The sequence below is a fragment of the Melozone crissalis genome, unplaced genomic scaffold (assembly GCF_028551555.1).
Source record: "Melozone crissalis strain CALT ecotype California unplaced genomic scaffold, PUWL_Pcris_2 ptg000006l_1, whole genome shotgun sequence".
In the NCBI taxonomy this organism is placed as follows: domain Eukaryota; kingdom Metazoa; phylum Chordata; class Aves; order Passeriformes; family Passerellidae; genus Melozone; species Melozone crissalis.
This window is the reverse complement of record NW_026535784.1, coordinates 38,250,356-38,322,444: the sequence shown is the minus strand read 5'-3', so window position 1 is coordinate 38,322,444 and position 72,089 is coordinate 38,250,356. Positions and strand designations below refer to the sequence as shown.

General features: G+C 38.4%; 1 protein-coding gene across 1 annotated transcript; it reads left to right on the top strand.

Moving 5' to 3' along the window:
- Positions 1–36,300: 36,300 nt before the first annotated feature.
- Positions 36,301–70,550, top strand: FHIP1A (FHF complex subunit HOOK interacting protein 1A). The gene is made up of 11 exons (XM_054295597.1): positions 36,301–36,402; positions 37,776–38,402; positions 43,107–43,265; positions 45,391–45,477; positions 55,857–56,024; positions 58,186–58,265; positions 59,588–59,775; positions 60,275–61,315; positions 64,730–64,908; positions 65,197–65,335; positions 69,361–70,550. Exons 1-11 carry the CDS (start codon positions 36,301–36,303, stop codon positions 69,576–69,578), a joined length of 2,988 nt encoding a protein of 995 aa, XP_054151572.1. The 3' UTR covers positions 69,579–70,550.
- Positions 70,551–72,089: the final 1,539 nt, after the last annotated feature.

Sequence of the window (72,089 nt, the reverse complement as noted above, 5' to 3'; positions counted from 1 at the left end):
CTAGTGTGAGGAAAGAGTGAGTTTTAGAGCAGTTAGGGAAGTTTAAGTTTGAAGGTTTACAAAAACGCTGTTGAAAGAGTAAGGGCTGGCTGATGTAATCCTTGAGCTGCTGCAGTTACTTAACTCAGGGAGGGTATGTGTAATGCTGTGCCACTGAGAAGGGGGATTGTAGTGTCTGTGTGTACAGGTGTCAGGGCCAAGGGGCAAGTGTAGACGCAGTTGTTTATCTGTTCTAGTAGTTTTCTTGGGAATTAAATCCTCCCAAAGCAGTAGAAGATTACAGAGAAATAAGCAGTAGCCCATATGATTTTATTTTTAAGATTAAACCATTAGATTAATAGAATTTCCCTTTCCAAAATGCTAACAGAAGAGGAGCAGTAGGTCTCTGGTAGCTTGACTCTATTAAGAAACTGTCAAAATTTCGTTCTTATTAAAGAATTGACTGTGGGCAAGTGCTAAACTACTTGAAAAACTTTGTTTTCCCTAGAAATGGACTAATGAGATAATGTTCTTGTTTAGGGGTGAGAGATTTATTTTATATATATACAGGAAGGATTTATATATTTTAGTAGACAAGAAGAATAACAGGAGTCAACATTGCTATAGAATTGTAAAATTAAATAATATCTTCAATCAAAATGATTGAATTCTGCTCTTAGGTGGTTTTCTTAAATAAAGCTGGTTCTTAGGTTGGGACTGAAGTTTGTATTGCAAACCCCTATAACAGAGTTCCTTATTTCAAACACAGCAAGGCTTCTTTAAAGTAATTTCTGCCTCCTGTGTGATGGGAGCAGTCAGAGAAGGCCAGAAGGACCAAATGCTTCTCTCTGAGGCTTGTTTCAGTTGTCCTTAAGGACCTTTCCAGTTCTTGCTGTGGAATCCTGTGTCTGCACCACATATGTGTAAATGGAAATATGTTCTATAAGTTAAATGAACTAATCTTTCCAGCCAATATTGATGTAGTGTCATGTTTTGAAGATGGAATTAATTTAAAAATAATTTAAAAGGAAAAAAAGAAGGGAATATGAACCCATTGGAAGGAGTCTGGAGAAGAGCAGTAAGGATACCTGGATGTCTGTAGGAATGACTGAATAAATTGTTATTTTAGTTTAAAAGAAGTGAAGAAGACAGTGGAGAAATGAGAAAGGGAGGGTTTGTGTAAGTGTATGAGATAAATGTGTTTTTCACAGTGATCTGTTTTCTTTCCTTGCTTGGTAAGACGGAATTGCATTGGAATATATTATCAGAAAAAGTTGTGTATGATTTTAAGAACAGGTAATGAAAGCAGCTGTGAGTTGTGACAGAAACATGATGTGTGTTGCCATGGCACAGGGGGAAGGACAAGATGACTTTGAGGTGGTTTTTTTTATCCTTTGAGTACAAAACGGAGGTGGTTACTGTGGTGCAGCATGATGTGTAAAATCCAGGGAGAGCACAGTACTGAGAATTCACTGCAGTACCTCTACTCTTAAATTTCAACTGACAGGGAGGATCTAGAAGGTATCAAAACATTCTGCCTCTTTCTCTGTTGTTTTTTTTTCCTTTTCACCTGCATGGAGTAGATGAGGGAGGCTTTGCAGTGCTGTGGCTGTTGAAAAGTAGCTAGAACTCCCTGTTAGAGATAACATCACGAAAAAATGACTGTGGGCATGGCTGTACCCACCCTGGCTCTGCAGGAGCAAATCCTAGAACAGGGAGTGCAAGGAAATGTGGTGTGAAGATGCCTGGATTAGCTTTGAAAACAATTTTTCATATTTGTGTGGTGTTGCATCCAAGCCACTAGGGTTTTACTGCTTCCAGACCCGTGTGAGTCTGCTCTCTGCCACGCAGACTTAATCAGCTTGTGCTAGTGAAAATTTGGAAAACTCTTTCATGTAATCTGCTGTATGTTGTTGACAACCCTCTATTGTGCTGCCCTCGTAGCCTGTGTTTATTTGAATACACTAATTCTTTTTCTTTAATTGTTTGCCCAGTAACAGTCCAAAGCAGAAAGGCTTCTTCAGTGCATGATATTTCTTGTCCAAATGATAGGGATAACAAGGGTGACATTAAACAAGGGGTTTAATTTCAGCTGCATGTTATTCAGCAAAACTGTGAATAGCAGAAGGAAAACAAGGATTTGAGGAAGCCCTGCAGTGTCAACTGATCTTTAAATCAAAAGCAAATAGGCCCATTTTTATGTAAAATTAGCAGTTTAGAAGATTTCTGGTTTGTTACTCACAGAGGGAGATTTCCCAGGAGGTATCACCTCTACGATGTGTTTGTTATCTTAATTCATGCATGTATGAAACCGGAACATGCTTCCTTCTTAATATTTTAAAGTCCATCTGCTGTTCTGAATGGTATCTGTTGGTACTGGGAGTATTTGTATTGATTCATATATCTGTGGACTGTGGTTTCTAGGATTATTTTCTTGGGCTTTCACATGAAGGGGAAAGATAAGGAAAGCAATTTGAATTTCCCAAACCACAAAGCTATGCATCTTTCATAATATCCAGCTTGGGTAGTGGTGTAGGTTAAGATGCATGGGATGCAATACAGTCTCTAAGGACAACTTTCCTCTCAAATAAAATGCAGTATAACCCTGAGCTCAAAATTAATTGTGTTAAAAAAAATAACAAAACAGAGGAAGACAGAGAGAATGTGTAAATCCTTGAAAAGGGTTTTGCCATTCTGAGAGTGTCCTGGTAACCTGCCTGTTAAAAGAAAGTCTGCTCTGCTGTGGACTGAGGAAACATTGAAAACTGCTGTCTGTTATGATTTGGTGATCTCAAAATACAAAGTAGAGCATCCTAATTCATGAAGGGTACTACTAAGAATTGATTATGTTCTAAAGCTTTTTAATATGCATGCCTCAGCACTCTCATTTTAGGACAATTTCAGGCTATCGAAGCAATGTGAGCTGAGATCTATATTTTTTCTTATATTCCTATAATTATGAATCATATGGTTTGTATGAATACTGTGATCCAGAAAATATATAAAATTCATATAAATCACATGAGATAGAAAATATTAGATAAAATAAAACATTTTTGTGTCTGGTTCAAAGTTTTTGAGCAGTTCTTCTACCATTTTATGTTTTCCTCACCTGTGTCAGTTATCAGAAATGAGAAGGCAGAACCTTTTTAATCTCCTCTCGCTCCCTCTGTTCCCCCTCCTTACCATCCAGGATACAGAATGCAGATGTGTATTATTTTTTACCTGGTTGCCTGCTTTTAAAAAGCTGTGTATTTGATGCAAAAGCAAAATATTTGCTCTTCCAAGAAGGTTACATAAGGCAAGACTGTGCTTGGCAGAAGTGGTTTGTCAGTGCCTGCAAAGAGATTGCAGTGTCAGTGCTCCCTGGAGATAAGGATGTATTATTTCCTATCTGGCAATACTAAACTGGTGATACTGTGTGATTAATATGACTCTCCTGGGCCACAACTACAGGAAGCTCTCAGTTCAATTATCACCATGCTTCTTTAATTTAATTACAGCTTTTAAAAATAATATTAAAAAGGATGATTCAAAATTGGAGCTTCCTGAATTATTCACATTTTTGTTCTTTCATACACTAGACTGAGTCTTCTTTTGCACTTTAACCTAAGGGGTGTCTGTGTGGGTTTGGTTTTATGTGGGTTTTTGTTGTTTTTTTTTTCCCAAATTATTTGGGAAGCTAAAGGTACTTAGGTTCTGGACATCTTCCATAGCTTGGTGCTAAGGTTTCAGATTCAGATTTTTTTACATATGTTGGTTCAGGGAATCATTCCATGTTCTGAATGCCTTCTCTCTAAAACCTGCACATTAACTGCATATCATAGAGAAATTTTTGTAGACTACAAAAGAACTTCTGTAGCCTACAAAAGAACAGACCTTTGTGATTTTCTTTACTGCCTCGGTAGTAGTAACAAAGATTCATTGAGTCAGTCTTGCAGGACTTTGAAGCTGAAACACTGAATAAGTTTGGATAATATTGCACCACTGTGTAATTTTTTATTAAGCATATATTTGAAATCATGCACTAGCCATGTGAGAAATGTTCTTCACGTTCTTCATTGGCTTTGGTTTCAGTCTCTTGTACCAATTTTCAATTTCAGGCTTGTGGTTCTGGATAAAAGATGATGTTTAGATGGATGCATGCTGGAATCTTTTAAAACAAATCTGCTGAGAGGTTTTGCCGTCCCCCAATGTCCTCTTAATTCTGTTTACTTCAAGCCCCTCCACAGATGATTATTGCATACTCCATTCCAACATATGCTGGAAAGAGTTATTTCTGTAGAGGCTGTGGGTTACCTTTAGGGCTTCAGTTTGGACTCTGGGTAGGGGAAATTTCTCTTTTCTTTTTTTTCCCCCCGTTCTTCTTTTCTGTTCCTACTGATGGATTATTTCATGTGTAGTAAAAGGAAATAAAAATACCAGGCTGATCAACTGGAAAAGCTCAAACATGAGGATGTCATTTAGACTATACCTATTTTGTTATGTGTATGTCAATAGTTTTAACCTATGCTGCAAATTAAAGAAGATAATCCAAGGGAAAAAATAATTGTTTAATCCAAAAGACAATCTGGTCAAGAACATAATTATAGGCTCCACTTGGAAATTTACCCAGATAAATGACACAGCAAAACAAAAATAGGGAGAATGTGTTTAACAAATTTAACTTGGAACCTTGTTTTTATGGCCAGATGCAATGAATATATGAAGCAAACAGGAGAGAAGTTAGTATTAATTACAAATTCTGGAGAATTCTTCTTCCTTTAGAGCCCTCACTTGTAATGATTTTGAGTAATAAGAAAATATATTAAAAATAGCAGGGTTAGTGAGGTAGAATTTTGTGAACAGTATTTTACTACAGGAAACATTTTAGAGATGATCTAGAGGATTGAGAGATTGACCCTGTTAGGATTTCACTTGGAAACTGGCTAATTTTTAGGACTACCTCTTTGTTGTAGTTGAGGGGGGAAATGATGCTAAAAGTCTCTTCATGAAATTTCTGGTTACATCTGTGGAGGAACCTGATATAATGATCCCTGAAATTCAGGAGCATGAATTGGCAATGGGTCATGTAGTCTTGCATGTACTGAAACCATATTATATTTGCAATATAAAAACAGAGGCTTCCCATAAGGCTGTAATTTTTGGCCGTTTTGTTCATGCTCCCCTGATGGGAAAGCTGTTTAAGAACCTGTTTTAAACTATGAGTTCTTGGTTAAAAATTACGTTTATAAAAAAATATTTTTGCCTTGATGCATATACTTTGTAAATTTTTGCAAGATTCCTTTCAGCATACTGAGAACTTTCAGAGTTTTACCTCCGTGCTTAAAAGACACAGAAAAATGACAGTCTCCTTATTTTGAATTAATTTGTGTAATCTGGAGGAATTTCTGTCAGGCAGGTTAGCAGGATGTCTGTAAAATCAATTTTGAATGCTAAGCACTGTGTAAATGAATAGACACGCTTTTCATACTTGCATTTTTCTGTATGTGTGCAGCCTTGTTACATGTCAAATATAAATTTATATGAATTACTTCAGTGTTGACAGAAAGGTGTGGGTTTCTCCTTCTCCCTTGCATGTGTTTAGCTTGTTTAACAAGATGCTGTTATGATGCATTTCTTGTCTGAAAAGTGAGTTCTGTAATCAGTTTTTTGGCAGTGTAGCCAGCTTTACTATTCAGTGTAATACCACTTTTTTCTGCTTCTGTATTTTTTTTTTTTTTTCCCCAGTGGTTACTTTTTAGCCAGAACAGTTTCTTAATTGCTTCAGATTTATTCAGTGTGTTATGCATGATTGTTTTTGGGTTGCAGCATGGATGGAAATGTTTTTAAGTTGCAGCAGTGAACAGAAGGCAGCAAGGAAGGCAAATATGGATTGCTTCTGCAGTTCTGTGGACTCTTAGCTGATGATGCCCTTGGTGTTTTCAAGGGCTTCTCACTAGGTATTGGTGAAAAGCCTGGAAGCTCTGACCTTGTCTGTGTGGACTTGTCTTGTGATGTGAAACATGCTCTGTTACTACTACTCCTGTGTATTTGAGAGTTTATTATCTTGTGTTCTTTAAGATGGAGATTTTTTCCTTCTCAGTTTTTAAACTGCCAGATTTCTGTTAATGGAGAATGATAATTTTTACTTTTCTACTTTCTCTGCCTTTCCCTGTGTGTAGTGGAAAGCTGAATGCTGCTGAAATCTGAAGAAAGTTTAAGTCTAGATTCTTCACCAAATGAAAGAACTGCCAGAGCCAATTTTTCCTTGCTGACCTGTTGACATGCTTTAATTGCAGGCAAGATAAGTGTGTGTCTGTGTGTGTGATAGGTAGCTCAGAACAGAAGTCTGTTCGCTGAGCCATGAGTTTGCTGTTTGGAGTGCTGGGTGTCACAATCAGTTTTTGTGGTATGGACACCCATCCTATGAAAAATGAGCTGGAGACTTCAGTCTGATTTCAGATGCCTGGTGGAGTTCCCAGTAGCACTCAGCAGCTGCTTTTAGGCACCCTGGGCTCTGGAGCATTCTGTCAGTGTTTCACGTTCCACTTCTGTTTGTGTGTGTATATTGTGCAATATTCCTGTGGCAATCACAGTAATTGCTTACATGTGAAATGAATATACAGCAATTATCAAAGGTGCTTTAGCTGTCTTTTAGTGCCCTGTAACTTCTGGAGAACAATAAATATATTGTGGCCTACATGTCCTGTAAGTCAGAGGTAGGTTACCTTGGCACATTGATGAGAACCCAACAGCCTTTACAGCAGGATTTTCTTGAGCTGGCAAGACTCCTCTTTTTTTTTGTTTGTTTGTTTCAGAATATTGCTACATTATTCGGCTTACAGGATATGAAATAATTTAAATGCTTGTCACCTGAAGAATGTATGTTTTCTTTTTTCCTCCTGACTCCAACGCATACAATGTAGGATTCAACAAAAAGAGTTGAAGGAGGAAAGACTAGTATTCTCTACCTGAGCTTAAAAATTGAGCACAGAAACTTTAGAAAACCTTTTACAACAAAAGCTGAATAAGGGACAGAGGTCCTAGACTTTGACTTGTCGTTGGATCGTCTTTATCTTACTCTGCAGTGAAACTAGTTAGCTGACAGATGAAAATTCAGGTAAGTCTTTTCCCCAGCCTGATCTACAAGCATGAATATCGTTTGGTTCTTGATGCAACATTGTACATGTGCTGTGTTTTATTAGATAAGCTGTTTTACAATGTGAAATGGGCTGAACACTTATGAGTCACCCCCCCAAGAGATGGTTATTCCCAGTTTGCAAAAGGGCCAGATGAAAGGCCATGAAAGAGGGTGTGGGTTTCATAGACTGAATGTTTCTATGAAGAGTTGGCATCATTTAGGGAGGAGATGTGGGTGTTAATTGCTAGACTGTCATAAGGAAGCTATGTACAGAAGAGAAGCCCAAGCTAGCTAGGGAGGGAGCCTGATGTGTGGGTGTGAAATGAGACTGGGATTAGTACAGACAAGCTTGAAATCTCAGGAAACCTGACAGTGTGTTTGGTTTCCCAAGTTGTGTTTGTTGTATCAGGTGGAACATTTATACCAGTCAAACAACATTAGAAAGGGGAAGAAATATGAAATGATACTTCATAATAACCACTAGTTCCTGCTTTTTATAGACCTAGGTTTTCTTTCAAATTGATTAGAAGAAAAATACAAATAGCTGTTAGATTATAATTCAGTATTAACTTTCTGGTAAACTCTTGTGCCTTGTTTGTTATTTCTGAACCACCAAACACTTGCTTTATGAAAATGAACACCATCTCTTAGCAGCTTTTCATGTAGCATGTGTCTGGTTTTATCCTCCCTGTAGTGCTTCCACCTCTTTTTTGGTGCTGTTTGTTGCAATTCTTGGTGCTGATGAGAGACTTTTTTGTCATGGGAAACAAGGATCTTGTTCTTCTCATCCTAACCTGTGCTGCTCTGTAAGGATTAAGGAGCTGTCTGGTTTCTCTGTAATAGTTTATAAAAGCTCCCAGAGTATCATATCAAAGTATCTTTAGGAAACTGAGGGGTTGTAGATAGTCTCATGCTTGCCAGACATTCAGTTTGTTATTGTTTCCTTTCTCTGAATAAACTGGCAACTCTGACAGTGTTGCAAACCTGTTTTATTAAACCCAGATCATTAGAATGCTTTGGAATATCAAGCCTTGTCTAAAAGCTCATCTGGCAGGATGTTTGGAAGGACTACATATTCCCAGGACTAATGACACCTTATTCAAAATGTATTGAGTATAAGCTTTTACATGTACTGACCTGCAGCTAATCCAAGATTCTGTGGCTGTATGGACGCAGCTTTGGTTGCCAAAGTGACTATTTGTCAATCAGTTGCTGTAGGTAAGAGTTCTTCAGGTGGTTTGTAGCAATAGAATATAATATCTTGCTCAATAAAGACAAGTCTATTTCCTTCTCCAGAGAGAAAACTAAGTAACAGCAATTGTTAATTTAAACTAGAGTCTGGTCTTACTCTATAACTTTATTTCTAGCAGTGTAAAGCTTTGTCTGTTTCTTCTTTCCCTGACTTAAAATCTAGTTATGCTAATGGAAAGGCAGTGCCACCGATGGCAGGAAGTGACATGAACCAACACAATAATGTGGAGTCTTCCTCTCTTTTCTTCTATTCTGTGTTTGTGGAACTCCTCAATTTTACTAATATGTTTGGATTCCTAACAGCAGTAATGAAAGAAACCCCTAATTCCTTAACACAAGAGCTTTAGTATCCAGTCTAAGATTGTTAAATATCTGTGATTACCAATTCTAGTCCCAGCTGTATTAAATACTTAGTGTTTTTTATTGGAAAATATTCATGCATCTGGAACAAATATGTTCCCATATATTTTTGTTTTCAATTAAACTTTTCTAAGTAAGACTTTAATAGATTCAAATTGGAATTTCAGAATGATAAAAGACACAAAAAAATTCTATTATATGGAGTACCTTAGGATCATGCTTCCTTTGAACTGTATTCTTCCTGAGTTGAGGTGTGGGGGTTGATTGTTTGTTTGTAGTTTTTTATTGCTTTTTTTTTTGTCCTGGTGTCAGTTTGTAGAGTTTTGAGTTTTTTCTCATTACAAAAATTGTGAAGACTCAGACTTGTGGGGAGGAAAATATCTTTTTCATTCAGCAGTGAGTTTCATCTTAGGAGCAAGCCAGTAAAAACTTGGTTACTGAAAGAAATTACTTATAGAGGAAGATCCTATTTTACTGACGTAGGTAATTTTTAAACTGCCTTGAATTTCACAAGATGTTAATATTAATAGAAAATAGCTGTTACATGACTTTATTCTTTCATAGGATTCCTTGGGCCAGTTGCAGGCTACTTCACATGGCCTTCTTGAGGAATCAGTGATGTTCTATAAATAATTTAAATGGTTCTGATTTCTAATCTTTCATCACTATACACTAGCATACAAATTTGCTTTCCCTGTGGTGCTCAGGGAGAGGTCTGTAAAGGACACATCCACCTGGCAACTCACAGAATATAAAGATGTACACATGGCTTTCATAATGCATGAAGTGTTTTTTTCTTTCTCAGCTCAAGATAAACAAGGAAAAAACTTGTATGTATCACACAATGTGAGTAAAGTTCCTGGGTATATCATAAAGAATGTTTTGTCCAACCATCTTGATTTACTTGTCATTGCTTGTGTCTTGAGTTTAATTAGGTGAGTGTGTATTTTGCCCTGAAGAACTAAGCACAGTGCAGGGAAGTGAGCAGTGTGTAATGGTGGATAAAGGCCACTGGCACGAGGAAATGGGAAGGTATCACTGGTTTTCTGATCATAGTCTGACAACTCTTTCTTAACTTTGGGCTCATGGAAATAAACATGGTAAGTAGGTATCGGTCCAATATTGGCTATACCTTAGTGCCAAATCAGGGTAAATTGTCCTTGGTAGTGTCCCTGTAAAATCTAAGGGAATATGTAACCATTCTGAATAAAGGAGATTTGGTTAATGTGAGGTTTGAATTTCAGAGATTTTATGATAGGCATAAAGAAACCACAAAAAGCAAAGCAGGAAAAAAGTGATCATGTTTTTCATAATAATTTTGATTATTATCAAAATAGTGGTTTTACATTTAATTTGGAGGACAAACCCACCATTGTGGTGACAGCTATCTTAGAAGGAAAAAGATTGATACAAAATAAGATTGTAGAACAAAATCTTGAAGGATCAAATTCTCAGTTGACACGTGTTTTCCTGTGCATCATTGTTCTTTTATAGGACAAAGAGGATTTTCAGGTAAAGGTAGTGTGGATTAGTTAAATTGTTCTAAAGTATGCATTATTATTTCAAAATATAAACTTTGATTAAATGAAAGAGGAGTAAGATATACTGTTAATATATGGGCCTGCAAGAATGGATTGAATTGAAAGGCTGAATGTTGATTAGATTCTGATTTGGCTTTGCAGTGCTAGAATCTGTTGGGGTGAACAGAAACATATCTTAGAAACCTTTCTGTAGCTGTTGTCAGACAAGCTGCTTGCTCATGAGCCAGCAATGGAAGTATTTGATATATTTGTTGTATATGGAGCAGTGGGGATTCACTGAGGGTTTTGAAGTTAGGCTGTCCTCAGAGTAGGAATTGGTGGGACAGAAGGGGGCAGGAGAACACGTGCATAGTCCAAGCATATGGCAGTGTACCTGGCCCATGGTCTTATTTAGTAAGATGAGTATAAGTATTATAATATAATCAGACCAATCCATGGTCTTATTTAGTAGTCTTTCCCTTTTAAAAATTCAGTAGGTTTTGTCTTTTTCTTTCAAGATTGTTTTAAAAATCGCAGGTGCTTTTGCTAACTCTTCTGGCCTGTAACAATGAGTTCCATAATTTGTCACAAATTATTGCTTGTGCAGGAACAGAGATGGCAAGAGCTATCCAATGGGAGGAGAATGCAAGGTCCAAGTTCTGGGTGTCTAAATTGTGTGTCACATAGTAATTTTAATTTTTTAAGGACTCTGAATTTTGTGTATTTCAGAGCTACAGAAGTATATTGTCATTCAACTTTCTGGATTCACAGGAATTTTTTAAAACTCTGTTTTGCTTCAAATAGAATTGGATTAATGAAAAACTAGTCTGTCAGCTATTGCAAGTGTACTGTTGGGCTTTTTAAAGCAGTGTTTGTGGCCTTTGTTTCATATTAAGTTCAATGTTGTGAAGTGCGCATTGAGTATTTCTGTTGTATTTTAAAACAATGATTTGTACACTGTAAGTATAACATTATTGAAAAGGAAATCTGAATAAACCTTTTTGCTATCCAGATTATATTAATGAGATTTTCTGGCAGTGCTTGAGATTTAAAATGAAGGAATTGGGTGGGAGTAAAGTAATTGAATCCATTGCCATATGCATGCTCCAGTTTGCAAAATGCAAGCTAAGCAGAATACTTGTTTCATCCTACTTTGTGGCTCTACTAACTAAAATAAACTGTAGCTTATCTTAACCAACAAAAGGTGGAAGTGAATTTTAAAATATAATGCATTCCTGAAGGACGTTGCTTATTGACACTAGCATGTAGTTTGCAATATGATTTATTGTAGTATTCTTTTTATGTCCATTCCGTTTGAGAGCTTCCCCGTTTTTCCAGTGAAGTGCTACAGTGCATTTTATACACAGACTGTTGTGTTGAAGGCTGTTTCATGTATTGCAAAGGTGTGCAGCTGACCACTAGTCTCATTTGAAGATTTTCTTTTTGCAGCTTGCACAGAAACTGCTTTAGGAAACACATGGGTTTTTTGCCTCTCTCCTGATAGAAGCGTAATATTCAAGGGGAAGGGAAAGTCACTGTATTGTACGTGTGGCACAGAGTCAGTGTGTGGCAATATGTGAATGCCTTTGCTTGAATCTTTTGCTAAGGGGAAATTTTGGTGAGTACTCTACCACAGAAGGAGGCTAATCTGAAAGGATGCTGAAACTTTGACCAAAGATGTTCTTCTAGATAAAATGCCTCTTACTTTTTACTTGATTGACACTACTCTGTGACTTAATTTACCAACATCAGTAATTTGTTTCACTGAAGAGCTGTTGGTGTTAGTTAATCACTATATCAGTTCGTATCTGAGTGCTATATCTGAAGGATCACAAACTGAAGCAGTTTGTGATCCTTCAGATATAAAAAGGGATACTACAAACTAACTTGGTCTAAGCACCACTTAATATTGATTTTGTTCAATGGCACTTTTTTCACTTTGTAACTGTTGTTCACACTTAATGGCTACCCACTTATACTGAAAAGACATGTAACAACATAATTTAAAAAGTCCCTACCCCTCAACCTAATCTCAAGATGTTGATATTTAATCAGTTTTGCTGATTTTACATTCTAATGAGCTTTGCTTGAGTTGAGAGTTTGTTCTTTCTGTTTGTTGAAATTACATTGCCAATCTGTAAAATGTTGTGGATTGTCAAGTGACTTATGCAAAATATGCTTTCTACAGACTAGCAGCTGAGTATTACAGTTGTAGGAGGTGCTGGAAAGAGGAACGTTCATTTCAGCCTCATGATATAATTGTTCAGGTACACCTTTGAGCAACCAGTTGGAACTGAAATGGTGAATCTTTTGAAGAGGCTTTGGAAGTGAAGTTTTTACATGTGACTTCAGTAACTTTAACATTTAAGTTGCAGTCCAGTCATTAAAGATCTAATTCCTTACCTTCGAATTTAAAAATGTTCCCAAACCACTGGCTATAATCTCATCCTGTGGGTGATTCTAGTGAGTAAGTAGGCTACAATGTGATACTGGGCAAAAAGTGTGTGGACTAATAGGTCCTGCTTTGGAAATGTTGTAGTGTCTTTAATGAATGAAAGAGAGTATTAAAAACCTGGAGCCTCATCAATTTATGAAGGATTATAAATTATGGGAACAAATGAGGGGGTTTGATAACCAAGGAAATCTTTCAGTTCCAAGTCCTAAGGAAGGTCATGATGCCGGGAAAATCTTTCAAAAGCCAAAGCAGTTGAAGTATTTCTCTTCTGAAGGCACCTCAGAAACTTCAGCATAAATTTTTGCTATTTATGAATGGCAAGACTGAAACTTCATTTTACTGGGATTAAGGAAGTAATGCTAGGCATCATTCCAGGAGCAAGTCAGAAAAGTATTATGCCTTAGAGGAACAGCTTACTTTCCTGCTCCTTCTCTTACTTTAGGGCTGCAACATAATCAGTCTGTTTTCCTTTTCAAAACTGTGTCAGCTGTACACCAAAGAGCATTTTAAGGTGGGAGCTACTCTATTTACTGGTGCCATAGTAGATGCATTTTGGAATTGGTTCCCTCTGTGCCAAGGACCTTTGAGGGTGGGGTAGAATAGATGGGGAGTTGCTTTCTCCATGATTATTTTTCTTTTTGGCCAGGTAGGGAGAGGCACAGTCCTACTCTTAGCTGCTGGGGGGGATGAGATGAAAGAAGATTTGCTGGCCTCCAAGGGTCATGTTTAGCTTGGAACTGGCTCAATGCAGAGTTGAAGGTTTCATTTTGGAGAAATAAAACAGGAAAGCAATCTTTGAGAAACCAGAACACTTTCAATTCCAGAGGAAAGGATGTGAAAAGTTTACTCTAGAAAAATCAGGAAGTTTTATTGATTTATTTACAAAAAGAGATTAATCTAGGAATGTTTTCCTTAGTAGTCATATTCAGTATATCTAATTAATTTTTGTCCAGTTCATACAATGTTTCCTTATATCTCCTTCATTAATTTGTGTCCCTTAGCAGGAGTACATTGGCTACTAGGGCAGAGGATATTGCTCTTGCTTTAGTCAGTTCAGAATTAGATGAGGCCTGGAGTCTGGTGGTTCTGGTGACATGTTGAACATGTTTGCTGCTAGTAAGTTTGAATTATTCTAGCATTATTACAGAAGAACTAGCACAGCATTAGTTACTGTCTCTAAGTCTTCAGAATCTGACTTGCTGACTCTAAATATGCAGTTATGGTAATAAAAACCATGGAATTATTCTAGAAGCAGAAGAACTGATGGAGTCTTGGTCCAGGGTGGCAGCTGCACAGCCTCCCCAGCCTCTGTTCCCAGTTTGCAGTGATGTGGCCTTACTCCTTTCTGTTTTACTCTTCCTGAAGCTGTTGCTGAGCTGACTGGTTTGTGAACTGAGCAGGAACTGCAGTGTGAGTGTGCCAGGGACATGGGACATGGGGTAGGACATCTTTGTTGTGTGAGCCATGAACTGCTCTGCTGCTTCCCCACAGCTTTTGGAGCAATGCTTTTAGGAAGAAACCTATCAGGGATTCTCTAGATAACTGTGCTGTCCTAGGATACAGCTGAAATGATGATGAATTGCTAATCTCTGAGTATCAAAAGTCATAGCCTAGAAGGCTTTGTTGCCTCTTAAAGTTTAAGACCATGCAACTACATTCTGTTTTCCTCTCATTGGGGTAAATACACCTTCATTTCACTGAAGGTCAGCCTAGCATGCAACTGGAAGAAAAAATTCAGGCTGTTTAATGAGATGCAGTTGAAGAAATCCAGTGAGACAAACTAAGATGAATGAATATGTGGGAAGCAACTACAGTCAAAGTGAGTAATATGCTGCATTTTGAGAAATACAAGTAGGAGGGTAGGAATAAAGTGCTTGCACAGAGTAAGCCAATTGCCTAGAGCTGGGTATCCAACAATAGTTAATTTGGGAGATGAAGTTACTGTCCCATTGCATTGCTTTCCTGAAAGAAATGAGGTAAAACTGGTCCGGCACTTTTGAAAGGTAAGTCAGCAGCTGAATCATTATCATGAATGACCCTGTTCAGAACTTGTGGCTTTTCCTGAAACACTTCCTGAGTGTGGAGGGGAGAACAAAACAAAAAAAAGCTCAACCAAACAGTAAAAACTACCTCAAACAAACAGAAAGCAAAACCAAAACCAACAAATCTGGAGCAGAATTACTTATTCTCTTTTATGAATGCTTTGATTTTTTTCTCTTATTATGGAAAATTTTTTAGTGTTTACATGATTATCTTACAAATATATACTCCAGAAAAACAACTGAACTGGTATAGGGCAGTGTATCTTACATCTGTGTCTTCTAAAATGCAAAGTGGGGAGGTTGTGTAGGTGCGGTTTTTAAAGTATGTGTTGTTCTTTTTGTATTGTCTGACATGTCACTAATAATAGGACAATGTACTCTGTCAGCATGATTTACCATGTCACTATTAGCTTCCACAGAAGTCCTTAAGTGTTCTGAAACAATATGGGTTTGAATTTAATTGAGCCTAGTACTGGATACTTCTGGAGGACATAGATCCCATTCCCCTTCTCTTGACAAGTTAGAGAATTTGTGTTGGGTGATATTTTTTTACATCTTACTTTTTAAACCTCTATGGTGTATCACCTTCGTTGATTCTCTTAATAAAAATTGCTGTAGTAGCATACAAAAGCAGTAAGCATCTGATTGATGTAGAATAATTGTTTTTAAATTGTCTGTAGGGGAGTGGTTGGATCCCTGGAAATGGGATCCCTGAAGTGGATCCCTGCAAGTGGGATTCCCACTTACGTTTGTCAGGTAAAAGCATGTCTGTTGTGGTTAAATATTTTTGTTGCCAGAAGTTGACTCTGCATCCTTTCCAGACCCTGACTCCTGCACAGTTATTAGCATGAGGGTGTACACAGAAAAGGAATCTGTCCCTGGGGCTGTGCTGTGTTTGTCTGTAGAATATAGGTAATTATTTTCTTGCTCATACACTTATGTTTATACTCAAAGTACTCTTTAAGCTGCTTGTACTCCTAAGTGTCACTGTTTTTCATCTATCACCATTCTGTTTCCATTCATCTATCACCATCCTGTTTCCATTCACTAATCACCATTTATCTTCATGATGCATAGCATGGATAGATGACAAAAAGATGGAAAGTGTATCTTGGGTTTACAGAAAGAAGAAAAATATTTTTTCATTTTGATAAAAATACCTCTGGCTTACTATGCTTATACTAGTGTCTTTATATTTCAATTTTTATTTTGGTTTCTTGCTTATTAGGTTTTGAGAGAATCACTCACAGCTCATCCTATCTGTATGTGGTATTCAAGGATTTATGCACTTTTCATTAAACTGCATACATGATTTTGACTTGTGGATGATAGAGAATGAAAGGTGAAATGAAATGGCTACAGAGTTTTTAGAACTGAATAATTCCCCAACCAAGTTATGCAGTTACTTCAAGTGAAAAATTAACAACCTACTGTGCTTGGCATTTTAATAATGTGTAGTAAGCTGGTCCCATGTCTGGGGTTTTGTTTGTTTATTTGCTTTTTATTCTGTGGGGGATTTGTTGGATTTATTTTTTCATGTTTTGGCACATAAAGAATCAAGGACATTTATGGTGTAAGGTTTATTTAATGCATATGTAATTGTTCAATTTTTTTTTAATAGAAAGATGTCTGCATATCAAACTGCTGTTTTTATGTTCAAGTTGTAGATACGGAGGACTTGATATGCTTTTTAGGTATGGCATTTGTGGGGTTTGAACATGAATTTAGAAATACCTGTTCAGTAAATCTGCCTCCATATCAAGTGTGCAGCAGCTCAACTCCTGACAGCAGTGTGCATTGCTTTGGGTGTGTGTTGTTCTGGGTGTGCAGGGTGGTGGTGGGGGTTTTAACCCTGATGTACAGTACAGAAGAGGCTGATTAGTGTTCTAATCACTGTAAGTCATAAATCTATCTTTTAGTTTCCATTTTTGTCTTTCTTTACTTCTTCCCATCGCCTTTTTCCTGGGGAAAAAAAAACAAAGAAAGGTTGGTTTTGTTTTCTACATTAGTCCTGTTTGCCGAGTCTGGGTGGGAGGTTCCTGTCAGAGAGCACAGCAATGATAGTTCTTCATCGTGGAGGCTGGAGGGAAGGGGAAAAGGACACAGTTCATTGTACTAGGGAGTTGTTTGAGTTGTTTTGGTATGCAAAGTGGGAAAAGACTCTATGCCTTGTAAAGTCCTGAGCTTGAGGGAGTAATACTAAGCTTTGCTCTACCTCTTCAGTCTCCCTGCTGTGTATAAAAGCAGTTGCCAGGGTGAGAGAGGCCACTGGCTGAGCTAACCCTGACAAAGGCTTCCATTCCCATCCTGGCCGACAAGGAGAGAAGAATGTGGAAGTAGGTTTTTTGGGTTTCTAGTAAAAATAAAAAAGGATCTCAGTCCCTAGCTATAGTTTGAGTCTTCACTGTGGTTGTTTCCTGTGGATTTTGAGGAATCATTTGAACACGTGGGATATTCTTGCAAATTGTATTTACCCAGATACTGCAACACCTCAAAACCAAACAAAACCTCGGTATCAGCTCTTAACTGATTTGTGTGAAGCTACTTGGTTCTTTGACAAAGTGCCCTGCAGATCTGGGATTTTTGTAGTGTGCTGGTTTGAGCACAGGTAGGGTTAGTTTTCTTCTCAATGTCAAGTATGAGGCTGTGTTTTGGATTTGTGCTGGACACAGTAATGATAATAGAGATGTTTCTGTTATTGCTGAGCAGGATTTAGAGCCAAGGCCTTCTCTGCTTTTTGTACTGCCCTACTGGTGAGGGGACATAATCTAGCCACATGCAGAAGTGCAGACATTAGTTTGTGAATGGTACCACATCTGATACATGAAGGATTCCTGTAGAACTGAGTGCTTTGTGTTGCTGCTACTTGAATTGCTCTGTAGAAAACAATTTGGATTCTGTTGTAGTGATGCTGAGCCAAACCTAATGAAATTCAGCCACAGTTTTTGAGTTCTGTTGCTTTTTGGGGTCATCTACTCACTGTTGGCTTGAAAACAAAACACAGGGTTTGTGTTCAGAATTAGTTGTGGTTTGTGTAGCAGGACTGACTTTCCTAGTGTTCTCAGTTAAAAGCTTGAAAGATACAAGTTCGGAGAGAAAATTCAGCCTAAGTGGATTTAAAGGTTAGTGTTTGGATACCTCTGTTAATTGCTTAGCGTTTCTTATCTGGAATTGTCAAGGCTTATCTCAGCCACTTTAGCTGAATGCTCAATTGTCATGGAATCATTTCAAGTATTAGTGCACATTTTAAATTATTCCAACAACTAAGCAGATATCCCCTCAGGCGCCATTACAAATATACTTTAAGGTGCTGAATACTTGAAGGTGACTTCCTATTTCCAGCTTGCACTTCATCAGCAGGGTGATTTGTAACATGTAAATGTAATTGATAGCTCTGCCTGGAATCTGGAGGCTTTGCATAATTCTATTCCTTACTGCTAATTAGTCCACTAGTCAGTTGCTTCTCATATGATCCTTTATATTTTGACAGTCCTAAGAGCGGTATTCATCCTTCACTGACATTTCTCTAAAACCAGCAGACATTCTGTTAAATTCACCATCTCAAATGGGATGCTGAGTGAAGACTCCAAACAGAGGTTCACCATCTAGATACTTCTGGCAGATGACCTGACCTCAGTGAGCAGTAAACCTTTAGATGTTCTTAATCACACCTGTGCTCTCCAGCCCCAATATTTGAGGCTCCCTCACTGCTCTGGCTCTTGGGTTCCAGAGGCTGCTTTCTAAAACTCCTTTTAGAACAGGAGTTCTTTCTGTACTTTCCGGACATTCTGTGGAAGATCAAGTCAGTTCTTGAACAATTCTTAATTAAAGTAACTTGTTTAAGAAAAGCAGACTCTCGTTATGTAAGTGGTGTTCTCTCTGGAAAAGAGCATGTTCCAAACACTTCACTGTTTTGAAAATTCTGTCTCTGAAGATCAATTTTGACATGAGTGTCTGTTACAGTAATCTGTTGGCTTGAGATTTGATTTGATTATTGCTAGTGCCGTGAAAATTAGTTGGACTTTGTGGCATTTTAGTGCAAAGGAATAATAAGAGATGGGTGTATGCCAGACTTCCATAAAAATGTAGTAGAAGAAATTATTTAAAGCTTTCTCTTGTGTTGACATACTGCAAATTGAGCTTATGAAGAACTGAAATAATCAGAGAGAATAGGAATTGGTTGGAGCTGGACTGGGTTAATTTTATGCCTGGATCTTCATACTGTGCTTCTTAGGGGATTTCTTTGTTATTTTGAATTCAAAGAGAAATGTGAAAAAACATTATTGTGTCCAACAAATGAAGGGGCTATAGCTGATAAAAATTAGGAAGAAATCCATCTGGTTGCAAGAGTTGACCTGAGCTGTCCTTTGTTTTCTCCACCTGTCATCGATTCTCCATTGGATGTGATGAGGAGAAAATATCCATAGTGCAGGAAGTGCTTGAGGTTTCCAAAAGCTTTAACTCAGGATGAAAACAGTGGCTTACACAAACCACTCAGACCCCTGCCATCATCTACTGCTTGAGGGAGTGGCAGACCATCATCCAAAGTATTGCACTTCTCTCCTCACCATAAATCTGTTGAAGAATAGCCATGTTCTGAGGGTATGTCATAGTTATTTCTATTTTCTGTGCACTGGCTCTTGCAACTCCACAACATAGAATAATATTTTGACAATAAAAAATGCAAATTAAGCAACTTTAATGACTATCCCAAAAATGTGATTTGGGATATAACTCAAATCTCAATTTGTTCTGGTCACAGTGGGTCAACCTTATGTCCCATAAGTGAGATTGTTGTTTGTGCTGCTTTGCACAGGGATGCAGATGCAGGGATGCACATTTTAGATGAAGAATTTGAAGGTGTGTTGTTCTGTTTCAGGCTGGAGCCTTTCTCTATACCTCTCTGCTTTTCCTTTCTGAATACTGGTGCTGTTGTTTTTTTCCTAGCAATAAATATGGCTGTCTAACATTCGGTTTTTCAGCACATACTCTGCTCTTAATGAATGTGATCATTTACACAGTGTCACTGTAGTATTGGCATGCTAAATAATTTAGAGAGCTGTGGCAGGTAGATAGCTCTGTGGTGTCTATGTTACTATGGCAATCCATTTGCTTAATGTAAATATTAGTCATTCTGACCGTATGAATCTCAGAGCTTCTGACATTATTAGCTGTGTCTGGGAGGTGGGAGTCTGCATATCTGAAAGAAAAGTTGTTCTGGCAATATTAATAGTTTAAAGATTACTTTCTTTTTCGTAATTCCTTCTGCTTTGTGACTGAGCTGCATAATCTATTGATTGTAATGAACAGAGCAGAACATTTCTCCCATTTCTTTATCATGCTTGTAATGCAGCTCTGTTATAAAGAAATATATAACTATATTCTGATCCTCTAAAAATTCAGCTGACTGAAATGATAGGAAATAAGATCTTGAGGTCTGTGAACTTTGCTCCTGATCACACAGTCAAGGCAGTTTAGGAGCACAAGAAATAAAATCAAGCTTGGAAGAAACATTTCAGGGGTATTAGACTGAGTTCCCTGACTTGAAGTTAAGTCTGAGGCTTTTTTGTTCCCTCTGTGGGTACCAGCAGGTCTGGAATTACTTAAGAAACACCCAGTTTGTTTGAAAATTATTGCAGAAATGATATGTTAATGAAGTTTGTTTCTTAAATAGTTTTTTAGTTTTTTAGTCCATTTTAATGAATCATTTATAGGGAAAATGAACTACCTTCTGCAAAATCTTCTCTTTATTGCCAACTTATTCCTGATTCTATGAACTATTCTTTGTTGTGATCTGCTAGCACCTTTGAGGCAACAAATAGAAGTGCAAAAAGAATTAGATCACAATTGATAGTCTATGTAAAAGCTCAGTCACTTCAAGCCATGAATACTGAATATAAACTGGTAGTATTTCTAACATTTTATGAACTTTTTGAAACCTTGCTGTGTTAAACTACTAAGTTTAAGGTCAGTTTTAAAAAGATTTGTCAGGAATGTTCTGCCCTTTCCCTGTGTATAGAATAGTCCCCACCCTTCCTGCCAAACATCTGTAATGCACTAAAAGAAAGCATGGTAAGCAGTGAATGATGTCTTTAATTATTTGTAGGGTGGATTATACTGGAGGTTTCTGTGTGCTGCAGTCTGACACCAGAGCTCAGCATCTATCTGTGTTTGGCCCATTATCTGTCCAAGAAGGAAATAATTAAAAAAATAATAGCAGCCAAGCAAAGTCTTCTGGTTTCTTTGAATTTTGTAGAAGAGATTTTACTGGACTTGTATAAGTGTTCTTTACTTTTTCTGTCCCTGAGATGATAAAACTTTCATTGTCAGTGCTTGCACATAAGGCTAAACTCCTTACTGGACAAGAATACAAACTAGAATTATTAGTTGCCTTTCTGTGGCACTCATGCTCACAAATACTAGTCTGGAGCTGAAGTTTACCTAGGAAAATTAATTATTTACCACATATCTTTTCCTGACAAGCCTGCCTGTGGGAATACTGTGCTGATGGCTGTCTGTTCTTTAAAAATATAGTATGCTTTAGGTGTATCTGTTGATTGCAGATGCAGAGAAGTATTGAAACATTCAGAATGCCTACCAAGTATTAGCATAGTTGCAACAGTAATTGGAGGCGCTTCTCTGATTATGCTTTTAGTAAACAAACCATACTCATAAAATGGTTTGGGAAAAGCCACAGGAAAAAAAAAAGACTATAGAAGCACTTTCTGCTCTGTGGGAAGAACCTATGTAGAGAGAGTTGCTCCTGTGCCATTAGGCTGGCAGGGTTTTCCCTTAGGGAAAGAGACTCAATGGTTCTGTGTTTTAAAAGTCACAAGTATCCATTTTCAGGACACATTTCTGTGAGGGATACTTTGAGCTCTCAATAAATAACCTTTTCTAGGTTTGGCTTCAGGGGTGTGCAGTAGGACCCACGACAAAAGCATGGCAGAGTGGGAGGAAGGGGACAGGGTGTGTGTTCCCTTGGCATAACTCATACTGAGGGGCTGTGGTGGAGGCTCAGCTGGCTTGGTGAGCTTGTGGCATCTCGAATCTACCATTAAAGTAGACTGCTCTTTTGTTTGTTTTGTTTGTTTGTTTGTTTGTTTTTTCCAGCTTGGGGTGCTGGGCAGTACTCTCTGCTTCCTGCAAGCAGTGGAATGCTCCACAGAAAGCTGTATACTAAATCTTTTCTTTCTGACCTTCATAGCATTTCTTGGCTTCTACTGCTGAAATATGGCACACCTGTATTTTAAAGCTGGGCTGAGGAAAGTGGAATGGATTGTGTTACAAGCTAAATGTTTAAATCAGGTGATAAAATGAAAGGAACAAAAGCGTGTTCAGAAAAGCAGTTGCATTTAATGTTTCACACATGATTTGCTCAGCCAGTTCCTTTTACTGTCACAGTGCAAGTGCCTTTTCACTTTTCCCCACAGAAGAGGAAAATCTAATTGTTCTGCAGTGCCATTTTTACGTGTGTAATGAATGCCTGCTTTCGAGTATTACCTTACAAATAAAAAGTGGAGATTTTATCTGTAGTGTTTTTATGCTTTTTGTTGTCATTCTTTATATTCTGCTTTGAAAAGGTAATGATGGCTGTGGTGCAGTCCTGTATATGACTCTCCTAGAGGAAGGAGAGCTGGCACTACTCTTGTGTTGGGATAGGGAGATCCCAGAGGATCTGTGTATCTCAAGCTTGTGCAGACTGTAAATTGTTATTGGATTGGCACATGTGAGTCCCCACACTGGATACTGTTGTTCTATGGATATCTGGCACTTAATTATCCCATCTCATCTTCTTTCCATTGCTGTCACAGGACAAATACATCGTGGAGATTAAAAGGAAAATAATATTGTGGTCCATGTCCTCTTATGTTATCCTTAAAAATAATTGTTGTCCATTTAAGTGCTTAAATAGATGTGACATAAAAATACATAGGCTAGTATAAGGTCTAAAGTGTATTTCCAGTGTCCTTTCCAGTAAATGGAGGTGTTTTTATAGTTATATTTGTAGTTTTAACAGAAGACAGTGGAAATGGGGGAAAAAAACCCAACAGGTATGGTTTCCAGAGTTTTGTTGTTAATTTTGTTCATATCTCAGCACTTTCTTTTTCTGTTAAGGATTAGAGAGTATATGTCCAGTGTAATTTAATATATTGCAGATACAAAAATAAAAAAAGTTGTCACTTAATCCTTGCTGTTACTACAGTAAGACAGACAGACACTGTTGAAATCATAGTAATCGGTGATGTTTATGTTGATGTTGCTTCTTCTAACATACATTGTTAGAAGAACAGGACTTTGGGTTCTCAGAAGGATCAGGAAAAAGACACGGAAGGTGTGTGGTTTCTCTCAGCATGACCTCAGCTGGTGCTTATTTCCCGGTGCAGAACACTTACTGCAGGGCTACAGTAATACTGAAGGATGTGATTCTAACATCCTGCTTGGTTATTATAGTTTAATGCCACTCAGCATTATAATTAGCTTTACTAGACATTAATAAGTGGGTTTAATATTCAAACCATGGTGTTGGAGTTAAGTGTGCCAATGAACCTTATCAGTGGAGCAAAATGTAAATTTTAACTCATTTATCTCATTAGCCTTTAATAAGGCTGTGCTTCACAAATCAGGGCTGCATCATCTGCCGATTATACCCTCTGATTTGCTAAGCAAAATAGCAATCTAATAATAGCCATACATTGCATGAAATTCTCCCACTGGTGTTCTGAAACACTTCATTTATTTATTTCTTTTCATTTAGGGGACCTTGATTGTGTCTTATCTCTTCTGCACAATGCCAAAATATAGAAATGAATGTAAGATGAGAATCCATTACTTGTAGGCTCTGGATTTAGAAGTGTTTTGCAAAATACGAATTTGTGATGGGCTCTAAGTCTAAGTGTGTAGTCTGTAACTCTAAGAGTGTGGTGCACAGGGATTCTGAGAGTTTCTGGGACAGGTAAATGGCCAGACAGTCAACTCACTAAAACTGACTTGCTTCTTTAACAATAATCAGAGCTCTCCAAAAGTCTGTGGCCCTTGTATTAAGGGAGAAACTGAGCTGAGTAATTTGCCTCAGGCCCATGTAAAAGGAAAGAGAATTGGAGGAGAAAAGTAAAGGAGTAAAGTCTCGTGGCTTGAGCACTCGTATTCAGGCAGTTACCATTGCAGCTCGTGATGATTGTTGTGTGCCCTGTGTATTGTTCAGAGCAAGTAAAAAAAACTTGAACACATTTGAAGTAATTATTCTAGCAAGTCCAGTTTTGATGCTTTTCCCCAGCAAGTTGCTCATACAGCATTGTCTAAGTCTAAAGAAACTTGTTCAATTATTCTAGAAACTTTCCAGCTTTGGAGGTTTCTCAATAAATGTTGGTAAGATTCACTGACTGGGAGTGAGCAGGGGTGATTCTGATGTCTGAGGCAACAAAACTCAGTCATTCCACATGTAAACTGATTTGGTTCAGGTTTGCTTCCATGTGGCCTTTTATTTCAAAAAATTTATACTAGCATTCTCAGGTTGAATTTTTTAATGTTTGCATCTCTTGCTAGAGCAACATTAAAACAGTATTTCAGATACATACGGTCTGTCATGACAGAATCAGTTTAAATGGTTGCTAGGGTGCAAGGGGAGTCTCTTTTCTTACCATAGTGTGTTAAACTGATATTTAAATCTCTTTGTAGTGTGCTGAGGGATGCTAGCACTGTATTTTAATAGCAACAGCTGGTGCCCTCACAGGGGCACAGAGCCTGTTGACTACTTTTGGGCAGAGATGGAGTATGCTAGCAGTCATCCTTACAGTGCTGTGTTGTAATTCTGTGTTGGTCTTAGTGATGGTCAGGTGATAGGTACATACATTGTCACAGAGAAAACTCAGCTTTCCCCCCTATTTAGAGAAAACCACGGATTTGTCTCCCATTCCTACTGAGTTAGAGAATGGAGGGGCATTGCCACAACCTCACCTGTACACATGGAATCCAGTGGTTTTAGTTTTTAGGTGTTGGCAACTTTGAGGACTGATTCTTTCCAATTAGGCTGATTGTTGTGGTATCCATAATTGCAGCTGTATGCGCCTTTGGTACTCCTGAAGAGAGGCTTTCATAGGATCATAGAATGGCTTGGGTTGGAAGGAACATGAAAGATTATCCAGTTTCAGTCCTGCCACCATGGGCAGAGACAGTTTTCACTAGACAAGGTTGCTCAGGGCCCCATCTAACTTGGCCATGAATACTTCAGGGACTGGGCATCCACAACTTCTCTGGGCAGCCTGTTCCACTGTCTCACTACCCTCTGAGTAAAGAACTTCTTCCTATCACCTGATCTAAACTCCTCCTCTTGTAGTTCAACAACATTTCCCCTTGTCCTATCACTGTCTGTCCATGTAAATAATTGCTCTCCCTCCTTTTTGCAAGGCTCCTTAAAGTACTGGAAAGCTTTAGTGAGGTCTCCCTGGAGCCTTCTCTTTGCTTAACAACCCCAGGTCTCTCAGGCTGTCTTTGTAGGAGAGGTACTCCAGCCTTTAGGTCATCTTTGTGGCCCTCCTATGGACTTGCCCTAACAGGCCCACGTCTCTCTTGTGCTGAGGTCTGCAGACCTGGGTGCAGTATTCCAGGTGTGGTCTCACAAGGGCAGGGTTTTCTTCTATCCTTCATTAATTTGTCATTAGTCATATATATTTGGTTTTGTGCTGACTTACTAGGAACACCATTTATTTTCGGTTAGTTTTCTCAGCACAGACACTTGGTTGTATGCAAATGCTTCATAAAGTGACCGGAGGGCTTCCTGGGATATTCTGTGACTCTCAGGACTGAGGGTAATGTCTTTCAGAGTGAAAGTCTGCTTGAGAGCAGCAGGGATGTCTGAACTTCCTGACAGTTCTGAAACAGCAGGGATGGGCTTTATTAATGCAGTGGTTGTGGCATGAATCACTGTGCAAGTGTAATGTTACCTGTGGGGCAAGGTGAAGATAAAGCAGAGTGGAGATGGCAGTGTGTGTGGTGACAGCAGAAGTACTGTGAGCTTTGTTTTAGCAGAGGGATAGCTGGTGAATGATGTAACAGCTTTGCATATTCTAAAGTATTTCATAACCGATGCATCAAAACAAAAATTTGGTTTGACATATGCTTTCTACAATTCAGAGGTTGCAAAAATAATCATAAATTTTTAAATTCAGTGTCAAGAACCATGTCCTGAGGAAAAAAGTCAGAGGTCTCACTTCCAAATGTGCTGTGGTTACAGCTGACAGCTGTTCAAGGTCTGTGCATACAAAGAGACTTTCTCCTGCCTCTTTGAACTGCTTCTGTCTTCAGCTTGGGAGCTCTCTGAGGACTGGTGTGTCAGATCTGACAGGATACTGCAGCTCTGACAGCCTTACTCAGAAGGACAGGAGTGCAGGTGAGAAGCTGCAGGGTTCCCCAGGACACACACAGACACTCCCCACTTTCAGAACTGTGCAGGCAGGAATGAACAGCCTGGTGATGGGTGGAACCTCTGCTTTCCCACGCCTGTGGAAGCCTCCATAGGTGTTACAGAATTAGATGGGAGAGGCCGTGGTTTGACTTTTGGTTATCTGTGCTGAGAAGCATTCCTGCTGGGGCTGACATCCAACTCTCTTATTTACTAGGCTTTCAGTATTGGCCATTCCAAGTGTTAAAAAGTTTAAATGGTAATTAGATTGTATTTTTACTTGAATCTGATACTTGCTTCACCTTTTAGTAGATACATTTGTGAGGTTCTGTGTTTTTCTGAGCACTCCTTTTATAAGATGAATAGTTTTCATTTGCAATTTGTTAGGTTATTTGCCTTCTTTTACTCTCCAGGGTGTGACAGTTGCTAGTTTATCTGCATTCCTTCCTGGACTAGAAAGACACCTGTATTTCTGTTTGTGTTTTCTCAAAGGTTCAAAGGCAAGACTGAAAAAAAAATGATACAGAATTGCTATCTAAGTGTCATATTGCCTCAACAATTTTTTTATTGTTCTCTGATTGTTTATCAGTTTCTTCTTTTTTTGCATGCTGCCAACATGTCTGAGATAGGTGTTGTATGGACTGTGTATGTTTAATTTTTGGCCAATGCATTTATATGTTTCGTTATTCAGGGAAGGGCATTCACAGGAATGGGACATGCTGTAATGATATTCAGTTTTCAGTTGCAGAAGACTAGGTGGTGTAAGAGTGTAAAATATTTTCATAGTAGAGTAGCCTTATGTGAGGAGATCAGAGATGGAGAATTAATTTGCACTCTGTGTAATGAAAAACTTAACACTGTTTACATGACACAAATAATTTTGTTCATATGAAAGCTGGAGAAGCTTCAAGGGAAAAACATCTACCACCTGTATAAAATGCAATGTAACTAAATGGAAATGAAAATATAAATAACATGTAGATTTTTCTTTGATCTAGCTTTTTATGCACTAAACATCATAAAAATGCCAACACTCAATTTTGGATTTTCTTGTTTACTACCCTATGTATTAAAAGCAAAAAATTTAACCTACATATATGAATCTATAGTCTGCCAAAGTCCACCCACCATGCAAATCTGTACTAATACTTTTAAATAAGAGTGTCACTGCAGGGAGAGAGGCTGTTTTTCCATGGAACTGTGCTCATAGATGTTTTATTTTATTGAAGTTCTTGACTTTGTTATAGGAATTAATATAACATGAATCTTCAATTTCTGCTTGTCTGCTCTGAGTTGAAATGGAAAGGAAGAGGAAGAGCAGTGTTTCTGTGCAGTTTCCTATGACATGAATACCTGGGGTTTTGTGCACTGGGAATGGGGAGCTGGAGAGGTAGGATAGGGTTTTGTAAGGAAATGTTCATTTTGCAATTTTTTACCCCCTTTTATTCTTCCACCCCTTTGTTCTTCAGTGTACAGCGAGATACAACAATTTGTGGGTTTCATCTTAAACACTAATGTTTATTCAGTGGTTTTGCCCAAGTTTGACAATTGCAAATCAAAAAGAATTTTGCAGGGGGCTTTCTCTGTGTCAGAGTTGAACATAGTGAACCTCGTTTGTCCTAAATTATCTTCTAAAGCTTTCTTCAAGCTAAATTGGAAATGTCTGATGCAAACAATACTGATTCAAGAGTTCTGTAGTTTCTATCTTTGTTCTAATTCTTTTAAAGAAGGAAAGAAAGCTGACAAAAATATATTTATGTTTAAAAGTGTCAGTCCGCTAAATGTAACATTTTGCCACAAGGCCTACCTAGAATGAGGCGATAGATGTACATAGAGTGAGATAAGAAAATAACCTTTCAGATTTTAGTAGCTCATTAAGTTGACTAAGTTTGAGGGGTAATTTGTGATGGGCTTCTGTCATCCTACAGTGCACTGAAACAGTTGTCCTGAAGCTCTGTAACAAGATGCTTTTGCCCATTCTCTTTGTTCATTAGTTCATCATGTCACTAACATACTATCATTTCAGAGTGTAGGAAATAATGTTGACTTGGTGGATAAGTAGCTTGGGGTCGTAATTATCTCAAGAATGAGTGTTTTCAGTAACTGTGTACAGAAGATAAATGACAGATTCAAGTTATCTAGTCAATTATTATAGTCCATGTACTATAATGAACATATTGAGAGGTATAGAAGGGTTTTACTGTGTTATAGCCACTTAAATTTAGATAGAGGTATAAACTGATTTTTTCCAGGAAAAAGAGAACTTTGTATTGTGAATGAAGTTTTGGGAGGAGAAATAAATATGCTTATAAATTATGTTAACAACTATGCAATAACCATTCTATACATAACAGTTTTGATTTTATGGAATATTCTGTCCTTTTCTGGTGCTTTTAGTTTGAAAGAGAAACATGAAGAGAAGTATCATGTGCATGAGAGCAAGAGAGCAATTCTGTCGGCAGAGTGGAAGTCCTTTTCTCACTGCAAACTTGGCAACAATCCTTTTGGGAAGCGTGTTGTTTGGTTCCTTTGTTTATTGGTCAAATAATCATGGTATTCTTAATGGTGTTTTACTGCTGATTCTTGTGTTATGACTATATTTAGAACTTGCAGAACCAACCCAGAGTGTGGAAATGAAAAAAATAAATTGTGGCTTCTCTATCCCAAAACACAGAATGTTTAGCATATATGTGTATTTGCATTTTATTGTGATTAATGCTGAAAGCACACACGTCTTCTTTAATGCCACTCTGTACACTTGAGAACATTATTCTTGGACTTCTTATGCTTATTATAATGAGTAATTTGACATGTTGTACAAATCACTTGAAAAATCATCTTACATATTATTGCTATAGTCGTAAAATATATAGCTTAATCTTGTTTTCTGTAATCTACATATGATAATTACAGGTATATTGATAACATTTTTCTAGACTATCTTTCTCTTGGGAAGGTAGTATTTCCTGTTCTGTATGCTAGTGTTCTGAAAATAGTTTTAAATCTTCAGAGTATAGAGTCTTCTACTGCTTTGCTGGTCTCATTCATCTTTCTGTCAGGAAGGCTTTCTAGAAAGGCAACTTAATAATTTCCTATGAATTTATTTTATACTTTTAGCTACAGAAACTGTTTTACCTTTCTCAAAAACAATCTAAACAACAAAAAATATTTCAGTACTTCAGCAAGCACGTGGTTTCTCTAAATTACGAGCATGTTGGAGCTGGGTTTGTGTGTCACACAGGTGTCAGAATTATCTTGGAAAGCAAAATTGATGTGCAGAGTGTATGGGTCACTTTGATTTCTTTCTTCCACTAGCATAATCAGAACATAAAGTAGGTTTTGTCAAATATCTGCTTTCTGATGTGTTGCTCCCTCCCATTCCTGGATAGTGATGAATTTTGAAATAAACCCTGTACAGATTCTCAGTAAAGATGAAGACTTTGGCAACAACTTTTAAGCAATAATTCATTTCAATTATAGCAAAAAATTACTAGTCTATACATAGCATGGGATATTTGTAATTCACTATATGTGAAATAATGGAAAGTAGATTCTTTCACTCAGTGACGTTGCTGTGCCCTCTGGAGTTGTGTTGTTTCTCTTCGAAACTTCGTGTGAAAATATTTGCAGTACAAAGTTTTAAACTGAGATTTGTTTTGCTTCTAGTGGCTGTCTCACACAGTACAACACCAAACGCTTTGGTCTGTGGGCCTTGGACATTTTTATGACTTGCTTTTGTGTGGAAGCAGTCTTTTCTGGGGTCATCAATTTTGTTGGTGATGTGGGAATGAACCAGCCAAGCTAAAGCCTTTGAACTGATTTCAGTTCAATGACATCTGCATTCTTTAGTGTGTAGGTAGAAAAGAGCTTTTCTGAACTGCTATTTTAAAGGCCTTTTTTTAAAGTTCAGTTTTGATATCCTTTTGTTTAGTAGCAGACTAGACCACTCAGTCATACTGTGCCACAATGCTATTGGGAATAGAGAGGTATCTATTTTGGATTTTAAGAACTCTAGCTGCTATTTTGTTATTATGTTTTTAACCAATGTAATCTGTGTTTTGAACCACTAATTGTTACTGAATTGTTGCCTTTCTGTAGTAGGCTAAATGTGAGGACATAAAATACAACAGAGAAACAGGTTTATTATATTCTTTATCTCTTATAAAAAGGATCAAGTCATACCATTAGAATAACAACCCTATTTTTTTTCTTTCTCTAGCTTCAGAATTATGACCTAGGGATATGAATATGTAGTTCATTCCTCCTGGGACTTTGCAAGCATAGCTTCAGTAATTGTGTGCTCTCAAGTTCCAGTGAAATTGCCTATGTGCAAATGAGTGTGGTAGATGAACATACCCTGTGGTGTAACAGGTAAATCAGGCCTTTCCTGAGCAGGTCAAGGTCTCTGTCAAGTATTCTATGTTGCTTCATTCCTGTTTTCCTGAGCAGTCAGTGCCATTTCTCTGCTTTGGTAACACGACCTTTGGTGAACCATCTTTGTGGGTACACTGTGTGCAATTTCAGCCTAACCCATCAATGCATTTTGGACCATACTGCCTAACTGGCATCTCTGTCCTTTCATTAAGCTGCCCCATGCAGCAGGAGTCTCTGAGGGCCTGGCATGTGGCTTAGGCTGTGTCCCAGGGCATAGGCTGCCAGCAGGAACTGATCCTGTTGCTTGCCCTTGCAGCAAGTCTGTTTATGCCACTGCTGGGCTGGGGCTGTCAGCTGGGCCTTGGGGTGTCACTGCCTTGGGGTGTCACTTGCTCACTGTGGGGGAATTGCCTCTGGAGAACCATGGAGTCATTTAATGCTGCAACCTCGCCTTCCTAATGTATAACACTGTAGGATTGTACAGATCACATGAAGAGCTTAGTGGTAGTCTGATTGAGCTAATGGGAATCTACAATAAATATGTGAGTAGTGTAGCTCCCCAGACATTTGATAAAAGATGAATTGTGGTTTGTAACTGAAGCAGGCTGACTGTAGATGGGACAGGAAGACTTTTTGTCTCATTATAAAACACACTGTGTGTAGTTTCTCTCATGAGGGAGATCGTTAGGCAGTCTCTGTGGGGACAAGGCACAAGACATTCTTACTTTCATGTTAGCAGGTTGGCTTAAATTGTGCTTGATGAGAACAGATTGATACTTTGATTAACTACATTGCTTTAAAATTTGTGGTGTCTTGTTCTCTGTTAGGCTTTTAAGCAGATAGCTTTATCAGTGTAAAACATCTTGTCCCACCTACTCATGGAAGGCTTAGCATGTTTGCAAATACTGGGTAGAAAAGCTGGAGTGAAGAAGGCTGCCTAGATGTGAAATGCTTGCTTGAGGTAGACAAAGGACAGGAGATATTGGGACTGCAGCCCTGAAATATGAAAGGACAAGGCAGATAATTGTTCACATAGTTTTAATGATTCCTCTAGTAATCTGCTTCCGCTTTCTTGCTAGTAGAGCTTCTGAAGGTGAGTAGGACTCAATAAAAATGAGGATTCCTTGATGCAGTGACTTAAAACCAGTGACAGTTTTGCAGTTGCCTATGACAGACCTACTGTTCTCCAGTGAACAACCTGTAATCCTTCTGCGCTCTTGTGGTGATTGTACAGGGTCATTAAGGGTGGAATGTGACTGTTCTTCACAGGCTTTGCTTCTGCAGCAAAACTTTTGTCATAACACTATGAATCCTTTCCTGTGAAAGTATTGATGTCTTCCGTTGTTTGTTAATAGGATTTATACTCTTTCCCTGATCACAGTTCCTAAAGAAAATCTGACTAATTTGTGCAGAAGGCTTTCTTTTCAATCAAAAGTAAACAAAACCTGAGCCAGGTCCCTTTTAAATTGAAACTAAGTTGAGGCATACTAAAATTTTTCCCCCAACCTTCCCTCATCACTTAGCAGAGACTGCAGAGGTGTGATTGCATAGCTATGAGCAAGAGCGTGCAAATTCCCTCTGCTTTTTTGAAGTGGTCTAATTTCAAGCCCCTTTATGCTATACTGATCCATGAAAAGGTTTTGATATGTGCTGTTTCTTTCACTGCCATCAAGGCTTCTCTGTTGCCTCTTATGTACCTGGACTGGCAGGGCGGAAAGCTTTGGCCTGTAGAGAGCAAAAGTGCAGTGTCTGATAACAGAGGTTTGCTTGTGTTTGTGAATTGTTGAACATGGCATCCTGATGTCTCAACAGAAGACAACCATGATAAATTGCATAGCCTTGCAGCATATTTTATACTTTCTTTACTGTGTTACTGTATTAGGCTGTGTATCTTTTTTCTTTGTTATACATTGCCTGGGAAACGCCAATCCTGCAAACTTTTGTGCTGGTTTGCTGTTTTTTGGGTTTTTTTTTTAATGCAAAAGTGAAGTTTTTGAAGAGAGACACTGCACTGTGAGAAGACTTCACAAGGGATTCTCTGCCTGGCTGCTCCTCCTAGTGTACTTTGCAGTAAAATATGTACTTGTTTTGATTTAGGTGTTGAGCCCTATAATCAGCTGTGTGAAAAGAGCTGATGGCATCCAGGCTTCTGAAGGAAACTGAACGTAGATATCCTCCCATGAGCCCAATGACTGAATCTTGTTCACTGTTGCCTTTCTTCAACTGTAAATAGGCTGAGTTGTACTAAAGCTTTTTGAAATAGCTCTAGAAGGCATATGTAAGCGTGCTTGACCTTGTGATAGGGTTAAACGACGGCTAGATAAGATATGAAAGATTTGCCTGCTAGGAAGGTTCTGTTACTGTATGGCAGAGTCCAAGTATTAAACTGAGCAGAGGCTTTTGGAAGTAGAATTTTGAATGGAGTGCATGAGACGTATATTCACACTTGTCAGGGTTATCAAATGGTGGAGTAATAACTTGATCAGGATTTAGCAGAGACAAAAAGCTAAATTATTGTAAAATTTTAATGATGAGCTGAATAAAATAAATGGTTACTTTTGTTCTTAGTGGCCCCTGAGTTCACTCCTACTTTGTCTTCCCATGAATTGGTGTTTTATAAATTAATTTCCTTCCCCACCTTTGGACTCATTCTGCTCAGGTTATTTATCTTGTTTAACTGAAGTGAGATTTAATTCACAGGGAACTATGGGATGTTACATTTAGTGTTGCACATTTGGTCTTGCAATATAATCAAGAAAACCTAATAAAGTAACAAAATCTGCTTACAATGAATGTAGTCTGTCTGCTTCTGGTATAACTACAGCATGTTGTTAGATTGAAACGTATCTTACAAGACACTCTCTCATCCAATTCAATTACCTTTTTAAAATAGGGATGCTGTTTTTAGGACCTATTCTGTGACCACTTAAGTTGTCAAAAGCTTCTTGAAACACTATTACAGAGTTTGAAGTCTTTAAAGCCTACACAATGTATTAGTATTTTGTATTGCTAAGGAAATCCCAGCATCCCAAGACACTTTTGAAACTGGAAATATTTTCTTCCTTATGGGAATTGAATTGAACATAGAAATATTATTGCACATCTCAGTCTGCAATGCTGTCTTGTTACTTTTAGATTTGTGGTTTTCTGAACCCTAACTGTAGGCGTGACCTAACCCAAACCATAGGCACAGCACTGACACCAGCCTTGGGCGGAGCTGGTGGCAAGCAGAAAGATGTGGAGGGAGCCATGTTGTGGCAGTCCTGTGTTCCCCGTGACATGCCATTTTTGTCTGCTGTGTGCTTGAACTGTCTGCATCTGGAAAGTCTTGCAGCACTGATTTTTGTCAGAATTTGTGAAGATAGCCATAATCTCCTTTGTTACTGTTTTTATCACAAATACCAAAGACTGATGTGAAGTTTCTGATCCTGTGCTGCTAATGGAATTTGTCATGTGATAGGTAGATGTGTAATACTAGTTTCAATTAAATTCTTAAACAGCATGCAGTGGCTACATTGAAGCAACTTCGAAGTTGTCAAATGAAGGAACTCATAAATTGCCTCTGCTTTTGTAATTAACTTCTCTTACTTCACCTTCTGATACCATCTTTAATTACATTGTCATATTAGTTTTTCCAAAGCTGCTTGCTTCATGCACGGTAGAGATCTGCTAAGAGGGTGAATTGGGGTTGTAAACTGAAGGACACTTTTGCCTGGAGGAGTCTGCTGGACATGGAAAGATCTCTGTTTGCAGGAGGTGCTGCAAAGAGGAGCTGACAGAAAGTGGGCAGGTGATCTAAAGTGTATGTCAGTTAAATATTCCTTGGATTATCAGCTATGGTATTAGGCAAAGTACTTAGAGCAGGTGTTTTCTAAATGGTGTGTAAGCATGCATCGTGTTTTCCCAGTGTTTCTTGTTAGAAGTGTTGAGTGCTCAGAGTTGCAAATACATTGCCAGAAGGTGTGCATTTAAGGTATAGTGGTATCATTACTTAAGGAAGTCATGATAAAAGCACCTAGATCCTGGGTCTTGTGTTCTCAAATCCACTTGCTACTTTGATCTCTGATTATTTTTGTGTGTGAGTTGTAGTTTTTTGTTTTGTCTTGCTTTGTTTTGTTTTCTCTCTGCAGCGACATCAGTAATGTAGAAATAGTACTACAATTCATTTTCACAGGACTGTTTAACAAGTAGCAGTGTACTGGCAGGTGCCTTTAAAACAGATAAGGTGTGCAGGATTTATGCTGGATGTGCTGGCTTCTCCACACATGGAATATGTTATCTGCAAAAAGGATGGCCTAGATTGTGTTACTTGTGTTGTGTGAGAGTGCTTAGCAAATGCACAGGAAATAAATACATTGTAAATGCTGAAAGAAGCAAGGTTAGGATGGAAGTTGAATCTTGAATATATGAAAATATGTGTGTATATATACACAGTGAAGTGTATAACCTCCTTGCTTGCCTCAGAAATCTTAACAGTTGTACCCTGTATATTTTTGAACTCTTTCAAAATGACAAAAGTCACTGCTACTTTTGGGACAGGCTGGATATTTTCCTGTGCTAGCAGTTTCAAGAATATAAATAAAGGGAGCAGAGATGTCCACTACAGAGAAAATATTTTCATCTTTTAAAATATGCACAGAGAAATCCCTTGTATGCTGGCAAAGAATTGCTGTGTGGGATTTGGCAGCTTGTGCTACAAAAAAATTCTGTTTGTTCTTGGGCGCTTCGGGTTGAGCTTTTTTTTTTGCTATGGCCCCAAAGTGAAATAAATTAAATGCCTAGTTGGTTTGCAAAAAAGAGAATAAAGATCTAAAGTTTATAAAAAGAAAGGTGTGTGTGTGGTGGGGGGGAGCTCTGTGGCTTAGATACTGGTGCGTAAGGGAGTAGTACCACGTTCTCTTAAGTCTCTCAAATATCTGCAAGATATCAATCTTTGTTTCATTTTAACTTTCCCCTGCAGGTGTGCAACTGCTTTGATTCTCATGTATCTAGGATATTAAATAATGAATGAATGGAATGTTTCAATGTTTTATCCTGTTCTCATAGTCCTTTAATATGACATCTCAATTTATTTGGCTTTGGATACATGAAGGTTTTATCTTTCATGTTGTTTGGTTTTGTTTACTTTGGTATTGATAGAGATACGCTCTTCTATGTGAATATGGTGCTCTACAGATGTTTTTTCAGCTGTTTATGATATGGTTTCTGGCAGAACACTTTTAAGAATTTGTAATTCTATTACTGGAAGATATTTTTAAAAATAGAGAAATAACATCTAGTTTTTTTACCTGTGCAGTTTATGCAACATTAGTTACGAAGTAACTCTGAACAGACATGGTCAGATTGCAAAAGCGTCATAATGAGAAACTAAAAATGCAGTTATCTGCATGAAATGTTTATTGCATAAACTTCTGTTGGGCTTGTTTATTTCAGTAGCACCTTATTACAGTCACTGATCTCAAAAGTTTGAGCCTTATAAGCTGTTATCATGAGAAAAAGTATGATCCCATATAACATGCTTTAAAAAATTCTATCCTCAAACCGAATTAAAAGAAGAAAAATTTGTGTTCTCATAAAGAATGTTCTTTTCTGTTGGACACTATGATTTGATGTGCACTGGTACGTGTGGTACATTTCTTTTTGGTTTTGTTTTCTTTTTAACAGATTTCTGTGGGTACTAAAGCCCAGGACACAGTATCAATCTCATCATGATGCTTGAACATCTGTAGCTCACTGGAGGATTTTAAAAAGAAATTCAGCATGACCTAGTTGGCTTGACCTTTGGAAATTTTATGATGTCCTCTGGAACAAGTATCAGCAGAAACAGGCAGGCTCCCAGCCTGCAGGGTGTTGACCCAGAAACATGCATGATTGTGTTTAGAACACATTGGGCACAGGTAATGTTAATTAGTCTAATTGATTGAAGTAAGCTGCATTAATACAAATTTGCTTCATTCTTTCTTTTGGGATAATCCTGAATTGCTCAGGAACAAATGTCTTTTCATGCAGAATGTAGTAGGTGACACTGAACTATTTTTTGAATGCAAAGAAAATTGACCTTTCAAGGTATGGTTAGCCTTTACTAATCAGACTTGGAACTCTGGATTTGCATCTAAATGGGAAGTGGTAGGACATGGTAATATCTTATTGAAGGCCTAGATCATCTTACTGACTTTCCTATTGATTCATTGTGACTTGCACCCTCTTGCAGACTTCTGTGCTTCTTTTCCTTGTACTGGGTAAGTCTTGCTTATCCTTTTAAAAGTAAATTAGATGCACAGTGCAAAGCTGTATGCAGTCTTGTTTATTATGGATAGATGTAGATTATACACTTCAGCATATTCTAAAAATTGTTTGCATGTCATCAGGATTGTAATTGCTTTTAAGCAAAGATGTTTTGCTGTGAGCGTCATAGTATAAGTTCTTGTTTGCTGCAATAATATTAATAACCTAACCATTTAGATAAAATTGATTTCTGTGCTGCTGTTCTTGTTGTTCTTGCTCTCCCAAGAAACCAGCCAGACAATTGGTGGTGTTTCTGAGGTGTTCCAGAGTCAGAGGAGTGTTGTTCAAGAATCACCTAGTGATGTGTCTTATTAGGGGAACCACTGTTCCTTTAGGGTTTTGTGGCAAAAAGGCTAAAGACAATGGGATTTTTTTGCAGACAATGAGCTTTATTGTTTGCATGCACAACAGAATGTAATTCATTGTTAGAAGTGCTGGTATGACTATTATTACTATATTGAAAGTTGCAAGAGTATGTGGGTGTCAATGGCCACTTGGCATCATATAAAAGGTGTGAAGCAAAGAACAGCACTGTGGGCTGCTGCTACTTTTATTACTGCAAATCATCCCATGATATTGATATTCCTGAGCACAGTTACTCTGGTTGGAGAACAGGCTCTTTGATTTCAGTCTTCCATGACAAACTTGTTTCAGACATCATGGAAGCTCCATTTCTGAACACTAAGGAAACCTTAGTGTTTATCCCTATTTGAGAGAACCCCTGGTTTTCAGGAGTAGGGTAAATGACAAATTTAGGTGCTTATTAAAAAAGGTGAACAACAGCAGTATATTTTTGCCTCGTACATACCAAATGTGAAACTTTTGGGTCTTGTCTGTCAAACTTCCTAAATTTGAAAACACAAAAAAACTTAATGCTTTTTGTGTTAAAGAATTTTGATTTTTTTTTCCCCTTGTAGTGATAGGTCCATGCTTTTTATGATGCATTCAAGTGCATTAAAACTGATCAGTCTTTGTTTCTCTTTAGGTTCTGAAAATCTTAGAGAAGCATGATCCTTTGAAAAATACTCAGGCAAAATATGGGGCAGTCTCTCCTGATGAGGCCAGCACTGTCCAGAATTACGTGGAGCACATGCTTTTCTTATTAATTGAGGAGCAAGCCAAGGATGCCTCAATGGGGCCTATTCTGGAGTTTGTGGTCTCTGAAAACATCATGGAGAAGCTTTTCCTTTGGAGCCTACGGCGAGAGTTCACCGATGAGACAAAAATTGAGCAACTCAAAATGTATGAAATGCTCGTAACCCAGTCTCACCAGCCTTTGCTGCATCACAAGCCCATTTTGAAGCCTTTGATGATGTTGCTGAGCTCCTGCTCAGGAACAACCACTCCAACAGTGGAAACAGAGTTGGTTGTCCTCTTGAACCAGCTCTGCTCTATAATAGCCAAAGATCCCTCCATTTTAGAACTGTTTTTCCACACTAGTGAGGACCAAGGAGCTGCCAATTTCCTCATTTTTTCCCTGCTGATTCCCTTCATCCATCGAGAAGGAACAGTAGGCCAACAGGCCCGGGATGCCCTGCTTTTTATTATGTCTCTGTCTGCAGAAAACAACCTTGTTGCAAATCACATAGCTGAAAACACCTATTTTTGCCCAGTAAGTTGGTTTTATTTTACATGGTCTTCAGCGCTAAACTAACTGTCTTTCCTGCATTCTTTCCTCCTTTTCTGTCATTTTTGGTAAAGAAGTGTTGTAACACATTTGTTTCTGCTAACACCTATTTATTTCATAAATGGTAATGCTGTTTAAACCATCCCCAATGCCAAACACAGTCTTGCTTCTTGTTTCCATACTTTTGTGCTTTTAGGCCAGCACAAATGTTTTTGCATTCACACGGTGAATTGAGTTGGAAAACTGATGAAAGTCATAGCAGAATGTAGTGGGAGGGAAATCTGTTCTGTCTTACTGTGAGGCACCTTTGAGATTCTGGGGCTGAAGGGAGTGAGGAGTGAGGTGTCCTGAAGGTGGATGTTTCAGGTGGCAGCACAAGCTTAAGCTGGCTGTGCTTCCCACACTGACATCAGTTCAACAGTTCAAAAAACAAGTGAGAATAGTGAGAGTGTTATAGAAATATTACATTTTTTTCAAGATAAAGGGGTATTTCCTCGTTGTCACAAAATTGGAGGTTTCTACAGCTGTCTCAGGCTAACCACCATCTTGCTATGTTGTTCTCTGTTTCAAAACTTGGTAGCACTGTTGCATTGTTACACCTGGCAAATTGATCTTACTACATGAATAGAAAACCTTTACTTACCTTGCTGTTAAGTAAGTAATCTGATTAACTAACAAAGCTGTGCTACTGCAGTTTTAAAGCTGAAGCAGACTGGAATAACAGCACCTGCTTCTTCATGCCTTATCACAGTCTGAGATCTGCAGTGGGTGTGTTCAAACCCAAGTATCACTGTACAGAAGTTGCTCTCGTGGGTCAGTTTTTGGATGGATTCTTTTATACTCTGCATGGCTTGCATTTTGATTTAAAATCCTGGAGAAATTAAGTGGAGGAGAGTCTTACATGGCTACTAAAGCAGAGAGCTGTAGAAGAGAGAGCACTGGAGTCCCTGCCACTGCTTGGCAGCTGCTCCAGCCTTAGGTTTTCATTTATCCTGGAATTGCTTTGAGCAGTAGGGCAGAGCCACATTTGTAGGGTAGGTGAAACCTATAAATTCCACAACAAAACTTCTAAATGGTTTCTTTTGTCAGTTGTAAATATTGCATCAAAATGAGACTCCAGTTGATCTGGTTTAATAGATACTGCCAAAGAATATGGTACTGATTCTCAAACTGTCCGTAAGACAGATACCTTTATTGGATCTATGTTATAACTTCCATAATTACATTTTCCAATTAGTTAAAAAAAAAAAAAAAGCAAAACCAACAAAAAACCAGCCTTATTACACTGAAGATAAAAGCCAGCTTTCAACAGCAGGGAGCCATGACTGACAATCATTCCAATTAGGAAGGCTTTTTGTCAAAATGTGCTAAAATCAGACTTCTCTGAACAGTAATGAGGTTGGCCTAAGTCTATAATAAGACTTTAATGTAATGCCATATATTTAGCTTACCAGCACAATATCTTTTTTGAATTTGAGTTGTGATGATCTGAAAAACAGATTTTGTTCTGATGGAGGATTTTGTAGGTGTCAGTGACATTGCTGTATATCACTGAATTCAGTGCAAATATTGCCTCAGGTACCCTGCAAAACAGTTAATGCAGTCCTGTGTTGATAGCAGAGACATTTTGGGTGGCACTGTCTTGATGTTATCTTTGTTTCTGGGGATGGGTTGGCATGTAGGGCTTTCTTTAGCATGCCATGCCTTATTGCATAATATAGGTATCGCCATGGGGTGGGATCTGGCCATAAATCTCTGCTGCCTCATGTACCCAGATCAGTGTTAGATCTGTGCCAATGGGAACCTTCCTGGCTTTTGACATAAATTTGGTTAACAGCTTTTTCAAAACAGGGAGGGAGGGAGGGAGGAAGGAAGGAAAAGAAGGAAGGAAGGAAAGAAAGGAAGGAAAGAAAGAAAGGTTGCAGTGGGTTCCATCACTAACAAATGTTTTTAACACGAAATGTCTGGGCAAACTATTTGGTAAAATTTTCTGATTTTACACCAAATAGCTTTTATCATGTTTTGATGTGAAAGTTTTCTGGAGGTGATTGATTGAAGATACTATCTGTTCAGCATTAAAATAATTAAAGAAATGTTTCTCAAGAATTTTGAGCAGGGTCACATTACAAAGTCCCTCACAAATTTTGTAAATACCTTGCAGCTTAGGAAGGCCATTGTTATAGCAGGTGGAGGGATGGCTCTGCAGCGTCCTTGAAAAGTTGTAGCTGCTAAGAGAGAGAAAGACTATGGATGTGGGAGGAGAGAGAATTATTAAAAGGAAATAATTGTCCAGATAGCAATTGTTTATGCATTAACAAGACATTATAATAGCATAATATGCCTGGGATTACAAATCATGTAGTCAGTCTTCTGTGAGTCTAGAGAAAGTAAATAAATCAAAGAAACTGGTTTGTAGAGGGACTCATGACTCAATGGTGAGAAAGAAAATGCTGAGGATGCTTGTAAAAGTAGATGAGGATGTAGTGCTGACATGACAAATGATATAAGATGATTAAAAGGACACTGCTTGCATAAAACAAAAAATAAAACCAATCTTGCTTTTTCAGAATGTGAATGCATTAATTTCCTTCCCTTTCAGATTATTTTTTTCATTAATGTTCCATTACTGATTAAAACTGTTCTCTTGGTAATTTCAAATGGTAACCCTATTTATACCATACATTTCATGAACATTTTAATATATCTTTTATGTGAAGAGATGAAATTGCTTCCTGTGGCTACTCTGTCTCAGTGCTTAAGAACCATAATTCCACAGAGCCGCTTGTGTTATACTTCATAGCAAAAATAAGAGCTTCCTAAACTTTACAGATTTTAGCAGCTGCATCTGTCACTTCTTACTTCAGTAAGTGTGACAGACTAAAGAGTGCAGGACTCTGACTGATTGTGAGCTCACTGCTCCTTTTAGTGGAGAGTAGTATGTTTTGTTCAAGGTCAGCTTCTTGTGCTTAAGGGCTAATACCTGCATGAAGGAGAAACGTGGATGGGACACAGCTCTGAGAAGCAGATTGCATACTGAGAGGGTGTGTTTGTGTTTATGAATAGCAATTGAACTTCAAGCAGACAATGGAAAATCAAGTGTGCATTAATTAAAAGTTCACAAGACAAACAAATGTCAAATTCTCTCACTCTCATTGTGAGAGTGTTTGTGTGGGTTATGTATAGGTAGTTCTGTATGAGCTTTTTTCTGAGCTCTTCGACTGTGAGAAAAAAAGAAAAAAACCCAAAGAGACTCTGGTTGTAGAAGAATGGGATTGTACAAATAAAGCTTTGCTCAATAGCTTTAGCTTCTCAATTTTTTCGCCTATGTCCAGCTTTGTCCTTTATCTAGCTGTGTATATGAGACTGTGTATATGTCATACTACAGTAGTCAATTTCCACAGTATTCTCCCCCCCCTAAATATTTGGCTTACTTACCTATGCCAGAATAAATCCATCTTCAAAATTATGTGCATTAGGAATAAAAAGTATTCAGAAAGACATTCTTTGTCTGACTGTGTGGATTAACAGTTACAGTTGCTTTTGTATGACCAAAACCTGGTCACTGTCTGTGAACCCTTGGTCTTTGATCTGGACGTTGTGAACTGTTTGCTTTCCAGTGTTTTAGTAGATAAGATCTGTGTTTCATCTGAGCTTTGACAGTCTAACCCTGTAGATGCCAAGTAGCCATTTGTAAGACGAAGTATTCTTAAAAGACTTGAATGAAAATGAAAAAGATTTCCATCGGGCTGAGTTATAATGTTCCCATTAAAGTGAAAATCATCTTAAAAAATTATCATGAAGTTCTGTGAAGTCATCTCAGAGGGATAAGAGTCCTAAGTAATATTTAGAAAGTTTCTGGCTTCAAATAACTTTTAATAATTAAAGACTACATTTGAAAATACATATACAAACATGTATTCAGCATTCAGCAAAATTTAAAAACCTTTTTTGAAATATGCTTTCTAAATTGTAACTAAAAATAATCTCTTGTTCTTTGGTGGTACATTCTACATAAATCACCTGTAAGGCTTAATATTACTGAAAACACTGTTTAAATAATAACTGATTTCAGACTCTTTTATTTTTCAGCTTCCCTCCTTCAAATAAATAAGGAAAAAGGGAATTTATGAACAGTTAAATTTACTTCTTTAAAAATAGATTCAGCTGACTCTTAAGTGCCTGGCAATCAAAGTCTCTATGTATCTGTGGTCTAAGTGGGGCTGAACTTCATTTTTGTTGATGGGGCACTTTCCCCCTCCATTTCTGATGTTTCATATTTCTGAGTGACATGACTTCATACATGTTTGAGCAGTGACATTTGAATCACAACAAAAGACAAGCTGTAGGTAATGGCACTGATGGCTGTTTCTAAAAGGGACTAAAGGAAAGCACAAAAGGAGTTTAGAAAAATTTAAAAAGAAATTATAACTTTGGATTAATAAAAAAGGACAAGATAACTTGATTTTCTCCATCACTTTCTCCTAAATGCCAGATCTTGAAAGAAGCATATTACATGGAAGGCTCTTTAAAATATTTGTGTCTTTCTGCTACAGGACTTTTCTGAAAGGAAATTAAATTAATCTTAGCACTTTCTTATGTTACTAAAACTAATAGGAGAAACCATTTGTGGTACTGCCATTGAAGCAGATGGAAAGTTAACTTATTTCCTCTCCTGTTTCTGATATACAGGTACTAGCAACAGGACTAAGTGGCCTCTATTCATCTTTGCCTACAAAGCTGGAAGAAAAAGGAGAAGAATGGCACTGTCTGATGAAAGATGACTGGCTTTTGTCACCAGCCCTTGTACAATTCATGAATTCCCTTGAATTTTGCAATGCTGTGATACAGGTAACTGAATAGAGTTAACCTATTCTTTAGAAATAGTAGTAAGATACAGCTCCTGCAGATGCTTGAAAGTCATAGAGTTTATTTATTTTTGTTAATGGCATGAACTATTAAAGTTAGACTAAAATCGGCTGTGTATATAATGAATGCCTTGTGCTGTCTGTCCTGGTTATAAGGATGAACTAATATATTTGAGGTTTTCAGGTGCCAAATGTTTCAAATGAAAGCTTGATATTGGGAGCATTTTCTGTTAAAAGAAAAAAAACATGTTTATTGCATTTTAATACCACTTTTGATCCTAGAAGTAAATGGAATGCCTTTACATGTGGGAAAAAATAGGGTTTCTATCTGTATTTGTTTAAACTCTCATAACAACGTACAGAAGAAAATAGTGAAAATAGTCTGTTTTGCCTGTTGGTGACTACAACATAAAGCAAGCCCTCCAAGCAGAATTATTTAGGTCTCCTCCTAGAAGTACAAATTCATTTTATATTGGCCTATTTTGAATCTATTCTGTTCTTCTTTCCAGTGCTTTGCTCTCTTACTATTTTTTTCTGATTTAAATGTAAAATGAAATTCTTGTCTTTATATATTGTTTATAAGGCTTGAATGCTTGATAGAACCCAAATCCAGTATTTCATTAAAACAGGATCTTAATTCTACAGAAACTGTGGATTTGTGTTATTTGAAGAAATGTGCTGGATAGGATTGAAAATTTAGTCACATTTACTGTTAAATAAAAGATATGTTTCGGTGCAATGCGTGCAAAGTACTGTAAAGGAACTGATTGACTATTAAAGCCTTGAACAAGCAAAAATAATAGTAGCTGTCATTGTTCAAATGCACTGTACAAGATTTTTAGCATGCATGTTTAAACATGAAGAGGAGACAATATTAATTTTGGTGTCTAACCAACGTAGATCTACAGATCTACGTTTGCAGGAGATCATAATTGATACCTTTGTCTAAAAAATTACATAAAGGGCTCTGCAGAAAAGTTAAAGAATGAATTATTTAAAAAAAACCACCGTTCAAATAAATTCAAAATGGTTAAGGATATCAGCTGACATGCAGAAAGAGCAGTTTCTGACTGCTGCTTGATTCTGTCTGCATAGTCTTCAGCTGACTTGAAAGCTCAATTACAGTAGGAATTTTTGCTTTGCACATGGAATGGTCTGTGTTCACCCAAAAACTTTGGCCAGAAATTAAAAAGGAATAGGGTAGCCAAAACCTCTTGCCATTTACTGCTTTTTCCCTGGACCACAGCATAGGAGGGGACACTCTTTTTCTTCCTCTTACCAAATTTAGAGTTATAAGATGAAGGAAGTCTGGTAAGAATTGCAGGTTGGAGAATCTATTGGAGGCCATGTGTAGGCTGTGACACTCCATTCTCTGTGAACTTCAAACATAAATATGTTGGTTTTGAAAGCTTTTGAATGGAAATTCATTTTGCTTTTATATACATAAATTGATGTGTTTTCACTGCAAAGACGAAAGGAATGTTTAATTATAAAAGTAAATTTTTGGCATCTAATAATACTTTGGGGGAGTTTGTTTGTTTGTTTTAAAGCTCTTAAACATCCCATTGAATGAACTACACAGGTTTTGTTGTAATTTCTGTTTGTTTTACAGTGGCTGGGAGAAGGGCATGTGAACAGTGTATTCTTACCCCATAGCTGGAGAGTGCTTTGATTTACCCACTCTTGAACTACACGAAAGCAGCTGTTCTGCTTTTCTTTGTTGTAGAAGGACAAGTTAACAATGGCAAATCCACCTTCAAGTGACCCCAGCAAGGTTGCAGGAGCTGAATTTAGAATTTCAGATCTTGCTTTGATGCATGACTGTATACACTTCTCTGTCCATCCATTCATCTTTGTCAGCATGCAGGAAGATTGAAAAGCCATGCCTCTGAGTTTGGCAGACTTACTGTAATTAAAGGTGGTGTGTGTATTTCTTTGTAGAAGGAACAGTTGTTAAGAACCAGAATCATATCAAATGCTGGTGAGAAGGACAAACGAATGTCTTATTAAATAGGAAAGGGTTTTGGTAGTGAATAATAGCATCCTGTGCCCTGTCTTTTAAGTCTCACTGGAGCTGTTCTGTGTCTTTTTCTCCCCCACCCTCTTAGGTGGCACATCCCTTGATACGCAACCAGCTTGTGAATTACATTTACAATGGATTTTTGGTGCCAGTGATGGCTCCTGCACTCCATAAGGTCAGTGATGTCTGCAAGCATGGCACAAAAGAATAATGGGAACAAGTAGTATGGAAGATCTCCATGTAAAGATACTATCAGGTGTAATAATAATAATATTAATAGTAATATTAATAATAATAATATTATTAATAATAACAACAACAATAACAGATGAAAATATCAGATAATAATAATAATAATAATAATAATAATAATATAAACTGTATTGTCACTTCCATGCAATTCATTATGTTTCTAGACTAACTTTCATCTTTTCATTCCATATACTTTCTTAAGCAACATATTAGTATTTCTGGAAATGTTTAAAATTCTTAAGTGTAATGAAGAACCAAAATGTTTGTGTTGTTCTAGACTCACATATGATCAAAAAAGCGGTGACATATTAGACATTTCATGATGGCAGACATGTTTCCATGAGCATTTTTTTTCCTAAATGAATATTTTTCTAAGGGAAGATGCTCACAAGGAAAATGTTTAGTCAAGAAATATTATGCTAGTCTTAGCAAGGTTGCTGTAGTTTTGTAGTTCCTTATCATATGGGGTAGAGTTATTTTCCCAAGTAGAGTTTGGTATCAGTTATCTAATGCATTAGAGTGCAATTTATGTTACTTGGAAGAAAAATAATTCATTTTTTCTTCGAATTTTAGGGTTTATCCTTTGCAAAATATGTCACCAGTGTTAGTGAATTATGTATTTACTTTTTTTGGTTAGGCTGTAAAAAGCTCCTATTTCCAGCTGTTGCAGACTGTGTCAGTTCCCCATCCCTGAAAATGTTCAAGGTCAGGTTGGATGGGACATTGAGTAACCTGGTGTAGTGGAAAGTGTCCGTGCTATTGGAAGGGGAGTTGGAACTCAATGATCTTTGAGGTCCCTTCCAACCCAGGTCTTCATATGGTTCTGTGATTTTATGAATTAAGTCTTCATTGCCCTGAAAAAGAACACTCCTTTTGAGGAGAAAATGTAGGAACAGCTAAGAGTAAAAATCCACAAAAAAACTTTCAGAAGCAAACAAAAAAATTAGTTTTGTAAGGTCTCCTTATTCTCACAAAGCCTACCAAGCACAAAGCATTGCAGCTGTTCCATTTTCTGGAGGACAGTGAAACACTGTACGCTGCTTCTTGGTCACAACTTGTTTCAGTAGCACACACAATTCTTCATGGTAAGTAGTCACCAAGAAAGTCATAAGCAATGCAGAGTCTTTCCCAATGATTTGGCAGACCACAAACACTTGGGAATTGGGTGAGGGTTGAAGTAAAATTTGGCTGTGAACCAGGACAAGGCTTTAGTCTGACCAGAGGTAGTTCACCTCCTTACCTGGCAGTAATTTTTTCTATTCCTGTATCTGGACTTAATCCCTTACCAAGACTGGGAATTAGAAGTGAAAAGCCTAACCAGTTTCAGGTCAAGGTTGTGGATAATGAGGGACATATCAGAATGGATTCTAGTCTTAGTGAGTACTATGTTATCTCTGAAGTATTTGAGATTAACCTTAGATTGTTTTGAATAAAACCATACCTCTGAAAGCCATTCTTATCAGTCAGTAAATCTCCTGACCTCTTATTGGGTTGATTACTTCCCTGTTGATGTTAAATAATTTAGAGATGGCTGTTGTGATTCCTTTTTTCCTTTGATGAAAAATTTGTTTATATACTCTGAAAGTGGGTGAAATTATATTTCTCTTGAAAATGGGGATGTTGGCTGCTAACATAGGTGACTTTCATAGCCTAGATCTTTCTTGGAATCCTGATATTCTGGTTGGTGCCTTGTTCTTCCAGTAATAAACGTTTCCTCGATTAGCATTAAAATTGACTTCTTCCTAGTTAAAAATTAACTTCTTCTGCATAAACTTCAAATGATTTTAATGGAGAAGATGGATTGCACCATCTAGTGGATCTGATACAAGGCTCTCACATCGGTGTGACCAAAACTCTGTAGCAAAAGGAATTAAGTAAGTTGAGGCACATTTGACCTCTTCAGTCTTTCTGTCCTGTGCTCCACATTAATAACAGGAAATAAATATTTTGCCTTCTTGCTTTTGGGGCATGTGTCTATGCACTATGATAAGTATGCTGCAACAGCTCTTTCATACATTAAAATTATTTCTATTTGCCATTGAAAACATTAATACTGAGGAGAAGAGTGGACTTAGAAAATTATATCTCCCTTTTGAGGACCTCATGTTGTAATTAACCTTGAGGTTAATAAAAAACTGGAAAGGACTAAGATGAGAGTCCAGATGTTTCATGACAGTTTTTAAAACAGAAGTTCTTTCATTTAGCACAATACTAAATGTATCTTGATTTTTTTTTCTTTTGAACCGACTGAAGTTCGTTTGGTATCATAAAGTCTACTTGTGGCTGAAGGTTTTAGTTTTAATTCAGTCATTCAGTTTGGGTTGTTCTGATTCATTCTGACTTGAGTTCAAATACGGTGTGTAATGGAGCATGGTACAAATACCTGATGAGGAAGACAGATCAATGCAAGGTTAAAGGGTGGTAGGAAGAGATGATGATAATTACTGGCACATCTTCCTAAGGTGTTTCTATAAATCTTATTTCTAGAATTTAACTGGTGTGGAACAGCTACTTCTGATAATTCTTGGTGATAGGACGGAAGGAAGTCAGTCAGGCTGTCAGTCTGTCTAGACCTCATGTAGCATACTGGTCTTAACATCTCACATCTAATCTGGCACTCATGGTCCAATCTTAATGTAAAAATTGAAGGGGATATGGCTCTGCTTTAGAATGGCTTGGGCAGGCAGGCTACTACAAACCTGGTCTTTCTGTACTATATTCTAATTTTTCTACAAGAAGTATGTTCTGAGGGAAAAAATTGCTCTGCAGGAAGACACACATTAGCATCAATGGTTTATGTAAAGACAGTTCCAGTCAAGAATGGGATTGGACTAGGTATCTCCAGAGGTTCCTTCCAACCCTAGTTATTCTGTGATTAAGTACTGTGATGTCTTTAATGTATTTTGTCATCAGATCCCCATTCAGCAGTGAGCATGCATTTTCATGATCTTTCTTTTGCTGTTGAAGCTCTTCCGCTTCAACTGGGCTTTGGCTTTCCTCATCCTTTCTCTGCATATTCAGGCACTTTTTCCATAATCCTCTTGGGTCACCTTTCCATGCTTCTCTCTCTTCATGTTTCAGACTTTTTAGGAGCTCTTGATTCATCCAGGCCTCTTACCTCCTTTCCTTGATTTCCTTCACTTCTCCCAACTTAAAACATCTGACTATCAAACAAGACTTTTGGTAAAAGTAGCATTAAAATTTCAGTAAGTAAAATTTCATTCAAAATTGTTTAAAGTTTCACTATGTGGTTCAAAACTTTAAGATATGCTTATGTGTGATCTTGAAATGTTTGTGACATTTATGGAACCATGTAGTAAGCTATGCCTTTTAAAATTTTTTGCATATTGTCTCCCTATAAATACTTACTATATACACAGTTCACTGTGTGAATGAAACAGTATGAGACTGTTGAGGATGGAGATGTTTCTATGAAAAAGTCCGGGGGTGGGAAGACCAATATATTTTTCCTGGTGTGATTTTTCTGGTTTTATCTTGGGAAGCTAGTATGGAGCTGAAAAAAAGAGTTCTCTAGTTCAGGAAGTTTCAAATTGATCAGGCAAGCTAGCTAGCTTGAAATAACCTGTTTTTCACAGTGAGCTCTGGGCAGGTTATTTTTGTAGCAGATTAACTGTGATGTGCTTAAATAACCCAAACATTCTCAAGCTTATGACTCCCTAACTTCATTTCTCAAAGATAAGTATCCTAAATATAGCATGTTCCTGTAGCCTAATTTATACCTTGTCTGTCCTAGTCTTGTCACTTTGTGTGGGTTATCCCACCTACGTGTGTAATGAGCGATTGACAAGCGTGTTCCTATCTCCAAAGCTGCACATTGCTGAATGGCTAGTCAGAGCCCAGATTTGTATTATGTAGCTGGGCATGTGCATTAGCTGTCTGTGCTGGGGAGCCCTGCCTTGTCCTTTGGTTATCTGGATGTTATTGTACTTTTTACAGAAGTGTTACCTCCCTTACTTCTGACACAGGAGTTGCTTGAGACATCAAAAAAGGGGTTCAATGAAACTGTTAGCGAAGCAGGGGCAAAGGCATGTCTTTCTGCAAGGTCAGAAATTCATTTGAAAACAGAGGAATAAATGGTTTGTCTATAAAGATACAGAGCTAAAGAAAATGTTAATTTGGTAGGTTTTTTCCCATTGCTTAATTTTTTACCCAAACTGTCTTTTATTCTTTCTGGTGTAAGTGTCTGGGATTTAGAAAAAATTAAGACCATCTTACAGAAATTGTTCTTAAATTAAGACTGGTAACTTCTGATGGCATGTCAGTTACAACTTGAAATTATACAGCTCTGTGTGTTCTTGCTTATATTTTGATACATAGGGAAAAAAATACTCGGAAGAAGGTATGGTTCTGTTCAGAGAGTGGTACAGAGCCTTACCATTGGATTCTGTGACATACTTCACTGGCTATTTCCTGCTGCACTTTCAAAACTAACATTGAGCTCTATCAATAAAATACAAGGACTTTTGGGGCCAGATTATTCCAGGGACTAAGTAATCGAAGAAGACTAATTTTCCCCACAGTTAAAACCTCATTGAAATCCCAGAGTGAATCCAGAATAACCCTGTTAAAGTCATTTTTACTGGTTCTGTTAGAGGCTGTATTGCCTTGTTTTGGTGTCTATGTAGTTGCTAGTAGATTGTGTTTATTTACCTTATTCTTTTAGGTAGTTACAGCACTTCTGTAGAAGTATAAGTGAAATCCTTTTCAGAATATCTTGAATATGTATGTATTTTGCAGTCAAAACCATGTGCTAGATAATTAGGAGCCACAGGTATTTATAAATATTTTGTTTTCTTTGGTACAATTCAGATTGGTTGTATACATCCTTTCACTGTAAACACATGTGATTTCATTTTAGTTTGGTGTTCAAAGAATTTGGTTGACACAGGCAGCTATTCAGACTATCTTGAATGTTTATGTAATTTGTGGTACTTCAGTTTATTGAAGAAAGCACTAAAATTTGACAAATTAAATGATAAAAGCAAAATTTTAATGTCAGCATTTACTCCTCTACTACATGGCATTTAATTGCTAACTATGATCTAATTATTTTTATACTTGGAAGGCTTGTTTTAATCTGAATATGCTTGGTTTAGTCTGAATAATGGAAAATTGTACCAGCTTTTTGACATAAAACGTTGCTGTTGGCCAAGTGAACAGAATTGCTCTGCAGAGGTGCTGGCACAGTCCTGTCAAATAAGCTCTGTCAAATGGACCTCAAGTCTACCGCACACTAACCCATCTAAAAAAAAGCCTCTGACATGGTGTGCTACTGTGATAATTCAATAATGCTTGATGATTACACAGCTCAGCTAGGGGGAAATGACCTGTAAATTATACTCTACAGATTAGAAGGAGCATCTTTATAAATGTCCTACAAGACTGTCAGTTCCCATTTAGGAATAACACCATCCTTCACCTTACTGAAAAGCGTTTGGACAGCTGCTGTAAAAACATGTAAACCAAGTGTCACTGGAAAACTTTGAATAGCCTTGTGCTTTGCAGAAGCCCATTAATAGCTACAAAACTTTATTTTACCAGCTATGGTGTGGATATATGTAAATATGCCTCTCACTGCCTGCTTCAGCCATGCAGTTCAATTGAATTTTAAAGTGGTATGAATTGAAGCATTTTATAAACGTAAGGTAAAAGAAGCTGAAACAGTTTGGGGGTTCAGGTTCCCCCAGAGGGCAAATACCCTCTGTCCCTGACCCTGCTTGTCCCTCTCGTTTGCCAGGACAGCTGTTCATACTTGAAACAATTGAGGTTAAAACTCACCTTTATTTCTGAATATTTTTAATCAGAATTGATTTCCTGATCCAATTCATTGTGCAGCATGAACCCTTCTGCCTGTACAAGTAGGAGGCAAGAAGTTGAAAATTAATAGAAGACACTAGAAGTGGTTGGATTTTTTTTATCAGTGAGGTGAACTTACCCAGTTTGAAGCTGCTTGTGGATTGATCTAGAGGATAAGTTCAAGTAAGAACAGTTGTGGTCTTTTCATGGGCAATATTAAGTCCTTGTAAGAAGGGATATGTGATGGAAAGGAGGAATCATGTAGGCATATTCATGTAAGTGGGCATGAAGCTGTAAATTAGAAAATATATGTGTGATTCCCAGGGGAAAATGGTCAGTAGTAAAGAATCCATGTGATTGGTCTAACACAGTGAGTGTAATATATTAAACTGAGCTTGCAGAGTAATTTCTAGCTCTTTGCTATTACTTGGCAGAGTGACTTGGAAAAGCTGGATCCTTATCAGTGTGCCTCACCATCTAATCAGTCATCAGAGGAGGCAAGGAAAGGTTTGCTGAAAATTATTACATAATTATAGAAGGGTATTACGTGGCTAAAATTGGCCTTGTCTTTTCAGTAATCTCCAGTCAAGTATCTCTCTGGCCATGAAGACTCTCAGCTAGTCCTTTTTGTTGCAGTTTACATCTCAAAAGAGATCTGTAACAGCTGATTTTGTATAGAAAAACATATGGATGAGGCTTTTTAAATTGTATTTTTAGACAGACACTTTATATTTATATTGAAAAAAAAATTCAGCAACTTTTAGTTGTTGTGTTTGTGGGTAATCAAAATAGAGTAGTGGTCTGATTAATGCAATGGAAATGAATTTCTTTTGTTGTTGTTGTTATTTTTTTTTAATCCTGTAGTTTTATTTTAAGAGGAGAGATATCCCTGGTCTCTGCCATTAGCAGAAAGGATCTAATTGCTACTGGTGGGTTTCTTTTTTTGCTGTTGAGGAGGTGGTGGATTTTATTATTGCTGAAATACCTTTATGAAAAAGGTATTATCAGAACATAGCTTGAAATTTAATAAAAATTTAATAAAAATTTGATCAAAAACAAACTTGAAATTTAATTACTTAACAAAGGGTTTTTCTAGAAACCCATGTCTTGATTTTATTAGTCTTCCTTTGTTACAGTATTTTTCTTGACATTTGAATTACCAAAGGTGAAGAATTTTCAAATTAAATATAAGATTTTTGTAAGTTTTGGCTTGCTATTTATCATCTTTTCAAAGATGTTCATTTCTGAGGGCTAGTAACTAAAAGCTTACTTGGGGGAATGATACTGTAATCAATGTTTGCAATAACAGTTTTTGTAGAACTGCCTCAGGATTTGATTGTAGTGGACATACTTGACATGGGTAGCACCTCTTTAGTTGTCTGGGAAGGTTTCTTCTTTTGTTTTTTATCTGAGCACTGATTTGAATTTATTAGAGATGATTTCCCTCTTCCCCCAAATCTGTCTCACGAGACATTTGTTTAAGAAGAGACAGCCGGCAGGTAGACTGAATGAAGCTTAATAGCATGGCTTTGGTATCGTAGAAAACAGAAATCTTCAATAATAACTGCACAAATTGAACCAGTCTCACTTTCAACACTCCATGTTTTATGTATGATGCTGTCTGTAGAGAAGGTGTACAGAGTTAAAAGGATTTTTGCCAGGGCTGGGTTTAGCCTCATCTAACTGATTTCTCCAGCGTCCTTCTCTAGTTAATTGCAAAAAGAGTCAGCTCTCCAGAGGCTCAATCAGAGTAGACTAATGTATTCCACAGAGTAAAAGGAAAATTAGCCTCGTGGAGATAAAATTGGCTCTCTTGAATACTTCTCTAGGTGCTTTGAATCTTCAGATGTTACACTCACCATCAGATATGCTAAAAGGGAGAAGCAAACACAGAGTGCGAGATGGCAAAATAAGATACGGTAATTGTAAAAGCACAGACATCTGCTTGCCAGGTTAATCGATGTTTTTCCTAAGCTGCATACCTGGCTTGCATTTAAGTGCCCAACAGCAGTATTTTTGTTTGATTTACAAGGAAGCAGAAGGTTGGTCTTCTTGCAGGTTTGTAGGGACAAGTTGCACACAAAGGCAGACTGAGAGAACACTAGAGCTTCTAGAATGCAATAGCATAAAAATTACTTGTCCAACTTTAATGTGCCTACTTTGAGTGTTGCACAGTGACCCTGCAAAATAGACCCTAGCTTCATTTTTTGAGGAAATTTGGAGGGGTGTTGTAGATAAGGCTGTGTGTTTCCACTGAAAATTGAAAAAGATTCTGACAAATCCATTTAAATCTTGACAAGACTTAGTCATCTTGTCCCTTTCTTGGAAAATGGTTTATCAGATTCACCAACGTTTTTCCCAAGAAGAAATAAAAATTAAATGTAATGTGGTACCCTTCAAAAAACCCCCTCATTAAAAAAAAAATTAGGATTTAACAAGATTACAAGTAACACCTTTATGAACTATTAGGGCTTCATTAATCATTGGTTGGTTCTTCTAGCTCCGCTTAGTGGTATCAGTAAGGTGTTGGCTATTAAACGTGATTTCCTTTTTTGTCTACTGCCCAAGATGTTAGGAGCACTGAACACACTCGCAGAATGTAACTTTTCTAAGCTCCTCTCTAGCTGGCTTTCTTCTGCTGCTGCTCTTTGTTTCATTCATGATACTCACTTTGAAAAGCATGTGGGTGTCTCTCACTGATAGAAATTGTAGGATGAGTTGTCCAAAGAGTGTGGGTTTTAGAAAAAGGTCATTGCCCTTGTGAATCTGCTGGCTTTTCTTGCTTTCATGTACAGCTGCAGTATTTGATACACATACATTCTGTCAGCAAACATTGGTGAAACTGACAGCCAAGAAAGTCCTTCCTTTTCCCCAGAAAGGATGAAGAAGTGACATGGAGATGTAAGGATGCATTACTTCTGTCTGGCCTTTCCTTGGCAGAGAGTTTAAACTTGTTCATGAACTGTATGGTGTCATAATGATGTCACTTGATGGATTTCTTTGGCTTTGCTTTTTACCACTCACTGCAATAAAAAAAAAAGCAAAAAAAAAAAAAGGCAAGAAAAGGTAGTTCTTAGGACAAAAGACACTAACTTTTGCCAGAAGGCTATTTCTTTTTACACAGCAACTCCCTAAACCTATTCCGAGAAAAATAAGTTTCTGATTGGAGCTGGGCTGCTTCTATTTCCTGATGAAAAATTTGACTGTTGCTACTTCACTAGTGCTTTGTTTCTAATGCCAGAATGAGCTAGTATCCCACTGTATTAATGATGGTGTAGCTGAGTATTAGAATGAAGCCTCAGACTGAGAGTGATTCAGTGACCTTAGCTTTAGACCTTCTCCTCCATAAGGTCTGCAGGCTGCATACTCCATTCCTATGTTCTGTGTAACCACCCAGAAGCAGCTTGTGATCTTAAATGCTTTAAAGAGAATGTTTGCATCATGACATTACTGTGTACATGGCTAACATGCAGCATAATGGAACAGGGATTTTAATATTTACAGCATGTTACGTAAACGTTGCCCTTCTGAGTATTTTCTAAATCCTCTTAGGTCTTAAGTGACAGCTTTGATTTTTTTTTAATAAAATCAGTCTTTTCATTTATCCAGCTAAATTTGGTAAACAAAGGATGTTTAATACTTCCTTTCATATAGACAGATTCTTGTATTTAAGGGTTTATCTTTGTGCACTTAAGCTTATTAGATTCCTGGGTAACTATTTAAAAAATGCTGACTTTGCAAGAGCAATACATGGTGCAGAGGTGGGCTTTGGAATTTTCTGTGCTTTGCCAGTGTGTTCTGTGAATAGATAATCTCCAAGGGATTGCAGTAAGCAGAGCAGCGTGGGTTATGGTATGCAAATGTCACATGGACCATGAATTCTATTTTGATCTACTAATAGTCAGTAGTGAAGATTTTGGGTTGGGCTTTATGTGTGAATATATTGGTATATATACTCCTTTTAAAAATTGAGTAAAATGAGAAATTGTGCTGTGGCAAAATAAAAAGAAGGAAAATCATGACAAAATTCTGGATATCTATGGGAATTTTCTCTTTAAGGCTGCACAACCATGACTGTACTGTGCTTTGATTCTGCTCTGACATTTATTTTTAATTAAGTGGTAGATGCAGGCATTCACAACATCTGAAAATTCTTCTGAGGGACAACAGATGTGTGATGTAAAGGAGATGACGTGGGCAGAAAGTTGTTGGGGATCTTCTAGCATGATTTGGTCCTTTGATTTTCACTATGTGTGAGATCTGGGGTGTCATGAGGGAGGATGTTTTTCCTGGGGTTGCCAGACAGGTAGGAAATGTGCTCAAAATGCTTGCGAGGCCAGTTTAAGCGTGAAGACTCAGTGTTTTTGTGGCAGTGTTATGGATGGAGAGCTTTGCTGGATGTGCTGTTGCAGAGGGTGGATGGGTGGATATTTTGTGTGTGCAGTGTGTTTGTGTTTGCAGTATTTGCATTGCTTTTGCTTCCAGGTGACTGTGGAGGAAGTGATGACTACGACTGCATACCTGGATCTCTTCTTGCGCAGCGTTTCGGAGCCAGCCCTCCTCAAGATTTTCCTCCGCTTTATCTTGCTGCACCGACATGAGAATGTTCATATCCTGGATACACTTACCAGCAGAATCAACACACCATTCCGGGTAAGACAAGCAGAAAGGAATTTCAGGAGCTCAGCATGGATGTAGGTTCAATGTTTAACTGGGAGATTTCATACATTACAGTTGGGTACTTGTTTAGCTAGGAATTTTCTGCCGTCCACCCAATGGTATGATTTCTGCACCCTCTCAATTTTGGGTGCGTGTTTTGACATTTAGCAACCACTATACAACGCTAATAAACCTTTGAGGTGGTTTCACATATGTAGGAAATGGGATAGAGGTAAAGAGAACTTCTGGAAGTCTGAATCCAGTTGGAAGATAAAAGGTAAATTTGGAAGCATTTTTATTCTGACCAGTGCTGGATTAGTGCTATCATAGATAACTCTCCCTGGGACTTATAAATATACTTGTGGTGAGGAGCATTTCTGATCTTTGGAATTTTGCCAAGCAACAAGCTTTTTCAAATAGTCTGTCTGGGGAAACAATGGGAGCTCTTTAAGGAAGTCTCCAAATGGATCCCAGTTGTTAACTACGATCTCACTGATGTATTTCTCAGGAATCTACAGTCTGTATTTCTGTAGCATGTTTACTCAACTATGATGTTGCCTGCTTTATTTGATTAAAAGAACAGACTTTCTTGCTCTAGTGATGAGGTTCCTGCCTCCTTCTCTTTGCCTTCATTCCCTTGTGCAGTAGGGTTTGTCTCAGGTTTGTGCTGAGCTCCTTCTCAACCTAGGCACAGTGCAGCACAGTGGCTGGAGGGCTGCCTGCCAGAGAGAGTAGTTTCCTCTGCCAGCAGTTGGATCTTCTGGAGGAGAAAATGACTACTTGTTGCAGTGGACTACTTGAGTGAGCCTGGGTTGACTGGCAACCTTGGCTGACTCTTGGGTGGTGCAGAGCTTCATGGATGAAGCTGAGAATACTGTTTTAGTGCAAGTGAATGCTTAGAATGTGCAGTAATGTTTTAGAGAAGCCAGAACACCAGCATGTGCATTAAATTTGTGTATTAGGGACAGTAGCTTCATCTGAAAATTGTTTTGAAATATAAGTGCATGCAAATATGGATCTATATGCTGCTGTTAGTGCATCTCTAAGATGGATTAACTCTGAAAACTGAAACAGTTCTGTCAACAAAAATGCAAATGCTGTTGTCTCTGCTGATCACTAATTACTATTCCATAGGCAAACAAGATGGGAATTGTAAAGAATTCTGCAGCCCTGAGCAGCTTAGGATCTCAGCCAAAGTGGCTCTGTGATGCTAAAGGAGTTTTCTTCAATATAGCTCAGCCAAGTGCAAACATAGCACAAAAGCTGTGTACATTACTATTGATGAAAATACTAATTAATAATTTACAGAGTTAAACTTACTTAGAGACAGGTGCCTGAAAGGACTTGTAGAAATACTATCCTCTTTTTTTCTTGAGTGTATTTTAAGTCTTATCTTTTTACACAGTACAAAAATAGACTTGGATTTAGTTATTCAGAAGATTCCAGATTTGCAAAGACTAATGATTACTATTTCCCTGTAAACTTAAATTTCTTAAATACAGGATAATTTGAGGCAGCAGCAGGTGTTTTTGAAGTTTCATGCCATGAAGAAAAGTTATACTGGACTCCTTGTAAATTTCATAGGAGAAAACCAGGAAATCTGCTTTCCTCTTATGTCCCTCCCCCAGTTAAAACAGACATTTATGCAAGAATCTGACTTCTTCCAAAGGCTTGTTGTGAAGCTCTTCAACCATTCAGCTTCTTAATGTGCAGAACGCTAATTCCTTATACCTAAAGCAACAGAAACCTGAAGTGATTTATAACTTTTCTTTCAGAAAAGACCTTTAATTGGTTCAAATTCTATGTCACAGGTAAAAACTAAAACTCTGTATTGGAATTTACATGGTTCAGTTCATGCTAAGTCAACTTAAATTAATAAATTTGAATAATGTTTAAGACTGATTTTTTAAATAGCTTATTTGAAGAAAAATTCTGTTTAGGATTGTATTTTGTTAAAATGTAACATATTACATGTATAGCTCTAGACAACTTGAAAAAAAAAATCTCATGGGATGCTGACTAAATGAAGTGTCATTCTAAGAGTGTCTTATAAATCATGATGTTCTGGCAGAGGCATTTTGTAATGTAGTATGCAGGGAAGATTGGAAAGATAAAATTTCCAGATCAAAAGCTGACAATGTTTATCATTTTCCAGCTCTGTGTCGTCTCCTTGGCGTTGTTCAGAACACTCATTGGCTTGCATTGTGAAGATGTGATGTTACAGCTAGTTTTAAGGTAAAGCCCAAACTCTTTTTCCCATTTTTCATGCTAACTCTGGGACACACTGTCTGTCTCTGTGGATGCAGAGCTGGGTGGGAGTTCTCCAAGAGAGCAGAAATCCAAGTAACTACAGAGATAAGAATATTTATGGTTCCGACAAAAGTCTACCAGACCTGACGAAGTTTGATTTACATCCTGAGATCTCCAGAGCAAGAGATTTTTCCTGTGATTTATTTCTATGAAAGTGAGAGAAGCTAAGAATATATTTATCACCTCCAAAGTCTTTATTCCCTGCTTTTAAATGCATAATTCTTCCCTCCTGCCTGTTTTCTCTAGTGTATTATGCACTGTGATACAGACCTGTATACTGTTTGCAGCTCCTACCCTTCTTGTTGTTTTCCATCTCTTTGATTCCTCACTCGATGAGAATTCTTCATGTTCCTGCACTGTTGTAGGTAGATTAAGTGATATACTAAATGCAGTGATAATTTTTGGTTTTAATTTGTGATTTTATACATTGCTTCAAAATACTCATAATTTGGGTATGTTTATTAGATGAGGACTGGTTATTTGTTTGGAAATATTGGTGTAACTGATTTGGGCTTTTAGCATTGCAGATCACATGAATATTCCAGGTACTGTCTGTCCCTCCACACACAGGCATAAAGGTGAAATTCCCTATAGATCTGGCAGTGGTGCCTGGAAATACTGCTAGGATCTCTGTGAGCACAAGTACATTACCACACTAGCATTAGAGTGCTGTGGTTGATCCTTTTGTTTATTTAGGGAATCCTTTAGAATTTATTGGCATTTTAAATGGCAGATCATTGGTGCAGTTAACACTGAGGCTCTTATGAAAGTAAAAAGGCCTTTAAAAAGTAAAACCAAAGTTCTCTAAAGAAGTTCAACATAAGACTGTGTTTTCTCTGTTCCTTACCTTCCTCTAGTTTCTTCCCTCTGCCTAAGAGCTCAGCCTTGATCTACTGCAGTAAAATGCTTGGATGACCCTTCCCTCCTTTTGTTTCTGGCTACTTGCCTGGCAAACTGCCTCTCTCTGGATTTCCCAGGAAAACAAATAAATTGAGAATTCTGAGACAGAATGCATTCATAGCCAGACCAAACAATTCTGCCAGCCTTTGACACCTGCCTGTTCCACACTTCCTCCATACTTTCTTACAACAGGTTTGCTCTGACCTCCAAAGGATTTCCTGTTCTGATGCAACTGTCTCCTTATTATTGCTGTTTTTTGAGAAGGCAGGAAGGTGGGAAGGGAATTCTGTGTGTTGCTGCTTTCTCTGACATGAAAGGACAAGTGATGCTGGGCACTGCTGTTTCAGGTATCTGATCCCCTGCAACCACATGATGCTGAGCCAGCGGCGGGCTGTGAAAGAGAGAGACTGTTACTCTGTGTCTGCTGCAAAGCTGCTGGCCCTGACACCTCTCTGCTGCTCCACTGGAATCACTTTGACACTTGAAAGCCAAGGAAAAGACTATATTCTCTGGACAAAACCAGCACAAACTAAAGGTAATTGGTGCTCAGGGGAAGATGAAATAATTAATTGAGTTTGATTTGGAAGCACCTTATGGGAGGAATCGTGAAGGAATAGAGGGGGAAGGAAATGTGGTGGGCAACAATAAACTGGGCAAGTCTGGAGGAGAAAGTTTGTTTAATTCCTCCCATATGTCCAGGTCTATCGAAACCTTGTTTTAACAGCTATCCAGCTTGAATATGCATTCATGACAATAGTGTACTGATGCACAGCAACAACTCTGGCCGTCTCAGTGTGGTTGCTGCATTAAGATTTGAATGCAGGCTGCTCTCATAGAAATCTTGAGTTACAGCTCTGTCTTTGTGATAGGAAGAAGTCGTGTGTTTATGAGCAAATCTCACTTGTTGTGCTTAGGTTCTCCTTCCTTATTGGATTGTTAGGGTTAAAGACTCTCCCTGCAACATCTTAGTGGATGCCTTGCTGGAGAAAATTTGATGCACTGCTCTTGATACGAGTCATCTTCTTTATTTCCAGATCCTGATAGATGCTCTTCTGAATCTGTTTGTATTGTGGAATATGGAAGAGCTGTGGACATCAGCTACTTGCAGTACCTGGGGGAAGCTCAAGAAGCCATCATCCAGTGCATGAAAGATTGTAAGGTTTGGTCTGCCTTGTATGATGGAGTAAATCCTGATCCAGACACCTTTATCCAGACGCTTGCAGAGGAGAACAGTGCGGATGTGGAGCACCCCATGTTTCGGCTCCAGCAAAGAACACCTAGCGTGTGTAGCTCTGCTCGAGCAACTCCTTTCAGTGAGAAGATGCAGCTGGAGCTAGAATGGGATGATAGCTACGACACAGGGATTTCTCCTGGTTCTAATGTGAGCTCACCACAACCGTATGATGATCTGGGAAGCACAGAAATGCAGCCACCTGCAGAGCCGCCAAAACACATCCAGGAAATGAAAAAAAACGCCATTATGCTCATCAAAGGCTCTTACATAGAGGAGTCAGACTTTCAGGATGATGTTATGGTTTACAGGTTATGTGCCCAGAAGGATACTCAAGATGATGACAGCTCCAAGGAGAAAGCTTTAAATGTAGCCAGAGAACACAAGGTACAGAGCCAGACTGTAGTCAATGGGTCTCTTGCAAAGACCCAGCTGGAAATGGACTTGGATGAGCACAGTAAGAGAAATTCAAGCTCAGCTAAAGGTGTAATGAGAGAACAAATAAAACAGAAAATGACAGAGATTGATCCACAGCCAGACTTAGAGTTAAAGATTTCTTCTCAGGAGGCAGATTGTAACTTAAGTGTAAAACTGCTGAGCACAGATGGTGAGGATTTCATTGCACAGTATGACAGAATTATTAAGGAACTGGTTCCAAACAGTGCAAGCATGGAGGAGCAGAAGTTGGATGCTCCTGATCTTGTCTCTCCAGCAGAAGAAGATGAGGACTTTGAGAATTTCTCAGCAGATACCCCTTCTGCAGAGAGCATATCATCTCCCTTTGGACCAAAGGAGGATGTCTCTCCCAAGCACTCTCCAAGGAGCCAGAGTGCTCCGTTTACAGGTGGAATGTCCTGTTAATTACATCCATAACAAATTTAAGAAGGCATCATGATTAAAGGGGGCCAAATGAGATCACACTGTGTAGCACACAATACAAGCATAGAGCAAGGAAGAGTCCTGACACTCAACAGGGTATAGCCTACATAGCTGAAACCACTCCAAGGAGAGTGAGAGATCCAATGTGAAAATACAGCAGAGTCATCAGTGTGGTGAAAGCAAATGGTAGTGTTTCAGGGTTTTTCCCTTGGTAATTGTTTAGGACATTGAGCAGGGGTTATGTTGTTTGTATGTTAGAGCTCTGTCGCACCTGAGGAAGCTTTTTCAGTTGAAAGGTGTTCAGAGTAGCTATTTTTATATATAGAGCCCAGGTAAATAATTTGTTTTCTGGCAGCTTTCACCTCTGATGTGATGGGTGCAACATCACAGAGCCATTTTTCCTCTCTCTGCTATTCCACATTGTAGCAGAAGGTGTCAGCACTGGTGCCGTGTCTGTACGTGCCTGTCTCCCTGCTCTGCCCTGACATCCTGTTCTCCAGTGTCAGGCCTGCCCTCGCTGTTGGCATTGCTCTCTGCTGACTGTCCAAGCGATTCAGGAATGGCATTACTACTGGAGGTCAGAGTGGGCTTTTGATCTGTATTTGTGCAGCTCCTTGCACTACGGGCTCCTGGTCTTTAATTAGGTCTCCTGGATACCAGAGTAATGCAAATAATAAAAAATAACATGTACTAGGTTTCCCCACCCAACAAAAAACCTCTATAAGATGGCTTCTCATTCATTTGGAGGGGGAAAATGTGTGTTCATTGAAGAGCAGCCCTTTCATGTCAGCTGTGGCCAGAATGCTTGGCACTGTTTCTCAATTGAAAAATCCAGTCTGTTTTTCAACTAATTTGCTATTTTTGCTGTGGTGGCTATTTCCTTGTACCAGAAGCTAATTGTATCCAAATCTTTGTTTCATATTATCTTCTGTCAAATGTAGCTCAAAAATGTTCTCTCTGCCTCTCATTCTTCGTCTAGTCCCTCTCCATTTGTTCATTTTCAAAAACCCACCCCTCACCCAAACCCACGAAAACCTCAGAACTGAGGAAAATGAAGATAAAAAGCTAAACACAATAAGCCTAGATGTTTGCTACCCATCTACAGTGTGTTTTAGACTCCTTACCTGGTTTTAATGGAGATCTAAGTGATTGCATGTAAGGAGGTACTTGCAACAACACCTTGGAAATGTTAAAATTGCAGGGTCTTTCAAAGATAGCAGCCTGGTCTAATGGAAGGTATTCCTGCCCAGGGCAGGGAGCTTGGAACTAGAGGGTCTTTGAGGTCCCTTCTGACCCAAATTCTATGATTCTGTGTCTAATTTGGGATGCTGTGTTATGTTTGTAGATGTTTGATAAAGTTTTTAGGTTGCTTTACTGTATTGGGATGGCATTAAGGGATGAGGCCTCTCTCAGACAGAAGCTTCCCACAGCCAGTAAGTGTCAGCAATGCAAAGATGATCCCTTCAGGCCTGTGGATCTGTGAAGAAAATGCTCTCTCAGTGTCTTATATCCATGGTAAAAGCATGTCATCTCTATTTTCACTTGTTCAGGAACAGGAATTTGTATTTTGTTTCCTCCTTCTCCATGTATCAGTGCTTGACTTCATGGCCATGAAAGAAGTAATTTTTTGACTTCTCATCTAGTTACCCTGTTTCTTACAAGGCTTCTAAACTCTGCTTACATCCTCTGAGTCTCATTTCAGTAAATTCTTGGGAGTGAAAGTCATGCTATCACTTTTTAAAAAAAATTTATGTATTTGGTAACCTCCCTTGCAGCTTCAGCTTTACCTACTCAGCTTTGGAGTGTTACCTAGAGAAGAGAAACAGTGACACATCTCAGCTCCTTCTGCCATCCCTTTTGATACAGTAGAGCTCCCTTCAGGAGCTCTGTGAAAATGTCATCATGAACAGGATAGGTTATGTTGGGACAGAAGAAACTGTATCTCAGCAAAAGTGTTTGCGGCTGTCTGCTCCACTGGATGCTCGGGCTCTGATGGCTGTGGTGGTGGTTGAAAGGCATCAGCCACATGAAGCCTTGCCAGCCCTGGCCCTCCCACCTTTCCTGTGCCAGCATTAGCCTTGAGAGATGACTCTGGAAGGAGTGCTGCATTTGTGCTCACAGTTGCTGTAAAGCATGATGGATTCCAGCCTTTAGTGGAGCTCTGTTAAGTGAAATGGCAGCAGGGGCACTCCTCATTTGATCCTTCCTGTTGCTCTGGGCCAGAGGTGCCTTAGCCTCTGCTGCAGTTTCCAGCAGGGACATTGAACTGGGCTGTGCCTGTGCCCAGCCAGCTCCAGTGGCAGCCATGTGCAAGCTGAGGGGAGCTGGAATGCTGTTGGGTTATGGCCACCTGCTTGACCCTAGAAATGCCTATGGCATGTATCTTTTGCCAGGTTGGATGGTGGGATATTCAAAGATAACAGTGCTGATCATTCTTCTGCATGGTTTTCCTAGCTCTTATGCAACTGAAACACTCTGGTGGGACTGTGGGTGTGACAAGGGACATTACTTGTGAGTAGGTCTCACAAGTAATGTCCCTTGTGCTGGCTGCCTCAAGCATCTGCCCAGCTGTGTGGTCTAACAGGATAGTATTTGAGTGAAGTCATTCTCAGCCTTGCAAAGGTTTCATAAGCTTGAGCACTAAAGGTTTATGCACTTCATGGTAAATGCTTCTGTAGTTCAGTGGCTGTCCTTCAGCATGAATGCACAAACTAAAGCTATTACTTGTTGGTGACATTTATATGATAACGCCTATGTCTACCAGCAATTATGCTTATAAATCTATTTTAATGTCTTCCCTGCTTTGTGTGAGTGTTTAGTATACTGAAGATGCCTTTTCTTGTGAGGGGAAATATCACAGCTTGATTTTTATGTTTAGAATAGCATTTTCAAATTTTCTTTAGAACACCAGTGTTTGGATAGAACAAGAAGGCTAGCAATAATTCATTTTGCCCAGTCCTTACATAGAAATAAGGCATAGGAAGAGTAAAAAGAGCAGATTCTATTTGCATTAAAACTAGTAGTACCCTTCCAATTTATTAAAGGGGAGTAGAGTGGTAGACTATAATGTCCTAGGCTAAATCCTTATTGGCACATACAAGTGGAATAGTCATGCATGTTAAATAAGCCATTAATGTAAACTGATTGGCTAGGTAGCAAATGTGCTGCTAACCACAAAAGCTTTCAACACCTCTGTAAAGTCTGCTTTCTCTGTTCAGCTACAGTTTGGGTTTTCTCCCTGCTGTCTTTAATTACTGTGTGGGAGGGCTAATTTGGTTGGTTATAATGGTCAAAATTCCCTTTAAATGCCTTTTTCCTGGATCTTAGGGTTTTTCTTCTGTGAAAACAAAAGCATTGATTCCTTCTTATTTTCTTGCAGGACCATTCATCAGCGTAGTGTTGTCGAAGCTGGAGAACATGCTGGAGAATTCCTTGCACGTAAATCTGCTGCTTATTGGGATTATTACTCAGCTGGCAAGTTATCCACAGCCGCTTCTCCGCTCCTTCCTGCTCAACACCAACATGGTGTTTCAGCCGAGCGTGCGCTCGCTCTATCAGGTATTTACGCAGGTGTTAGCCATGCCTACTGGAGCAGTGTCTTTAGTGGCTCCTTAAACCTTACATTAGCTCCTTTCACTTTCACATGTAGCTGTCCTACCTGTCTGAAAGCTTCTTATTTCATTTCCATGTTTTAATTGCATTTGTGCAAAGAACTGGAAACTCTGTATGACCATAGCTTTTGTCAGAACTCTAGTTTAATGCAGGTAGAGAAAGCCTGGAATATTCAGTCTGTGGCTGCGCTGGGAGCAAAGGAGAAAGAAGTAATTGTTACTGTTGTTTTGGCAGGTGCTGGCATCTGTGAAAAATAAGATTGAACATTTTGCTTCCATTGAAAAAGACTTCCCAGGTCTTCTCCTGGAGGCCCAACAGTACCTGCTTTTTCGTGTGGACATGTCTGATGCTGCGGAAGAATTGCTCACCAAAGGTAAATGACAAGCACGCTCAGAGGAGGGCTGGTGGAATGACTTACCAATTACCCCTGTCCTTTTCTCCAGATGATTAAAAGGTGTGGTGTGTTGTGAATGTCATTAGCCAGCTGTATTCTTCTGATTTTAAAGTGATGATGCTCAGCAGACCACAGTGTATGGGTCTATTTGGATATTCTTTGCTGTTTACAAGTTTTTACTTGAGATATAAAATGTCTGTTTAAAGAAGTAACAAAATCTGTTCTTGGCTTGCTGTCAGTAAACAAACTCACTTTCAAAGCATGAGGTGAGGTGGCATATGTGCATGATTTAATTTTATTTTTAGCCTGACCTTCAGCTAGGTCATTGGTTCTTTTTTGATAAATGTTAGTGAGGACAGAAGTCCAGGGTGAACTGGTTTCTGCAACAATTGAATAAGGCTTGGTGTCATGGTTTGGGCTACCACTGAAGGAGATAAGACACTGAAAGTTTTCTGGCTTGTATCTTTATTGTATGACAAGCAAAGCAAAACAAATAGAAAAAACCCAAAAGGTGTGTGTCTCTGAGCAGTGGGGAGTTACACAGGTATCACCCCACCAAGCCAGCTCTGCAGGGGACTCTGTAACATCTGCTGCCTCTCAGCACAGCACATACTGCACCTGTCTTTACCTGTACTTATTTTTACCACTGTGGGGCAAGCGAGTAAAAATAAACAAAATGAAGTCTTAGCTGCCAAATAAGAACCTTCCAGACACAGGCAGGCAATGGATAGAGCTGAAGCCCTGCCCTGAGGACATGCTTGTTCTCAGCTTGCTGCTGAGTGGGCAGTGTTGGATGCAGGCTTCTCTTAAAAGCCAGCTTGCCACATGATGGGAATATGTCAAATTTGGTGAGTCATGAAGAGCTGACTCTGTAAGGGTTCGAGAGAGGCTGCATTTACAGGTGTGTGCTTACTCATCTTTGGGGGTCATTAATAATCACCCACTCTGCCCACACTTATGTGAAGATGTTGATGCTTTTCTTGGATTTCCAGAGGTGTGGAAATCAGGTGTCTTTATGTGCATTTTAATTGTGTTTTCATTTTTCAAGACTCTGAAGAATAATCTACCTAGTTTGTAGTCAGCATAGTCTGTGTTTCTAAGGTTCGCAGTATATCTAGTCTGTAAAATTATGATCTTGCTAAGGCTCCATCCCAAAGAGTTGATCTGTTGGTCTGCTGTAAAAAAGCTGTGTCCTGCACATGCCAGTAGCATTTTAGGCTCTGCATTTTGGTGTCATAGAATAGAAAGCTGAACAATTAGATGGCATTGTAGCTAGCGTGTGGGAGATAAGATTAGGAGGCAATATTCAGAGTCCTTTTATTCTCAGGTGCTGGCAATAAGAACTTTCAGATAATGCATTCCCAATGACATTTATTTGTACTTCCTGTTTTACATCAGTTTTCTTCTGTGGGCTTCAGAATTTGCTAGGTTGACTCACGCTGGTCATTATTTAGGAATTTGAAACAAGGCTGCTTAGTCACTCTGTTAGTACATGTTGTTCTGTATAGTGGCAACTCCTGCAAAGAAGGCTTCTCTTGACAAATAAATGGAGAGTAAGTAAATTTCTGGATAACTGCAGATTTGGTTCCTTGCAGGACTAGTGATGCAAGTCATCAGACTGTAATCCTGGGGGAGAGTTGGCTCAGTAGCCCATCAACCAGTAGTTCATTATGTTGATTAAAAAATGCAAGGTAGGAACTGCTGCAATAATGGTAAATGAAAAAAAGAAAAAAACAAACCAAAACCAAACAACAAATTGGGAACTCCCTGTGGACTTCTTTGCATTAGCTTGAACACCATCTCTGACTGTCAGACATATTGATTGCTCTCTGAGGGATTTTTCCCCTGAAAAGAAGTGGTGAGTAAACCCCAGTGTTCTCTGCAGGTCTGAGCATAGTCAGCCTCCTGCAAAATTCACATATGAAAACCTGAAGGCAGAGTTAGTGAGGAAGACAAATGTAAAACCAAAACATTATAGAGAATTTTCTTTCACTTTACAGGGTTGGTCTCTGAAGGTTTTTGAACAGAAATGGTACAGTTTGTTCTTTTTTGCTTGCAGTAGTGTGATTTCTTCCACAGCAGCTTGGGCTCTGGTTACACATCTAGAGCTGTCACGATGTAGTTCCCTGTGCAAGCTGTCCCTTTTTCAGTATGTTGGTAACAATCTTCAGAGTACTCATTTGCTCAATTTTCAGTTGTATGACTCAGATTGCATGCTGACCCTAGAGAGAAGTGAACAATCCTGATCAAAGAAAAAAACCGAAGTCTCTAGTTCCTAGATCAGCTTTCTGTGCCTTTCTGGTTTTTTGGTTTTTTTTCCAAACAAGCAGTTTGGAAAAACAAAAAAATATTTTTAGAGATGTATCAGTTTTGATTCTTTTTAAAAGGAAGAATATGAAGAAGAGCAAAGCTTTGCTGTGTACTAGCATTCTGGTTATATTGCCTAAACTATTTAAAAAAACCTAAAATATTAATTATGAAATGTTTTGACAGTAGAAAATCTGAGAAAAAATCTTCAGGGGACGCTTAAAACTTTATCTTTTCATTGTAATCTATAATTTAAGTTGTTTTTCCTCCCACAGTCAGATTTTCCCACAGAATAGAAATTCCTGTACTCTGTCTCTAGTAGGTAGAAATTTGTAGAATAACAACATGAATGATTGATAAGTCTGGAGTTGGAAAGGTATTTTAAACTCAGGAAAAGTATGAGTCTGTTAAATGATTGAGATGAAATTTTTTTTTCAAGTGTTTGGAAGAGTAATTCCACAATGCCTTGGGTGAAGTACAGGCAAGGACCAAAAGTGCAGAGCTATTGAACAGAGGATTGCTGTGCAGCATCGAGTGAGGCCTTCCTCTACAGCTCCCCCTGTTCGCTGCTTGGAGGGGTTTCAGAGCAAGCTGGCGTCACTAGAGACTCTAACATAAACCGTGTGCAGTGTAAGGGAAACCCCTTCTGAAAGCAGCAATGCAGTTTTGGGCTTGTCTGCAGTGTGTGAATTAACATAACAGCCCTTTTATTTCTTTTAAATGATTTACTTATACATCTCGGGAGAGCATCCCACTTGTGAGTTAGGCGGGACTTCATCCATCTGTGTCCGCTGTTGGCCTCAATGACACCTTGTAGCAGTGAGTTCTATCTTGTACCAGTGAGTTCTAGAGGTTAATTTTTCTTTGTAGAGTATTTATTTCCATCAGCATTAGATTTTGTCACCTTTTTAGTTTCACTAAATTAATTATCATCTAATTAAAGAGCAGTTCTGCTTCAGGTTGAAACAAGGAGCAATTGATTGAAATTTAAGTGCTGCTGTCACTGTAATTCCATGCATTCTGATACTTGAGCTCTGATCCTCTGAACTCTGGCAGCAGAGATCATGTAGCAGAACACACAGTGGCTTTCACTTGCTCTCTTTTTAAGGGTTAGTTGCTTTACAGGGAAGTAAGGGTAGTTAGTAGGGCCTATAGCTGCAGAAAAATCCAATTTTAATTTTTTTTCCCCTTAGTTTCTAACTTGCTTCAAACTCATGTGGTGATGTGATAGCTCGGCCTCGAACCCATTGACATGGTGATTCACAGCGAGAGGATAGAGAAAGAGAAATAAAATCAGAACAACAGTTTGGTGTGGGGGAGGGATAGAGCATAGTATCGTTGAAATGGAGACAACCATGCTGGCTCTAGACGGGTAGATATTATCTGATGTTTCAGAAGGTAAATCCATATTACTCTTTCCCTTGACTCCTCTTCTGCCCACATATTTCTCTCATCAGAGCTGTAACTGAATGATATGTAACCTGGGGAAAGATAGGTAATAAAAAATGCAATAGAACCAGGCCACGTAGAACTTTAAAATGCTGCATTAGTGCAGTATCTCCCTGCACAATGTGGGTACTGCAAATTACAGTTCTGAACACAATCCTTATAAACTGGCTTTGGACACTGTACAAGTACTCTGTGTGCTTAATATACAGAGTCTTTTTTCTTTCCTCTCCCTCTCCTCCCGTCTTTAGGTGATGTCCATCACAGCAGCAACCCAGGGAAAGGAAGGAATCTTCCTGAAGCTTACCCAGCCGTACTGCAGCCTTTCCTGGGACAGAAAGGAAAGAAAGGCCTGGCTCATCCCAGCCTTCCTGCACACGTGAGGAACGCCGTACTTGCAGCTGCCCTTTTCCCAGAGTTCCTGAAGGAGCTGGCAGCTCTAGCCCAGGAACATTCCATTTTATGTTAAAAATTACTGGGGGATTTTGAAGATTATTGTTCACGGGTTTTTAAAATGTGTTTTGAAAAAGCTTTTGGAGTTTAAACAGATTTTTAATGCAAAGCTGCTTTCAGAAGAAGGTTGTACTTCAATATTTCCTGAAAATACTTGATTTGGAGGGGGAAGAAGGAGGCAAAATATTATTCCAGTTAGGCCTTATAATTTCCCTCTGTGCTACATAACTTATTTGAGATTTCTGATATTGCTCTTACTGCAGCTTCCTTCTTCATCCCTTCCTCGTTACACAGCCACCCTTCTTCAGTGTCACTAATTCCTGTTGGATTTCTGCAATAGACACTTGTTGGCTGGCTAAGAGACACAAACACGTTAGTTTTTTCTGTTCCACAAATACTCTTCTGGATAACTTGTTAGACAAGTTTCCTTGAAAAAACATTGCTCCATGGGAAAAGTTCACAGTATAAAAAAGCATGCAAAATCTGCACAAAACCTGAAAAGGGGTATGTGAAGGGCTGTGTTTCTTGATGTCATTGTTGTCTTTGCCTCTTCCCTTGCTTCACCCTGAAGCCGGGTTCTTACTGATCCCCACCCAAAACCCCCATTTTAACTACTGGCTCAGGTTTTCTGAATTCAAGTGATCTTATGTGTAGCAAACCCCTGAGTAGCTGAAAGCAGGTGCTGGGCCCTACACATACCATATTGCCTTATGTTGCAGACAGATCTGCAGCTATCAGCTGTTGGGCTTTGAAGTCCAGTGAAGTGTGTAAGTGGATGTGGATTGCAGACTGCCTGGAATTTTCCTTGCGGTTCCTCAGCATTCCTTGATAACTCTTGCATTGCTACCTAAGCCTGCCAGCATGCCTTATTTAGTAAGATTTGCACAAAGTACAAAACAAAATGTTTCTATGCAAGCTGTTATTAGTGTCTAGTTTGTTTGTATGCTTGTTTTAATAAGCTAAAGAAAGATACTCTGTATTTTTCTGTAGTGTTAAATGGACAGCAGGCTGTTTTTTGTCTTTGTCTTTTTTTTTTTTGTTAAATGAAAAAGGTTTGCTTGCTCATGAAAGGTGTTCTGTTTTATTGTTAATTTCTTTTAAGGTTAAGGGAAAGTTAAATACTGTTTGTTTACTTTTAATTTAGGTGTTGACTTTTCTTAATAGTGCATTTCTGGGATGGTGAGGGGAGGACCAGGCTATTCACCAGCTGCAGAAAAGGAAGGAGTAATGGGGAAAGCTGTCTGGTGGTGACTAACTGCTTGAGAAAATTCTTTTCTGTGAGTAATGGGCTTCATTAGAAGACCCCAAACATGATGAATTGGTGCATCACCACTGTATTTTGTCTTATCTTAGCTGCATAATTGTGCTTCCAGTGTGTTGTAGTTGGCTACATAAAGAGGGGCTTAGTTCAAGAAAGCCATAAAACCTTTTGCCCAGGATATAAGCTAACAGTGACTCCAAAAAATGTGAAGAAACAGAAATCAGAAATAACATTTGCATACATTTGTTCTCCTGCTCATTGTAATTCCGTAATGTGGAATTCCAGTTAATCACATTCTGATTTTGAAACACACTTTCTCAGAGAATTCAAGGAAAAAACCAGTTTAAAAACAAAAACCAGAGACATTCCAGAACAGTCTAATTAATTGCACATCAAATTCCTCTGGAATGTGCAGTGCAGTTTAAGCTCCTAAATCCTTTAGGTAGTTCTGAAAAGTTCTTCCTTTAATCTACAAGGTCGAGATTAAAGTGTCTGCATTCATTGTGTCAGCCTGCTGTAGGCTATTCAAAGAAAAAAAAAAATCCCAAAGTCTGCCTCCAACAAAATCCCCTCCAGAACTTCTCTGGGTCTATCTTTTCTTGTTTGCTGCACAGTCTTCATTTCCATGATGGCTGGGGGTCCTGTTGCTTCTGAGCTGCCTCTTTCTGGTTTGCTTTAATTTATGACTTGTTTTGTTTTTCAGGTGCCACTGCATCACCATTCTGTAAATCACCTACTGACCTCCACATGGCCCTCTTTCACCTCAGCAGCTTTCTTGGAAGCTGAAGCCAAAGCTGTGGGGTTTTTCCTTAGGTATTAGTTGCCCAGGTTGAAGAGAGCTCTTTCTTTATCAGTTCCCCCCTGGCCTCATGTTGTTGTAAATGAGTAATGAGTTTGATTTTTTTTTTTTTTAATTTAATTTTTTTTAAACTTATCCTAGGGCACTGTGGGTTCTTTCCCCACTCTCTCATTTCTCCTGCCTTCCGTGCTGTACTCACAGGCCTGGCCTGAGGGTGTTCAGTGTGTGTGTTGGAAGTGTTTTAGCATTGTAGTTGTAGGGTCAGTGCTTGCTTTGCTTCTCACCTCTTCTGCGAAAACTGCAGGTGAGCAAAAGGCAAGTTTGATCAGCTCACTTTTAGTGGTTTAGAAACAATTGCTAAAATGCAGAAGCAATCTAATCCCTTTTTTTGAGGACTTTTTAAACAGGAATTAGAAAGATTATTTCACTTTTTTAAAAATAAAGAACTCTGCAGACCAGTGCTCAAG

Coding starts and splice junctions, on each gene's coding strand:
- FHIP1A (XM_054295597.1), top strand. CDS start 36,301: ATGTCCTCTGGAACAAGTATCAGCAGAAACAGGCAGGCTCCCAGCCTG. Junction 56,025..58,185: donor GAATCAACACACCATTCCGG/GTAAGACAAGCA, acceptor ATCATTTTCCAG/CTCTGTGTCGTCTCCTTGGC. Junction 65,336..69,360: donor GGAAGAATTGCTCACCAAAG/GTAAATGACAAG, acceptor TCCCGTCTTTAG/GTGATGTCCATCACAGCAGC.